General features: G+C 33.8%; 1 protein-coding gene across 1 annotated transcript; it reads right to left on the bottom strand.

Moving 5' to 3' along the window:
* Positions 1 to 27,027: 27,027 nt before the first annotated feature.
* On the bottom strand, positions 27,028 to 27,771 carry LOC149561223 (DELLA protein RGL1-like). The gene has a single exon (XM_089827769.1). The coding sequence runs from the start codon at positions 27,769 to 27,771 to the stop codon at positions 27,028 to 27,030; it is 744 nt and encodes a 247-aa protein (XP_089683895.1).
* Positions 27,772 to 72,089: the final 44,318 nt, after the last annotated feature.

Below are 72,089 nucleotides of genomic sequence, written 5' to 3' on the forward strand. Positions count from 1 at the left end.
GATTTGGATATGCATGATGACTTATTGGGTTTACAAGTAGTGCAGTGTTGTAAGCGGTCTATACTTATAGGTTGCATTTATAGCTTGGTTATGGGTTGTCTTTGCCCATTGATCTTTCATTATTGATGCATATTCAGATTGGTTGCTTGGATTTGGGTTGTCTATGCCCTAAGTCACATGATTTTATCTTCATGTAGAAGGGATGAGATGTTGTTACTAGGTACAGTCATGTCAGAGGATTGTGGTTGACTATGCTGACAGGTTGGACATATTGAGAGCTTGATGCTCGGTTCATGGATGTGATCATGATGTCATGGATTTTGGCATGACATGATTGGATATACAGGTACATCCTTGATGTTCATTAGCTTGGATTTTTTGATTTGGTTATGGTGGTATATCTTCTTGGTTGAGGATCATGGTTATTTGGTTTCTTTTGAGGAGCTCATGATGTGCACTTTGAGTTCTTTGATGGTTTGATGCCTTGGTTGATTCTCATGGTTAGATGATGGTTTTTTCATCATTATGTTATGGATAGCTTGGATACACGGTTTAGTGGGAGCTTGTGACAGTGATGGGGTGATAGTGCAGGATTAGTTCTTGGTTTGGTTTATATCTTCTTGGATTGGAGAGGATGGATTTTATGATGCCATAGGTGACTTGGTACCACGGTTGAGTGGGAGTTGTTGGCATTGATATATTTATTGAGTGTTTGCAGATGTTGGAGGTTTGTCTTAGATCCTATTGCTGCAGAAGCGTCTTTGACATTTGCATGGTGCACTTGTTATCTTCGTGATGTTTGAAGATGGTTAGATCTTGAGGACTCATGGAGTTCTTGATTATCTTCATGGTATGTGGAGATGGTTCTTCCTAGTATGTGGAGATGTTTTTCTTCATGGTGTATGGAGATGGTTGCATCTTGAGGACTCATAGGGTTCTTGGCAAAGGTGTGGTTTATGCTTTTATTTGGCATGTTATCCTTGGTGTGAGGATGATTTTATTATTATGTCATGGTATACTCTTGATATGCATTTAGAGTTGTGACATGTTATGGTGTGTTCATATGGAGCATGTTATCTCTTTGGTTGAGATGGTTAGATCATGTTGTCATGTTTATGTTCCTGAGGCCATGGTTGGAACTTTGACATTGATCTTGGTTTAGTTTCTTGGTATTGAGTACACTGATCATAAGCTAGATACTTCATGATATTGCTATGTTGCATTTGGAGTTGGCATGGATTGCTTGGCTACAGGTGCTCATGGATACTTAGAGACGGTGGCGATGCTGATTTCTCTTGGATTAGAGAAGTATTTGTTGAGATGGTTGATGGTTTCAGTAGAAATTCCGAGGGGCAGTCACCTGGTATGGACTTGAGAGGAGATTGTTCTTAGATGAGTCTTGGTTGGATACTTGGGTATCTTGATGAGCATTCTCATTCCCCACTCTTGGTCTACTCGACGGTTTGCTACTTGAGAGGTATAGCCCATTGTTTCTCTCAGTTGCATTATATTTATGCTTGTCTTTCATGGATATGGATCTTGAGCTATGGTACATGAGTTAGTTCTGGAGGGTTCATTTGAGAGATGGTTAAGCATTGGTTATCTCCATGTGCATATGTTGTTATGCTGGTTGAGTTTGGGAGATGGTTTTATATTGGGCATTTTCCTTGGATTAGGAATCGTTATTCTTTGGTTTAGAAATATTTTTATGAGTTTGATCTTCTTGTGAGAGGCTTACATCCATGACTAGTTATGTGGTATGGTTTGGGTGTTGTTGAGGCTTCTTGTTGGGATTTTATGGAGGAGATCTAACTTGCATAGTTTACATCTAGAGGTGTGTGTAGAAGGACATGATACAGGTTATGATTTGCATGGTTTCTCTGGTCTTGGTTATCTTCCTAGATGTTCAATTTTGCCTACATTGGATTTGAGATTGGTTGAAGATTGTGATCACTGGTTTGTGCTCATTTATGTCATGTGAGAGATGACATGGTTATTTCTTTCTCTTTCCTTTTTTGGTTGTGGTGAACTTGGGAGAGCATTGGAGACTTTTTATGAGAGTTGTTCTTGCAGGATATTAGTTTATGTATTGTGGATGTCCTTGATACTGCATGGATTCACTTCTTTGAGATGTGTTGAGTGGATTGATTAGATTTGACATTATCTTTTGCAGTGGGAGCTTCTTGGTATATATGTGGTAGGTATTGCTCTTGAGGCTTGTGATTGCAGGTTACAGATTGGATATGTCGGTGTTATGAGATTCACTTGTTATACCTTTGAGGTATGGATAGTTGGATGGGTTTGTCACTTTGCTGTGGGTGCTATTTCAGCTATGGATATTTTTTGACAACTACGGATACATGTGATTACCTTTGGATCAGGTTATTTGTGCTTGGAATTTTAGTTGGTATAGGATTTTATGATCTTCTAATGCGACAGGTTGGGTGGCTTTCTCTTTGGATGGCTTCTATGTATGTCTAGTGGGAGTGGCATAATAGGAGATGAGATCATTCATGTTCGAGATGCTAGATACTTTGATTTTATTGCGGGTACCAGGATGGAGCACTTGGTGTATTTTGATCCATGATGGTAGATGTGCTGGGAGGGATTGTTCCCTTTGTTCATTTATGTGGCTACAGATTGACCCTATGCAATGTATACAACAAGTGGGAGATTGTTGAGATAATGGGTGTTGCACACATTGCATAATATTGTTATATTTTATTATTTTATTTTATTATGTAATGTTGTTCCTAGATGGATGTGCAACATGTAAAGATTTCCATAGAATATTCTTGATGAGTTGTATTGTAACATTGTGATAATATTTTATGTAATTATTTAATATTGGGGAAAAGAATTAAATGCCCAATATTAAATGTGGGGTCATTGGGTTAGGTAGCACATGGTATTAGCACATGGTTTATGTAATACCACTTGGTGGTTTTGTGGGACTTGCTACTATATAAGCAGCCACAAGGGTAGTTGTGGTAGATAGATAGTGACAAGGAGAAGAAAAAAGGCAAGAGCTGAGTGAGACAAGGCTTGACAGGTTAGCCAAGGGAGCATTTGTGAAGGTTGAAAGCATGGCATGGGATGTGTGGATTCATGCTTGTTCACATAGTTTGCTCAGTTGTGGCTATGGCCATGAAGGCTTCCATGGTTGTATGGCAATGGTATTTTTGCTAAATAATACATGGTGATGGATGCTTTTGGAGGCTGGGTTTTTCCCTCAATGAGGGTTTCCTAGGGTATATCTTGTGTCACAATTTTGTGGGTATGTTGTCTATTCTCTTACATGTGGATTTTAATTCTGTGTTTATTTTAGATCTATTATGGGTTATGTGGAAACGGTTATATTATTTGTTGCCAAGTTTCCTTACAAGGCAAACCATGTAATCAGAAAATCTCCTTGAAGTAGACCTCTGCCACCTGAGTTGCTAAGTATGTAATAGAAATAGGGAAGAAGTGATCATATTTTGTCAGCCTATCCACCACCACATAGATACAATTGTGCCCTTTGACCCTGGGCAAGCCTATGATAAAATCCATAGAGATGAACTCCCACTTCCTGTCAGTAATAGGAAGTGGTTGTAGCAGCCCTGCTAGATAAATGTGCTCTTTTTTCTTTTTCTTGCAAACAAGACACTCATGCACATACTATAAAACATTAGCCTTAAGCCCCTTCTAGGTGAACTTCTCTCGTACTAACCTATAATTCTTGAAATACCCAAGATGGCCTACTGTAGGTGGATTATGGAGTGCTCTCAAAATCAATTGCATCACTTTTGAACCTAGGACTAAGTAAATCTTATTCTTGTAAATGATCAAATCATCTATGAGAGTGTACCTAGTGTCGATCGCTTTTCCCTCCACTATATCAATGGCCCATGTGTCTTTAGCATATTCTGCTACAATCAAGTGTTGTCAATCCTCTAATATCTAAATCATAGAAGTGAGTTGTGGCCTAAGTGATAAAGCATCTACAAAAATATTTTGTGTCCCCTTAACATAGGTGAATTCAAAATCATATGCATGTAACTTACTCACCCACTTCTATTGATAATCATTAAGGTCTCTCCATCCCAAAAGTGCCTCAAACTATTATGATCAATTTTAATAGAAAATTTTCCACCCACAAGATACTGTCTAAATTTGGCCAAGGCATGCATGATGGCCAACATTTCCTTATCATATATGCTTAATGATCTCTTAGGCCCTCTAAGTTTCTTGCTCTTATAAGCTATAGGATGCTTTTCGTGCATGAGTACAACACCAACTCCCTCTCTAGAATCATCACATTGAAGCTCAAATGGCTTCATGAAATCAAGCAATGCTAATACTGGGCATGTAGTCATTATTTCCTTGAACCACATAAAATAGTCTTGTGGCTCCCGAGTCCATACAAATCCCCCTTTCTTCAGCAAATCTATCATGGGTGTTGCATGTTGTGAGTAACCATTGACAAACCTATGATAGAATCCACATAGACCAAGGAACCCCCTTAACTATGTAAGGTTCTTTGGTGGTGGCCAATCAAAAATAGCATGGATCTTTTTAGGATCCATTCGTATTCCTTCTACACTAATGATGTGTCAAAGATACAATAGTTCTATCATCCCAAATCACATTGTGACTCCTTGGCATATAAGGACTCCCTCTATAAAATGTTCAATACTATCTCCAAGTGCTCTAAATGTTCTCGCCATGTCCTACTATAGATCAAAATATCATCAAAGAACACCAGTACAAATTTCCTCAACTGATGGTTGAAGACCTTGTTCATAGTGCACTGAAAAATGGCAGGAGCATTAGTCAAACCAAAAGGCATAACTACAAACTCGAAATGCCCACAATGACATCTAAAAGAAGTTTTTTCAGTATCCTGCTCTTGAACTCTGATATGGTGATAGCCTGATTTCAAATCATTTTTTGTGAAATAACAAGGTCCACACAATTCATCTATCTGATCATTGATGTATGGGATGGGATACCTATTCTTTATAGTTCTCTTATTCAACACCCTGTAATCAGTACACATCTGTAGAGTACCATCCTTCTTTTTTACCAAAACAACAAAAGATGCAAATTTTCACTTGGTTGGATGTGTCACATTGCTAGCAACTCCTTGATGGTCCTCTCAATCTCATCCTTGAGTCATTTTGGGTTTTGGTATGGTGTGATCATGATAGGCTTAGCATCTTCCTCCAACTTGATAATGTGCTCAATACCTTTGTTTGGTGGCCTACCTAGTGGAATTTTACTCAATACCTTCTCATACTTGATTCTCAATTTCTGAATATCTAGATGATATTCAGTCTTATGTTGCTCCTCTTAGGTAGGCATCAAGGCACATATTGCTGTCCACTCTATATTATTATTCCTGGCTAATCTCTCCAACCACCTAAATGAGATAGTCCTGACATCACCATTATGGATATCCTTCAACACATGAGTGCTACCATCCACCTCAAATTGTATCTCCATATCCTCCAGTCTAAGTGTAACCTCCTTTAATGAATTTAGCCACTCCATCCCATGCACTATGTCCAAGTCACCCATGTTGACAACATTATAGTCTGCCTTAAATCATAGTTGTTCAGGCGCAAAGGTAGATTTCCCACCATCCTATCACAATGAAGAGTGTATCCATTAGCTACCTTGACTCTCAATCCCTTGAACTCCTTAGTAATGAGTCCACACCTCTCCACCAATCATTCATGAATTAAATTATGCATGACACCTCTAGCCAACAAAGTAATAACCTTTTGTCCTGCCAAGACTGTCCAAAGCCTGAAAAATCCCTCTCTTTGAATACTAGATAGATGTTCCTCCTTTAAAAGTAGCTCTAGAGACTCTTTTTCCTCAACACTATCTACTTCATATTCACCCTTTTCCTCATCTAGATCCTCATCATCATGCTCTAAGCTATCTAAATCTAAACCCTCGTAATAAGCCCACATCACTCGATTAGCCTTCCCCTTAGGCCTCATAGGAAAATCATGACCAAACTCATAGGGACCTTTGCAAAAGAAGCATAGGTTCTTCCTACATAGTCCATAAAGAATTTCCTTATCCCAAGGTGTAGCTGAATTGCTTTTTGAGCCACTAACCTTCTCTTTACCCTTGCTGAACTCCACTTTATTATCTCTAAATGATGAAGAACCCTTCGAACTAAACCAGTTTCTTAGAGCTGCAAGTTCCATACTACAGGCTTTCTTCATGGCTTCCTGTAATGTAGGAGCATCAAAAGCCTTTACCCTCCCCTTGAATGGTTAAGTTAATCCCTTTGTGAATATAATGACTAGCCTCTGATCTGAAATGTCAGGTACCATCATTGCAAGCTTCTAGAAGTCATTGAGAAATTGTTCTAAGCCTCTTGACTATCTCAACTAGGCTAACTCTCAGAAATAAAATTTAGGATTTTTTTTTATCAAACCTTTCTATCAATCTATCCTGAAACTCCTAATAAGTGTTTACTTGATTGTGTTACAATGTGATCATGCCATGTGTCCACCAATCATGTGCTACCCCATCTAAGTGTAAACTGGCATACTTGAGTGCTTCAAATTTTGTCATAGTCTTCAGAGATAGGAAAGTATTCACCTTATGAATCCAAGTAAGAGTAGTCATTTTTCTAGTGTCATCAAATGTGGGTAAGACCAACTTGTTGGTCACCTATTCCAACTCACTGTGTTTATTTTCCTACTTCTACCAGGCAACTCTATAGGTCATGTACCTGTCAAATGTACATCCAGTACATATATTGGTAATGTATCCCACTCATTCCTCGCTTTTTGGATTTCATCTACAATATCTATTACCATAGCATCAGGTGTGCATGTTAGAGTTTCTTCCCTAAATGTAGGACTTGTGCGTCTGTCAGCTATTCTAGACTGTGTCCTATGTTGTGATCCTACTATGCTCCTATCATCCTAGTCATTAATATGATTTTTTCTCCTATTTTCTCCAATCAAATGTTCCATCATAACCACCATTGCCTGTGTATTTTCCTCTATTGACTGTAGAAGCCTCTCCTGATGCTGGAAAGTCTCATCATCTTGCATAATTCTATGTGGGCTTTGAGAATTTATTTCAGCCATGTTCTTATTTATGTTGGTTCCCTATGTAAATAGAGCCCTTTTAATTTTTTTCTTTTGTAAACTAAATTAAATGGTGGCTGGGTAAACCTGTCAGGCTGGTAGGAAACAACTCTAATACCACTATAATGAACCTGCTCAAATCTGACCTCAAAATGCTGATTTCAAATAGCCAAGACTCTTGGAAAAATTATAATGACATACAATTATGGTGTTTCTTTGAAATAAAAATGGAAACCTACAGTTGCAATTTTTTTTTAAAAAACTATGCAATGACCATGATCTCCTAATGCACTCTTATGTAACACTAATGACTGAAATTTCACTGTCTCACTAACTTTTTTTTTGTTTTTTTAACAATGCAAAATAGTCAGATTAAAGATTACTATACTGAGATGCAAATGTCTAGAATAAACCTAAAAGTGAAGAATGCTACAAATCAAACCCTAATATTGCCAGTAGATAAAAACTTTGATCACACAAATATCCCCAATAATCCATCCAATTGATACCACCACAATGTTTTTATTTACAATACAAGTAGAAAGTCTGAAGCAACTTCCTCAACTTTGCAATAATTCAAGTGATCTTTCACACCCTCAAAATTGCATACCAATTAAGATTTTTTGTTCTTAATGGCAAATGGTGACTACTTGCAGAAACCCTAGGCTCCACAATGCACATCAACAAATATCCATAATAAATTTTGAATGATAGAGAATCAGCCTTGAATGCCTATTTATCCTTTTCCCTCGATAGGTCGGCCTCCTTTTTAATTTTTTTTCTCTACTTCTTCCAACAGCCTCTATAACATTATTTTATTAAATGACTTTATAAAATATATCACTTTATTAAATTAATTAAATATAAAGTTACCTTTTAATGTATATTTTTAATTTGATAACTTTAGAAATAATTAACTCATCCAAAATGGGAACATTACAGATTTGTCCCTCCTAAAATTGCTTGGCCTCAAGCAATCTTAATGTTGGATGCTATAAAATCACTTCTCCCTCCCAAGTAGCATCTTCAACAGGTAAATCTTTCCACTTCACTAGATACTCTCTGATTACTCTCTTGCGAAGTTGCTTCTCTCTACTATCCAGAATGGATTTTGGCACTAAGATCAATTTCCCCTCATCATTCAAGGGAGGTAATACTGTAGAAGACATCACAGTCTAACCCAACACCTTTTTGAGGAATGATACATGAAACACATTATTCGCTCCACTATCTGTGGGAAGCTCCAACTCATAAGCCACATCACCAACTTGCTTGATGATCTTGAATGGTCCATAATATTGTGGCTTGAGTTTCTCTACACCACTCTTCTTGAGAGCGGTCTGCCTATATGGCTGCAACATGAGGTAAACAATATCATTTACCTCAAAACTACGCTTAATCCTCTTCTTGTCTACCTACTGCTTTTTTTGGTTTTGAGCTCTAGTAATGTCATACCTGAGAGTAGCAACTATATCTTTACTCTAATGTAATAGTTTACCTACATAGGGTGCCCGATTGTCTCCCAACAACAAATCTAAGAAACTAGGTGCCTCATAGCCATAAAGTGCCATGAAGGGTGCCATTTTTATAGTCATTTGTTATGTAGTATTGTAAAAATACTCATAGAGATATATCCATCTGACCCAAGCTTACTATTGATCTACTACATAATTTCTCAAATACCCTTCCACCCATTTGTTTACAATCTCTATTTAACCATCGGTCTATGGGTGATAACTGGTGCTAGGTGTAAGCTCAGTGCCACACAACCAAAATACCTCTTGCCAAAAGTGACTCATGAAGCGATTGTCCCTATCACTCACAATGCTCCAAGGAAAACCATGTAATCTAAAAACCTCCTTAAAGAAGACCTCTGCCACCTAATTTTTTGAGTATGTAGTAGCAATAGGGAAGAAGTGAGCATATTTTGTCCACCTATTCACTACCACATAGATACAATCACGCCCCTGGGCCCTGGACAAGCCCATGATAAAATCCATAGAGATTTACTCCCACTTCCTATCAGGAATAGGAAGTGGTTGTAGGAGCCTTGCTAGATAAGTGTGCTCTTGTTTATTTTGCTGGCAAATAAGGCACTCATGCACATACTGCAAAACATCAGCCTTAAGCCCCTTCCAAGTGAATTGCTCTCATATTAAGCTATAAGTCTTGAAATACCCAATATAGCCTACTATAAGTGAATTATGGAGTGCTCTCAAAATCAACTGTATCATTTTTTATCGTGGGACTAAGTAAATCTTATTCTTGTAAATGATCAAATCATCTACAAAAGTGTACCTGGTGTCGATCAATTTTCCCTCCACTATATCAGAGACCCATGTGTCTCTAGCACATTTTGCTACAATGAAGTGTCACGAATCCTCTGATATCTAAATCATAGAAGTGAGGTGTGGCCTATGGGATAAAGCATCTACAAAAAAAAATTGTGTCCCCTTAAGATAGGTGATATCAAAATCATATGCATGTAACTTACTCACCCACTTCTACTGATGATCATTCAGGTCCGATTGTCCCAAAAAGTGCCACAAACTATTATTCTTAGTTTTAATACAAAATTTTCTGCCCACAAGATACTGTCTGAATTTGGCCAAGGCATGCATGATGCCCAACATCTCCTTATCATATATGCTGAATGATCTCTCAAGCCCTCTAAATTTGCTTCTATCATAAGCTATAGGATGCTTGTCCTACATGAGTACAACACCAACTTCCTCTCCAGAAGCATCACATTAAAGCTTAAATGGCTTCATGAAATTAGGCAATGCTAATACTGGGCATGTAGTCATTATTTCCTTGAACCACATAAAATAGTCTTGTGCCTCTCAAGTCCACACAAATCCCCCTTTTTTTAGCAAATCTATCATGGGTGTTGCATGTCATGAGCAGTCACTAAAAAACCTGTGATAGAATCCACATAGACCAAGGAACCTCCTTAACTATGTAAGGTTCTTTGGTGGTGGCCAATCATCAATAGCACGGATCTTTTTAGGATCTATTCATACTCCTACACCAATGATGTGTCCAAGATATAATAGTTCTATCATCCCCAAATCACATTTGAACTCCTTGCCATACAAGGATTCCCTTTATAAAATGTTCAATACTATCTCCAAGTGCTCTAAATGTTCTTGCCATGTCCTACTATAGATCAAAATATCATCAAAGATCACCAGCACAAATTTCCTCAACTGATGGTAGAAGACGTTGTTCATAGTGGACTAAAATGTGATAGGTGCATTAGTCAAACCAAAAGGCATAACTACAAACTCGAAATGCCCACAATGACATCTGAAAGCATTCTTTTCAATATCCTACTCTCGAACTCTGATTTGGCGATAGCCCAATCTCAAATCATTTTTTGTGAAATAACAAGCCCCATGTAATTCATCTATCACCTCATCGATGCATGGGATGGGATACTTGTTCTTTATAGTTCTCTTATTCAACACCCTGTAATCAATACACATCCGTAGAGTACCATCCTTTTTTTTTTTATCAAAACAACAGAAGATGGAAAAGTTGACTTATTTGGTTGGATGTGTCACATTTCTAGCAACTCCTTTATGGTCCTCTTAATCTCATCCTTGAGTTGTTTTGGGTTCTGGTATGGTGTGATCATGATAGGCTTAGCACCTTCCTCTAGCTCAATAATGTGCTGAATGGCTCTGTTTGGTGGCATGCCTGGTGGAATCTCATCAAATACCTTCTCATACTTGATTATCAATTTCTAAATATCTAGATGATATTCAGTCTTATGTTGTTCCTCCTAGGTAGGCATCAAGGCACATATTGCTACCCACTCTATATTATTATTCCTGGCTAATCTCTCCAACCACCTAAATGAGATAGTCCTGACATCACCATTACGAATAGCCTTCAAAACATGAGTCCTACCATCCACCTTGAATTGTATGTCTATATGCTCTAGTCTCAAGGTAACCTCCTTCAAAGAATGTAGCCACTACATCCCAAGTACTATGTCCATGTCACCCATGTTTACCACATTAAAGTTTTCCTTAAACTCATAGTTGGTCAGGCACAAAGGCAGATATCGCACCATCCTATCACAATGAAGAGTATATCCATCAGCTACCTTGACTCTCAGTCCCTTGAACTCCTCAGTAATGAGTCCACACCTCTCCACAAACCATGCATCAATGAAATTATGTGTGGTACCTATATCCAATAGAGTAATAACCTTTTGTCCTGCCAAGACTCCCTAAAGTTTGAAAGATCCCTCTCTTTGAATACTAGATGGATGTGCCTCCAGTAAATGTAGCTCTAGAACCTCTTTTTTTTCAACACTATCTACTTCTTGTTCACCATCTACCTCATCAGGATCCTCATCATGGTGCTTTGTACTATCTTAAATTAAACCCTCGTAATAAGCCCACATCACCTAGTTAGCCTTCCCCTTATGCCTCATAGGACAATCATGACCAAACTCATAGAGACCTTTGCAAAAGAAGCATAGCTTCTTCCTACGTGGGTCATTAGGTGTTTCCTTATCCCAAGGTGTAGTTGACTTGCCTTTTGAGCCACTAACCTTCTCTTTACCCTTGCTAAATTCCCCTTTTTTATCTCTAAATGATGAAGAACCATTTGAACTAAACTGGTTTATCAGAGCTGCAAGTTCCATACTACAGGCTTTCTTCATGGCTTCCTATAATGTAGGAGGATCAAAGGCCTTTACCCACCCCTTGAGTGGTTTAGTTAATCCCTCTGTGAATAAAATGACTAGCCTCCAATCTGAAATGTCAAGTACCATCACTACAACCTTCTAGAAGTCATTGATAAATTTTCCTAAGCCTCTTGACTGTCTCAACTGGGCTAACTTCCGAAAATAAACTTCAGGATTTTTTTTATCAAACCTTTCTATCAATCTATGCTCAAATTCCTAATAAGTGGTTACCTGATTGTGTTGCAATGTGATCATGTCATGTGTCCACCAATCATGTGTTGCGCCATCTAAGTGTAAAGTGGCATACTTGAGTGCTTCCAATTTTGTCATAGTCTTCAGAGATAGGAAAGTATCCACCTTATGAATCCAAGCACGAACAGTCATTTTCCACTACCATCAAATGTGGGTAAGACCAACTTGTTGGTGACCTGTTGTAACTCACTATGTTTGTTTGCCTACTTCTACCTAGTAGCTCTGTAGTTCAGGTACCTATCAAATTTCCATCCATCTTGTACATATGCTGGTAATGAACCCCACTCATTCCTCACTTGTCAGAGTTCATCTAGAATATCTGTTAGCATAGCATTAGATGTGCATGCTAGAGTTTCTTCCCTAAATGTAGGATGTGTGGGTTTGTCAGCTATTCTAGACCATGTCCTATGTTGTGATCTTGCTATGGTCCTATCATCCCAGTCATTATTATGATTGTTTTTCCTATTTTCCCCAATCAAATGTTGCATCATAACCATCATTGTCTATGTACTTGCCTCTATTGACTGTAGAAGCCTCTTCTGATGATGTAAAGTCTCATCATCTTGCATAATTCTAGGTGGGCTTTGAGAAAGTCTTTCAGCGATGTTCTCAGTTATGTTGGTTCCCTGTGTGAATAGAGCCCTTTTGGTTTTTTTCTTTTGTAAACTAAATTAAATGGTGGCTGGGTAACCCTGTCAGGCTAGTAGGAAATAGCTCTGATAGCACTGTAATGAACCTAGTCAAATCTGACTTCAAAATGTTGATTTCAAATAGCCAAGAGTCTTTGGCAAAATTACAATGACATACAATTAGGGTGTTTTGCTGAAATAAAAATGCAAGCCTACAGTTGCAAATTTTAAGAAAAAAAACTATGCAATGACCATGATCTCCTAATGCACTCTTATGTAACACTAATGACTGAAATTTCACTGCCTCACTAACTTTATCTTCTTTTTTTTAACAATGCAAAATAGTTAGATTAAAGATTACTATACCGAGATGCAAATGTCTAGAGTAAACCTAGAAATGAAGAATGCTACAAATCAAACCCTAATATTGCAGTAGATGAAAACTTTGATCACACAAATATCCCCAACAATCCATCCAATTGATACCACCACAATGTTTTTCTTTATAGTACAAATAGAAAGTATGAAGCAACTTCCTCAACTTTGCAATAATTCAAGTGATCTTTCACACCCTCAAAATTGCATACCAATTGAGAGTTTTCATTCTAAATGGCCAATGGTGACTACTTGCAGAAACCCTAGGCTCCACAATGCACATCAAAAAAATATCAACAATAAATTTTGAATGATAGACAATGAGCCCTCAATGCCTATTTATCCTTTTCCCTTGATAGGTCAGCCTCCTTTTTAATTTTTTTCTCCTCTTCTTCCAGCAACCTCTAGAACATTTTTTTATTAAATGACTTTATAAAATATATCACTTTATTAAATTAATTAAATATAAAGTTACCTTGTAATATATATATCCTTTCTATTCCATTTATCATGTTCACTTGGATCTGTAGCGTCTTCATCTGTGAGTACTTTCCACAAGTCTTTCATTTCTAAAATTAACTCCATTTCACATTTCCAATTAGCATAATTTGAAACATCAAATTTTTTACTAACCACAAGGCTAGACATCTCACTCCTAGGCATAATTAAATTCCAATCATGAGCCAACACACATGCTCACAATCAGATAAATATCGAGCCTCTTGCAAATACCATGCCTTGATTTTGGCCTTCTTATGAACCAATCAAACAAGGACTTCAAAAACAAGCTTACAACTTAAAAAGATTAAAAACTTTATCAAACTTCTCACTTCAAATAAATCACCACTTTCTACTTTTCAAATGATTATTTGACAAACACTCATGATCAAAGAGCAGATTGGCAAGATTAAAGCACACAACAATTTTATCTGCCAAGAGAAATTTGCACTTCTCAATTACACATAAATCTCTTAACACTTAAAATATCAAAATCTTCAATAAATTGCTCCACAAATCAACTTAGTTATCCAATATGTAACATCTCAAAGATTTCTTTCACCAATAGACAATCTTCCAATTAAGAGCCTTTCAACAAAAAAACAAAACTTATTTTACTGTACTCTAAATTTATCATATATTAACTGACAGTCAAACGTACCTTCAGTCTTTTACCATCCTTCCACATTCTGAATCAACAGATGATAATATGTTCAGCAGCTTCTCTATATTAGTGTAATGGGGCCAACAACGTTATCACAGCAAGCTTTCCTCAGCTTCAATCTTCAAATTAAAACTCACCCTTCTTTACCAAAGGCTATGATACCAGGAAAATATATTAAAACACATAGCACAACAAATAACACGGCACAATAATCTGGAAATGAGCGCTGCTATGCATAGCCCAGACCTTCTATTTATAGCCAAAATTGCATTTAATGCACATGCTGTTGTAGTGGAGTTAATAGTTACAATATTAATGAAAGTTGTTGAGGTAGTCGGCTGTAGGCGGCAGTGAGCGACCGCCCATGTTTAGAGTCTGTTACAGGACAGTTCTTTGGTCTGTGCCGACCAAACTAGAGGGATTAAATTAATTTACATTAACATCAAATATGCCACATGTTTTATCTCTAAGCTTTTATATTATAGTTGTACACAGGTTATTCTGTCCGTCAATTCCGAGTTGTTAAATTTTACTTGTACATAGGTTTTTCTATCTTTAAATAGAGTTTAAAATATGATTTGGATTTTTTGATTAGCGTTATAAAAATAAAATATAATAATAGGTTAGAAATTGAAAATATAATTTAAAAATGGTTGTGAAATTATAAATTAACAATAAGTATATCAAAGAATAAGCTCTCTTGGATCTAAGGATCTGTTTGGCAACGGGAATACAAGTAGAATAGGCATATGTATATTTTTAAAATTTTGAATTCTTCATTTGGATGCACCAAATTGGAATTGGAATACAAAATAAAATGGAATACATATTCCAATTTTGGCCCAAAAATGAGGTTTTGCAATTCCACCTAAATAGATGGAATTGAAATTGGAATACATATTCGTTTTCTAATTTTATTTATTTTAGAAAACATAAATCTTTGTGTCTGTGAATTCCCCATCAAATTCTAGCTGAACCAAACAAAGAATAGGAATACCTACCCCCATTTTCTATTCTTGAAAAGCTATTCCTATTCCCCTATTCCTATTCCTATAGCCAGATAGGCCCTAAGAGTCTATACCTTGTGAAAAGTGCAACATGAATTTGTTCTATGGTTAAAATACACTGATTGAACAAGAGAATCATTTGGTTAGAATCAAACAAGAATATTCTCCAAATTTCAAATCCTGAATTTGGCTACACCAAATTAGAATTGGGAATAGGAATTTGTATTTCCATTTTGGCCCCAAAATGAGCATCTTCTATTCCACCTAAATAGGTGTTTTTGAAATTGCAATTCTTATTCCTATTTTGACTTTTTCATATTAGACAAAAACTTCATGTTGACTATAACTCATGCGCATTAGCACAATGAGCTAGAGCCCATGAAGAAGAGTCAGGTTAGTTGAATTTGGAGTAGTATAGCATTTTAGGCATTGTTGTTTAACATGACCACCATCCACATGATATTAATTGCCTCTAATTGACTTGTTGATCTCGCTAGTCACTATTGAACTAAACAAAATAGAAACATCCAAATTGATCCTTGCAATCTTCTAACATTAAACTCATCAAAGGCTCTAGTCTCATAGTGACAAGATGCCACATCTACGCATGATTTGAACATTAGATCACATAGAGAAAGTAGGCATTTAGCATGAAGAACACAAAAGTTTGATCTAATTCAACCAGTTTGTTTTGAACAATGACACAAACTTGGTTATTTTTGAAGTCCAAGGATTCGATCTAGCATGCGACATTTCTACCAATACATTGTTTATAGGCGATCACAAGACTATGACATCACCATAGTTCCATTAGATAACCTCACACACAAAGAGATCTATTATTAAAGCACATACAACAACCTCTCTATAGAAACTAGGATTTTTAGAGTTTGTAAAGTTTTGAGTGTGAGAAACCCACACCTTCATACTATCCTTTAATAGGCTCAATTTCAATTTAAACTCATGTTTTAATTTCAACAAACTCTAGTTTTAGTTTTGTAGAACCAAATAGGGCATGGCATAATAAATTAGGAATTAAAAATTCTTGATTAACAAATAAAGAATAATGAATTCCAATACCTAATTCCTATTCTCATGGCCAAACAAACCCTAAATGTTGACAACCTAGTGGTTTTAGTTTGCCTTTAACTATAGGAAAAAGTAATATGAGTTAAGACAATACTTATTCTATACCAACTTTATTTCTTAGAGTTGTTAATTGTTTTATTTAGGAGAAGATTGATTGAACCAAGTATGTGAGTGAAGTCTTAGAAAAAAATTAGAAGGGTATTATGGTCATGTTTTTTAAGTGTAACTCTCTCTCTCTCTCTCTCTCTCTCTCTCTCTCTCTCTCTCTCTCTCTCTATATATATATATATATATATATATATATATATAATACTAATGATTAATTGTTAATGTGAGGGTTGAGATTAAGTTACTGGTGCAAGATCTATTGAAAAGGAAAAAGATGTTTAACATAATCTCAAGATGAAAAATATTAATAAATGATATGCACCAAGATCTCATCTCGGCCATCATTTGTTTCTCTACCTTCATTAGTAGTATTTTATTAAGATCCTTTAGTAACCTCTTGAAGTAGATTGAATTTACAAAATTTCTAATCCTAAGAGCTCTATTTATTAGATAATTCAATTGTAATTGTATAGTTATATATTTTAGTTTCTCATAATATTATTAACGGCATGCATATTGACCTAATTTTTGCATGCAATAAAAATCCAATTAATCTTTGGTTACAATACTCAAGATCAAATAAAAACAATACAAAATATCAATCATTGAATAAAGTAGGTTCAAACTATTAGATCAAAGCACAATGTTAGTTGCATATGCTTTTAGAAAATAATTTTAAATTTTATCAATACACATCTAAAAAATGTACCTAATGTGTATCCATTCATAAATACTTTTTATCGTCGAAATACTTGATAACTACTTATCAAAAACTAAAATCGACTAAGCCAAATTTCAATCTTAACTTTCAAACAAATTTAAATAAGAACATATACCTTTAATCACTTTAATTATATTACATATTAATTATACTCATTGAATTTCAAATTTTAAAAGTTATATATATATATATATATATATATATATATATATATATATATATATATATATATATATATATATATATATATATATATATATATATATATATATATATATATATATATATATATATATATATATAATGAATAATTAAACACTTCAAATTCATTATATTAAAAATATTATTATAAATATATTTAACTTAATTTTTTTTAAAAGAAATTAAGTTACAAATCCTTTTATTAATTTTTTCCTCCAATAAATAAAAGAAAATTCATTTAAAAGTTGTATCATAAATAATAATGAATTTTATGTCCATCAAATAAGTAAGATTGACAATTGAGTGTCAACACACTTAACCATTTTCACTACACATGCCAACTTACAGATAGTGCCTAGCACACTAGAAGATAGTATGTGTCAAGCAAGTCATAGTAGTTGCCGAGTAGATGAGACCAATATGTGTTGAGTAAATCAGGATCCAATAGGCACTGAACAATGAAGAAAACTAACAAGTGCCGAGTGACACAGTAATTCTATAGGAGCCGAGTAATGTAGAAACACAGTGGATGTTGAGCAATCTAGAATAGATGATGCCCAACATAAGTATTACTTCATGTGCCAAGCAATGCCAGATTATCATAAGAGTTTGTGCCAATACAAACCATGATGTGAAATGCTTATGCATGACTCATGACAGGACAAAAGGATAAGATCAAATCCTCACAACCACCTATGCAACCCTCATGCAGCCAAACAGAAAATTGGAGATTGCATGCAGCCAATGGGTGAATTTTTAGGATTTGAGTGGAAATTTTTTATCCAAGGATGCATAACGAACCACTAATCTTTATAAGGGAGTCTTGATGCCATTGAATAGTGAAGTGAGAAGTGCGAAAAGAAGGAAAAGTAAAGCCTATTATTAAGGTCATTGCAAAACATTTGGTGTCAAAGATTAAGTGGAAAGGATAGCATTTACACATGTAGTTGATCAGAATAGAACAAGGAACACAATCAACATATTAGATCTAGTAGAGATTAGTTATAGAAGAGCAGATCAAGAGCCTGAGATCTGCATTAGAGAGTGCATTAGATCAAGTGTATTATCTTAATACTCTCTCACAATTGTATTAGGAATTTGGAAATCCTATTGAGTTAGGTGGGTCTAATAGCTCTATGTAAATCCTTTAACAAGGTGGCATTCTACAGTGAATGTTCTTAAGTCCTCTAACAAGGAACACTCCTAATAGGGTGTTGAAATCCTTTAACAGTGTCACATTTAATAGTGTGTTGTAACCTTTAACAGAGCAAACCATCAGAATTGGTTGAAATCAATTGCTACAGTAATTTTGTGGGTATCATCCCCACCCTAGTTTTACCTTCTTATTCTTGGAGGGTTTCTAGGTCACCAAAATTTCAAGTGTTAATGTGGTGATGCATGTTTTTTTCTCATATTGTTTAATGTTTTTATGCATGCATGTTAATTTTAGTTATGTGTTATTATGTGTTTAAAAGTTGTTAAAAAGGCTAGTACTTTTGATTCACCCCCACCCCCTCTCAGAAGCACTCTTCCCATTAAGAAATTCCAACAATTGGTATCAGAGACAAGTTCTCTCAAGAAGAAGCCTAACAGCTTGGGGGAAAAGATCTGAAGATGGAAGTCTTCAAGCTTGGGAAGATCATTGAGAACCAGGTGATAGATGTGCATCTCACTCTACACAAGGTAGAGGAAGCTAGAGAGGAATTAAGAAAATCTTTAAAAAGAAGGAAGGAAATAGCTATAGCCGAAAATGATATTCACTACAAGGAGAACTTGATGCAACAATAGCAATAGAAGAACTGATGAAGAAAAATAGAGTTCAAGCATAAGAGATAAGAACTCTTAAGATAGAGCATGAATCACAGGCCATGATGCTATGTGAAATCACTAAGCAAAAGAAAAGAGAAATTGAGGATAGAGTCATGACGGAAGATGACAAAAGAAATCTTGCAAACAGACTTGAAGAAAAATGTACCGAATTAACAAGGATCTCAAACATGTAGATGGATACACTTGCCCAACTGATGAACCTTCATCATGAATTCAATATGAAAGATATTGAGATCTCTACTTTGAAGATGCAGAATGAATTAAAGAGAGAAAAAGAAATAGCTGAGAATCTCAAAAAGTCAAGTGAAGCCATCAAGTACTTCGAATAGTTGCTAAAATCCCAAAGAACAGCCAATAATACATCAGGACTTGGGTACATCAGCACTGAAGTTGGGGAATCATCAAAGAGTGCTAAATAAAGAAGTGACAAAGGTAAGGATTCTAAACCCACCTGTAATTACTATAATAATAAGGGGCATACTACTAATGTTTGCAAGAGTAGAAGGATCAATCAGCCAAACACACCCAAAAGCAAGGGTTACTATCACAAGTGTAACATGCAAGAACATATGACACAAGACTGTAGGTCTAAAGTCACAAGGACACAACAATTTGATGGACACTACCACAATTGCAAGAAGTATGGACATAGAGCCTTTGAATGTAGATCAAAGCCTATGTGGACACCAAATCAACATGTAAGAAGGGACAACTATATACATCATTACAATTGGGACTAGAATACAAGGCAATGCTGTCACTATTGTCAAGAGTATGGACATATACCCTAGAACTGCATACGAACACATTTCAAGGAGAACTATAAAAGATGGTTGAACCAAACTACTTGCTTCAGTTGCTTGAAAACTAGAAATGTCAGCAAGAATTGTCCAACAAAGGCCAAAGCATCTAGGACTGGAGTAAATAAGGGCATAGAAAAAGTTGAGGAGGCACACATCAGAGTAGACGTAAAGAAGACATGGCAGAAAAAGGATGGATCAAGTACATCCAATGGAGTGGTCACTTCACCCAAGAGGTCAAGTGATCATATCTCATCCAACTAATCACAAGATGAGCCTATGGGTCTAATATATATAAGGAAGTATCATACATCAGCCCTAAACCATGATGAAGCACTACAAAGTACAAATTTGCATGAGATAAGATGCTAAGACAAAACTTGAATGATGATGCCAAGCTCTCTTTGGTTGCTGAGTGAAACTACTTTGGATGTCGAGTTAAGAAGTTTAGTGGAAGCCGAGTAAAACTGCAGTGGTTGCTGAGTTATTGACAAAGTTAGTAGATGTCGAGTGAAGAATAGCTACTGAGTGGATGTCGAGTTGAAAACCTTTTGAAGCCAACTGACTAGTGAAGGTACAAAATGCATTAAATCCAAGGTTTTTAAGTTGCTTAAAGGAAAAAATCAATTCATTTTAAGCCATTCAAATGAAGAGTGATTACAAGGAGTACAACTAAGCAATTTTCAAGCATTCAACCAGTGATTTGTAGTGATTTAGCATCTACCCCAATGATCCAAGCAAGCGATCTAAGCATTTAACTAGGTATTTTCCTTTAGGTGCCGAGTTGTACAATTTGAGAAATTTATTTTAAATTGTAAAACCCTAGTTCAATTAAAAATGGCATCTAGTTCAAAATTGACGCAAAGGAAAGAGAGCCATGAAATTCAACTTGTCAGCAATGAGGTTAAGCAACTCGAATTCAAGCCAATCCTAGAAGTTGCACGTAAAAATGATCATGTTGGTGTGCCCTGTCCGCCATCCCTAAAAAAGTTGTTATGGTTCAGGATGTGCAAAAGTGTTATAACTACAAGATTGGAGCCATATGAGACATGGAAATCTTTAATGCCTTTGACAAACTCTATGACAACGGTATATTGAAGGATGAGTTTTCAATCATAGAAAAGTAGGGTTTAACCAAAGCCCTAGTTTTTCCAATCATATTCAAAACTGAGTGGATGCCCATAATACTTAGAAGAATTCATGATGGATCATTCTGGTTAGAGCAAGGACTAGTTAAAATTACCCAGAAATGGTTCATAGGGTCACAAGTTTTCCAACCCTAGATCGGCCGAAGACTCTGAGAAGTGAAAATAAGGAAACAATAGAGAAGAACACAGGTGCAAAATGGAATAATAGGGGAATGACAATTGAGATAGTAAAAGACCCCCTATTAGATTTTGTTGTGAGGATCATATCACACAAATTTTGTTAGTCTAGTAGATTGAATAGCGTGTCTTGTATAGCCGTTGATGTTGCATACAAACTGATGAAGAAGGATCACACATATGACCTTGTAGAGCTCATGTTACAACAGATTATTGAAAATCTTGGAGCTATAAGAAAGTTCAAGGGAGCACAATGTAAATTTGGGTTAGTACTAGTTTGTTTATTCTTCTATGTGATGAAGGAATTCCCTTCATTTGGAAAAGTCAATTGGAGTCGAAACAAAACAATTGTTGATCAAATAAATGATTTCAGTGCACAAATGGGAGATAGCTTTGATGATCAAATGTCTATCTATATTGATGATTTCAAGAATGCAATGAAGAAAAGAATGAGGATACCAGTTTCATTGGTAGAAAAGCATGTAAATGACATATGCTTTCTTTTTGATATTGACTATACTTATATCCAAGCAGTCCTTCCAAGAGTAAGATGGCTTAGACCATTAGGATATGAGCTTGATGTTGACTAAGCTTTAGCAACCATCACAACACTACTTACAAAGGCAATGGACAAAACTGGAAAGGCATTTGGAACCTATGATGTTGTCAAACCAAGGGTGGTAACAGACCTCAAGACTGCCACAATAGTGAAGAAGAAGGATAAGCTGGTGAAAAAGATAAGGAAGAAATTTGGTGTTGAAGAAACAAGTGTTGTAGGAAAAGCATAGGAGACTAGTGATGACGAAGAGGAAGGGAATGATGAGAAAGATGAAGATGAGCTAGAACAAGGGCCACTTGAATTTTCACAAGGCCAAGGTGACGACAAAGATGAGAGTGCCGAGGAAGAAGGAGCCAAGGAAGCACCAATCAAAACAAAAGTGATCAAAAGGAAGGCAAAAACACCTCCTACTTCTCAGCCTACACCAAAGAAGCCAACAACCGGAGCTACAACAAGGCCCACCACAAAAAAAGCCAAAGAGGAAGCTACAAAGAATAAGAAGATAGTCAAGAAGGCACAAGAAGAGCCAAGGAAAAGGAAAAGATATGTGGCTCAAGCTGATATGGATGAGGAAGATCAATCTGAAAAGGTAGGTCATCCTCTTAAGTCTATAGTTGATATATTATGTGAAAAGATTAGGAATGGAGACTTAAGTGAAATGAAAAAGATTGATTTCAATAAGTTCACCAAAGAGGAACAAAACAGAATAGAAGAATCAATCTATGCATTAATGGGATAGTTCAAGTATACACCTCTTGAACTTGATGGACAATTGCTAAAGGAATTGTCTAATATTGTAGAAGATAGATGGCATTTCTGTTTGAAAATGGAGAAGGGGATGAGAGAATCAACCCTACCAAGCATATTGCCTAATTTGACAAGGGAAGAGATAACTAAAGCAGTCAAAAGGCATTACACTAGGTTTACACCTAAGTATAGGTCATTCTCCATTCTCTAAAATAAAATTGAAGTTGTACATAAAACCACAAGATCATGGAAGAATTTGTATAAGAAAACTGAAGATTTCCTTGAAGAGGAATACAAAGAATAAATCACTACTAAGCCAAAAGAGAGAAGAAAGAGGAAAGAAGAGAAGATAGAAGTAGAGAAAAAGGTTGAAGAGGAGGAAAGCAAAGAAACTAATGAGCAACAAAGTGTGCAAGACACATAACTTTGACCTCCTAGTCCTCTTCACTCTACTATCACACCTACAAAAATCATGAAGATTAAGGATGTTGTTGACACCTCAAGTCAAAACATTGATCCACTAACTGCAAAGGATCTCACTAAGATCCTTGACCAAACAAGTCTTCAAGCATAGTTGTGTACAAGTCCCATATTGGTTAGTGTAGATGAACTCCAAAAGTTAGTAGATAAACTCAAAGAAGCCAAGGTGTCACCACAAGAACCACCTTAGATCATTCAAATTACTAGACTTCCATTTCTACTATATCCATCACCACCAAGAATAGCCATGCAAGCTCATTAGGAGCCGAGTGCAACAACAGGGGTAGATACAAGTATAACAATACAGATAGCAAGTGCAACCCCAGCCGTAGTGATACAAGAAGAGGATAAGGAAGAAACACAGGATAAGGAGGAGTCTACAATACAAACTTTGGTTGACTTTCCAAATAAAGGAACTCCTACCGAACCTATTCAGCAGTCGAGTACTAAAAATATGACCTTACATGTTAGTACACCAAGCTCAAGTTATACTAGGGTAGCCAGGACCATTCATTATGGTATTCCTGAGCTTGATGAAGAAATTAAAATACCATTTTATGATTCAAGCACTTTAATTGAAGTAAAGATGAATGAAATACAGAGTGCATTAGATAAGAGAAGGAGGCAAGAGGCATTGAGGAAAGACTACAAATACAAGTAGACAATGAATGAGATCAAAGATATATTCATGGATGCATTCAGCCTACAACCTCCAAATTCAAGTAGGTCAATCCTTGAGCAACTATTTGATATAGTTGACCAAGTGAATAATGAAGACCATGATACAAATGTAAAACTCATGGAATGGTCAGAAAAGAAGTTTGTAGGCAAGGTCAACCAAAAGATAGCCAATAGCATAATTTTAGGATAGGTTGACCTAGCTAAGAAATTGGATAGTGTAAAGATTGTGTGATTTTTCCAAGTTCACACAAGAAATAAATCCAAAAAATTTGAACGTTGAGAGCAAACTAAAGCTCTCCAGGATGCAACTACCCTCAAATCCTACACACAATGAAAAGCATTTTTCTCAAATGCTTCACACTCAAAAGGAATTAGTTGTATTATCAGTAGAAGAGGCCACTATTATAGAAAAGCTGATGCAAATACAAGCCTCTATCACTCCCCATTTGGAGATATTACATAAGGAGAAAATGTATGCAGAAAAGTCCTGATGAAGGATCCAAATATTTCTACACATGAAGGACTTTTTGATCTAGCAACAGAGCTTGCAATCCAACACAAGTCATTGGATATTGTATTGAATAACTAGAATGCAACTCTCAAAATACTCCTTGAGGTAAATAAAACATTTTTTGGCCAAGCATGGCATTACAGTTAGGACCCTTTGACATAAGTGTCAAAAAGGGGGAGAAAATATTCAAAGGAGGAGATAATGTAGGAGATAATATACAAAGGGTCAGATATATTATAGGAGGAGAAATGCTTATAGTAAAATAAGGAGATAATAGGATCAGAAGGCAAGAACAGGTTAGAAACAGGTCAAAGAATAAAGTACATCAGGCACAATGGCACAAGACATCAGAATTCATGAGATAATCAACTCAGGGGGAGTCATAAGGTATATTGTTGTTCACAATATCTTTTTTGAAAAAATTGCAAGAAAAGAATGTACATATAATGGTCGGATCATGAATGATCAACTAAGTGTTTTTGAAACTCATGTCAAAGGGGGAGATTGTTGATCAAATAAGTAAGATTGACAATTGAGTGTCAACACACTTAACCATTTTCACTGCACATGCCAAGTTATAGATAGTGCCAAGCAGACTAGAAGATAGTATGTGCCGAGCAACTCACAGTAGGTGCCGAGCAGATGAGACCAATATGTGCCAAGTAACTCAGGATTCAACAAGCACCGAGCAATGAAGAAAACTAATAGGTGCTGAGTGACATAGTAATTCTACAGGAGTTGAGTAATGCAGAAACATAGTGGATGCTGAGCAATCCAAAATAGATGATGCCGAGCATCAATATTACTTCATGTGCTGAGCAATGCTGGATTAGCATAAGAGTTTGTGCCAATAAAAACCATGATGTGGAATGGTTATGCATGACTCATGATAGGACAAAAGGATAAGATCAAATCCTCACAACCACCTATGCAATCCTCATGTAGCCAATCGGAAAATTGGAGATTGGATGTAGCCAATGGATGAATTTTTTATGATTTGAGCAGGAACATTTTATCCAAGGATGCATAACGAACCACTAATCTTTATAAGGGATTCTTGATGCCATTGAACAGTGAAGTGAGAAGTGCGAAAAGAAGAAGGGAAAGCAGAGCTTGTTATTAAGGTCATTGCAGAACATTTGGTGTCAAAGATTAAGTGGAAAGGAGAGCATTTGCACATCTAGTTGATCAGAACAAAATAAGGAACACAATCAATAGATCGGATCTAGTAGAGATCAATTATAGAAGAGTAGATCCAAAGCCTAAGATCAGCATTAGAGAGTGCATTAGATCAAATGTATTATCTTAATACTCTCTCACAATTGTATTAGGAATTTAGAAATCCTATTGAGTTAGGTGGGTTTAACAGCTCTATGAAAATCCTTTAATAGGATGGCATTCTAAGTTGAATGTTCTTAAGTCCTCTAACAAGGCACACTCCTAACAGGGTGTTGAAATCCTTTAATAGAGTCACATTTAATAGTTTGTTGTAGCCTTTTATAGGGCAGGCCTTTAACAGAGAAAACCATCAAAACTGGTTGAAATCAATTGCTACAGTAATTTTGTGGGTATCATCCCCACCCCAGTTTTACCTTCTTATTCTTGGAGGGTTTCTAGGTCACCAAAATCTCAATTGTTAATGTGGTGATGCATGTTTGTTTCTCATGATTGTTTAATGTTTTTATGCCTGCATGTTAATTTTAGTTATATGTTTTTATCGGTTTAAAAGTAGTTAAAAAGGCTAGTACTTCTGATTCACCACCCCACCCCCCCTCCCAGAAGCACTCTTCCCATTAAGACATTCCAACATTTTCAATTTAATAATGCATTGTCCTTCCAAAGAAAATTAATATTTTAAAAAAACTAAGCTTAAAATTACATATTTTATTTTCACCCAAAATACAAAAATCTATGTATTGGATTATAATTTGGTGACTTTTTTGTTACTAGTTCTGATACAATTTTTGTTCTTGCTCTATCAACATGGTTGTCTTGTTGTTCAATGTATATGAAAATATAGACTATCTTGTAAATAATATATTATGATGATCATTATTTGTTTTTAATTGTACATGGGAATAACATGTGCTTTATGGTTTGGTAAATTGTGTCACATTTGTAAGTAGCCTCTTTTATAAAGGCATTTGTATGTCTCTCTTTATATTATGATTGGTAATAGCTTGTGTCAAGCACATATATAGTCCAATTTTGATTAACATTTACCTTGAGATAATTTGAAGTTTTTTTTCTAATTCTTTCTTCCATGAACCTTCAAACTAATTACTAATATATTAATTAAATATTAAAATACCTTGCCACTTTCATTAAAACTATAATAATAATTAATAAACTTTGTAATTTCAAATTATAGTTTTCCATACTTCTATTAAGATTTATTACTTAGTAATATGATTAAAACCTATTTTCGTTTAAATTATTATGATTTCTACCTATCACTTTTACTTTTCTAAAACTGAATATAATTCTGAACTAAATTGATGCAGCATCAATAATAACATGATTCGAAGAAACGAAAATTTTAACCATAACAACTTGTGCTGTTTTTCTTCACGTGTTTACAAATTATCGACTGTACATAAAATGAGTGAAGAAAACTAAAACAGCCGAAACAGTCACCCTATTCCACTACTGTTCATGCAAATGGGATGACAAACTCCGTGCAATTTACTATTATATTTTAACAATACGAAGATATTTGTTTCAGCAATCGCCATGAACAAGAGTTTAGACACCACTCCATGCCGATACTCCAAATAGCGGTGTTCCTTTCCACTTCACAATTATGGCATGTCCGTTAGCCTCCAGACTGTAATATTCCTTGAAAGCGCATTCTTCTAACAATAATGTAGCCTGATACGTAGCTTGAAAGCCGAAGCTCATTTCCCGGAACCCTTTTAGTACGAACAAAGACCTCCACACATCAGTTTTGACATGCCTAGAGGTTCTCGCCTTCCCCTCATACACAATCATATTCCTCATCGGCCGTCCAGCAATTAATTCTTCATGCTTCACTCTCTTCACATCATTTCTGTCTGCAAAAGTAACATCCAAAACATCAAAATACGCCACGCCAAAGGAAAACACCTTGCTGAATCTATTCAGAAAAGAGGAAGAATTATGCTGCGCTTCTACTTCGACATTCACCGTTATCCTTTGCCTAAGTTTCTTTAAAACAATTAAGAGATTTTCCAGGAGAAATGGATCGTATAACAGATTTCCCAGAACAAATGGAGCATAAATTGCCAACGCCTCGCCAGATTCAACGGTGAAAAACCCTTCCTTAATGACCTCTATGCCTGCAATCTCCACCTTGTTGTACGACAATGGAATTGCCAAAGATGAAGCAAGCTCATGTGGTCTTTTTCCGCCTTTGCAGAGCTCCTTGCCGGGGATCCCAACTGCTGTAATCTTGAGAAGCTCAAGCGCAGGCAAAGAAGAGGAGAGGGATCTGTGTGCCAAGTACACCATTAATACGGTTCAGTGCGACCCAGTTCGCATGCCCAGATCAATAACAAGAATCTTCTGGGCGTTCCCTACGACGTCTATGATTGCCTGCACAGACGTGAACTGTATCACTTTGACATAGGGCAGAGCTTTGTTAGAGTAAGCAAGAAGATCACAAAACTCATTTTTGTCAGTCTCCAGGTCAATATCGGTGATAAAATCTCGAATTGGCTTAGCTGAATAATTTGGCATCCCGAGAGTCTGGAGCTCGATTCTCTCCTGCAGGGCGCCGGAGATATAATAGCTGAGCCTCTGTGTGGCATTCCCTATCTGACAAGACAAACTTTTGCATTTTGTCACTAGTTCAGCAGCCTCGTCATTTTTCCCCTCCCGTATGACCTTTCCACACTCTTGAAGAAGTTGAACCAATTCCAACCCGTTCTCTTTATCTTCATCAGCGCATACAGTTAAGCGCTCAGCTGCTTCCAAATTCAGGGTTTGCTCACCGGACATGATATCCTTGGTTGGCGGCACGCATATATCATCGATAGCCTGAGGATTCCCTCCATGAGAGGATTCTTTCAATTGCTCTGACGCGTCATAAAACGTTATGAGCTCATCCTCGAAGGGAAAGATATGATAAAAATCAGGGCTCATTATTTTGTCCTCGAAAGGAAACATTTGGGGTGCTGGCGGCTGAAAGATATCATCAATCGTAACAGCATCTGATTCCAATGGTAATGACATGTACGGAGGGGAAATTGCATTGTCAAATAATCTCGCATTCTGTTTATTAGCTACCATTTGTCATGCAATATTCATCTCCGCTCCAAAATGTAAATTATCATGGTCTGAAAGATTTGGGTAAACCTCCATACCAGGTGCTCCATTGAATGAATAATCAAATATGGAAATAGGATTTCCGTTATCAGATACAGTCATCCTTTTATTTTCTGGAAATTGGCTTTCAAGAATCGTGGTATGAATTGAATGAGTATTGTACAAAGTGGGGTAATTGGCTTGATCAAATATAACCCTAAAAAATACAAACCACAACTGGAATGTCGACATCATATCAAATACAAGAAGATTTGATAAAATCGGCGTAATGTTAATATCGTAGTCACATCAAATATAACGAGATACGTACGAATTGGGCTTAATGGAATTGTAGTCATCAGACAAAAGACAACCAGAAACGTACAAATCGAACATAATTTAAATTGGAGGACATAACGATAATTTGGAAATAACGATAAGTTGGCAATTACTAAGTTAGAAATTTGGATTACACAAATGTATAAATTATCGTTAATATTTTCCTTGTGGCGATGTTCGATTTCATAGGAGAAAAAGGGAACGGAAAGGTTCTTCATGAGATTCTACTTAGTGACAAATTCTTTATCATTAGAATAAACTGAGTGTATCTTACGCTAACTTGAGTTATTGTTAAAATTATACATTTATAACTATTTCAATTAAACTATAATGGATAATAAGTTATTGCAACAAAACATGACATTTCTTCGATGGAATCATGATATGGAATGTTACATAAAGCTAATATTATTATGGATTATTATGGATGACAAGCAGGTATGTGCTGGAATCAATATTGGAATGGAAAGGGTCTGTTCATAATTCAAAACTATAATTTTTATTTATTTAAATTGAATAGATTAATCCATTTTTCATTGCATAAAAGATTTTCTATTAAATTACTTTCAATTTCAATATTATAAATAGTTATAGTTTATGAGCTTAATGTATTGATTCACCAATGTCTACTATGAAAAATGTGTAACTCCATTCTTTATTTATTTTATACACAATAAATTTAGACCATTATAAATTGTTTAATTGAGATGCATACCATCAACCTCATTCATTGTACTTAATTAATTACATTTTAACCTTTTAAATTCTATATTTCTTTTAATGTCTTCTTTAAAGAACATAAAATCTAATACATAAATGCATACATATGTGAACTATTTCAAGCATTCAAGTAAGAATTTTTAATCACCCCTAGTTGTACCATAGAATTTGCGAAGTCTATATTATATGTTGAATGAGCTCAAAGTACAATGTATTAATGAAAAAAGAGAAGATTGTGGAGATTTTCCTATGTTTCTAGTGCAAATTGTGAATATTGATGATTCAAGACAAGTTTCGTAGAAGAGATTTAAATATGAGACATACTCAACAAAAGAAACTTTAATCTTTTGAAGTGAAAGGTACAATTTAAATTGTTCAAATTCATGTTTAATTTATTTTGAGTTGTGATGCACCTTTCACCTAAATATCACATGTAAATTTTCATTGTTGTAAAAGTTTTCATTTAATTTATTTTTTTTAGACTGCAGGAATCGGTGCAACACGACCCCCCTATAAACTGCAGTGCACCTGGTAAACTTTTTAACGTGACCGGTAGCGCTTGCGCGGCATGCCCACCGGTACCATGAGGACGGCATAGGAGTTTATGTCAAATGATGACTATAGTACACCACAAACCTCCACTAATATAGCTAAGATAAAAATTATGGTTTTGTGCCAACTTGTGATGTCTCATTTCACAACATTTACTTATTTTCCTTTTTATTTATATAAGTTTGATAATATTATATATGATATCCTTCTCAATGTTTAATATTCTATATACATACATATATATGTGTGTGTGTATTTCATAGAGTCGTGTACTTTCATTAATATTAATTATATTAATAAGTAACTTATATTATATATTATTATATTAATTATATATGATTATATATTTGATCAATTATATGAATCATTTTAATTGTTTATAACAATACTATTTTAATATATAACAAAGATATAATTGTCATATACTATAGTACTTAAAATAGTTGATATATATGTATATATTAATTATTTATAGAATGGTATTTAAATATCTAATTATATATATGATATATAAAAATTTATATTTGCATCTTAGTATAACTATAATATTTTATATACATTATCGATTGCTTTAATATTATAAACTTTATGTATAATACTTATTTATTATTAAATTATATACATGTCAAAATGTGGATATCATAGACGTTTGCTCTTGAATTCGTTTGTCCTCAAGCAAAATCATTCATAAACAAGCTCCTCATAGATACAAAACATACTTGCATACAAAAGGCTAAAAGATTTACGAGATATACACCATAATGAATGAAAACATGAAACAGACACAAAGTAGAAACATGAATGCATGAAAACATATAGCATACACATTGTAGATAGATGAGGACACAAAGCATACATGATATAGACACACAATACAGACGTTATGTAATTCCTCAGTCGTGAACCTGCAACCACAAAAATTCATTAGTATACATTTATATATAAATTTTCCCTTTTAAGATTTCCTTATATCATTTCCCTCACAAGATATTTATAGTCTCTATTTAGAGAAAATTGATCTTACAGTGACTTGTCAATCAAAAGTATAGTTCATTATAATATTGAATCATCATTTCTAGAGTATAGGAGCAGAAGCTATAATAGGATGCCTTGTTACCAATCATGGGCCTCACAATTCCCCCTTATTATTATTATCTCTCTCTTATCATCATCTGTAAGATAGTGCCTTTGTATGTTGTACCCTCGGGTATTTGCTCCACTGTAGGCCTTACCTAGTACCCTTGGATGATGTCGCCCAATGCCTATCTCACCATAGGCCTTACCTTATACCTCTAAATGGTGTCACACAACCTATTCCATTGCTAGCCTTATCTTATCTTAGAAGATAATGATCTTAGATAATTTAATTAGTTTTACTTAACAATATTATTTGTGATAATAATTGAAAACTAATGTCACTTATATGCATTATTCAATTTGAATGTAGACTTTTTCTTTTTTCTTTTTTCAATCTTGCAAATCCTAATCATGTAGAAAACATATACTATTATGCACTAGGATGCACAAAATAAAAATTCCATTTGCAAGAAGTAATTGCAAGTGGTGATAGAAAAGCATATCAACAAATGGAAAAAAAATGTCTTCCATTTATTGACTACAAGTGTAGATAAAGTTTTCTACATTAGAGTAAGCATGTTATAGAGACAAAGTTACAATTTTAGACAATGCCAAAAAAAGGACATGGAAACCAAAATTGGAAAATCACTACTATAGAACATGAAAAACTTTTAGAGATATAAATATGTAGTGGATCCTCACAATATATTTTAGGAACTCTAATCTAGATTTGTTCATATCACTCTCATACTTTCAAATATTTTAGTTCTACATTTGAACTCTTATTTCATGTATTGGATCGAAGATATGTTTTATTGATATGCTATTACATGTATGCTTTTATATATTGTTATGCATGCTCGGTAGATTATTTATACTTTTATGGTTCAATGATTTTTATATATAGCCATGTTTTCTTTGATGTATGTTTTTATGTATTATTTGATGATTCAATGGTTTTTATATATAGCTATACCATCATAACTTCCAAACACACTAGGAAACTAATGGGTCTCCATAAGACATCGTCTTTAAAATTGAAATCTCCCCTTAAGACATTATTTAGATTACTTATTCTAGTTAGATTAGTTACATTAGCTTTCTTGAAGATAAAAGCTAGAATAATTACTTGACATCATATTAAGATTTTTTTTTTACTTACATTAGCTCCCTTTAACACTTCCCCTTCAAACCTCTACTTAAGACATCCTCTTAGGACTCCCCTTTAAGACCTCTCTTTAATACATCCTTCTATGATATTATTTAGATTAAAATATATCCCTACTAGAGCCCTTTGAGAAATAACCTTAAAATGCCCTCTTATGATATCCTCTTAAGATCTCTCCTTAAGACATTCCATTAAGACCTCCTCTTTAGACTTCCTCTTAAGAAATCCTGTCAACCTCTTATTGTGATAGCCTCTAGGGAAATCCCCCTAAGACACACTCTTTTGATATTAGTCAAATTACATGTGTGAACCTCCCCTCAAGACATAATTTTAATATAGCATTAGTTGGACATTATTATTCAAAAGACCTAAAGTGGCAAGCCACTATTATATTAAATAGAAATATAAAACTAGTTGAAGAACTCATTAGAGAAAGAACCATTAAGAAAAGTCCAAATCATAGTCCAGTTACATAGTGAAGAAAAAATAAAATTTAAGCCCAATATGTATTGAGATAAGTGAAAAGTTAGGAGACTTGAGCTGGAAGATTACACACTAAAAAAATTAATGTATGGTGCATTCTAATCAAGCAACAAGTGATTTTTATACATTCCCATAACCACAAAAATTGCTTCCAAATTGTCAAGATTCCAAACTTTAGTGTTAGGCACACGATTAAATAAAAAACCTACTTAATGATACACTTTGCATTATATAAACTTCAGATAATTGAGGCCATGGGAGGGTTGTTGAAGTCACATTCTCAAAGCATTTCATCTTTGATCCTAGTTACCTTCTCTCTATTAGGCAGGGTGGTTGAAGTAAGAATGGTAGAATCAAGAACCTCAATGGAACAAGATAACATTTCAATCATATCATAACATAATTATTTTCTATCCTAACAAGATGATATTGATCTACATGTTGTACCCAACTTATCACTAGCACGCCCTCATTGAGTACTACTCTTCCTTTAATATGTAGGTTCTTTCCTAGTACTGAATGGCATGATGCATGATCAAATATATAGATAAGATAATATTTGTAAAAGTATATCATTCAAAGTTTGTAGATCTACTTGTACAATTATGATTTGCACATATGCATACAATGTAAATTTTAAAAAAATAAAAATTTTAAAGTATGTATATAACATTAAATTATTTAATTAGATATTCTTCAAGTGAATGTGTGTGCATGCATGCGGGCGCGCGTGTGTGTGTGTCTGCGCCACACACACACACACACACACACACACACACACACACACACACAACTTATTTTTTCTCCAAATATGTGAAAAATAAACTATGTTAATGGAACTTAGTTCTAGGTTTTGAACTAGATTGGAAAAACTAAGTTAACTAGAATTCAAGTTTTATAGGTTCAAATTAGATGAAACTTAAATAAGTTAAAAAAAAATTAAATATAAAACTAAGTCAACTCTATATTTTAAGTTGTATATTTTGATTAGGTTAGTTTTGAGTTGTAATTTACACAACTAGGTTAATTACATTTTGAGTTAACTAGGTTTTTAGTTAAATATTTCTTAAGTTTCTAGGTTTAATTAACTAGGATTTAATTAAATTAAGTTTAGGATTTTCTAGGTTTTCAATTTTCTATGTTTGGACAACTAGGTTAAGTACACGTTAACTAGGTTTTAAGTTATTTTGACTAGAATCTTTTATTAAGTTAAATAACATTTAATCATGATGATAATTTTTTAATATTTTAACCATGATCAAGTTCTTCAAGTATCATTTTACATATTATATAAACATATCGATTTATATCATTTTCATGCATATTCAATCTAAATATGGAAAAACATGTGTAGTTAAATTTGTAATTTAGTCCTATGAGTTCAAGTATGCAAAACTCATGAGTAAAACATAAATATACATGGTTAGTTTCATTTCATACACATGCTAGTTCTTAAGATCAAGCTCTAGGATTTCTTACCAATCCCTAGGATTAACATTGGTGTTTAAACATTAAAGATCAAGATATATATTTAAGGATGCATAAGGGCTAATCCATATATGTTAATAGAGGTTGAGAAGACCATAACAAGATTTGAGTAGTTGCTAATTATGTTTATTGATGAATTTGAGAAAAAGGCTAAATATTGAAGAGTTGAAGTGAAGAGTGATTGCTAGAAGGGTTTTTGAGTGAACCAATGACAAAGATGACAATAAATTCTAGCTAATAAGTCAATTGTTAAATGAAATTTTTGATTTGTATTTGCAAAGTGAGTTGTATTGATTTAGGTCAACCTACTATTACTTTTTAACCATTGTATTAGTTTAAAATCCTTTAACCAAGGTTAACCTAGCAATCATTTGTAAATCCTTTAATCAAGGTGACATTCAAATGGAATATTCTTAAGTCCTCTAAGAAGACCATTCCTAACAAGGTGATTGAATCCTTTAATAGACTTATCACACCTAACAGTTTGTATTGTAACCATTAATAGTGTTGGTTCCTTATAGAGCTCACTTCAAAAGAGGCAAAAAATTGGTGACATGGTGCTAGTAGTTTTTCCCAAATTAGATTTCCATGTTAAATCCTGGTGTCTTACTTGTGTGAATACTATTTGAGATGATTTACTATTAATGTTTTTCATTCTTTAAGTTTTTTATTATTGGGATAGTGGAATTCAATTTTTATGTTACTAATAAGTTTCTATAAAGACTGAGATACTTAATGATTAGACATAAGTTGGTTGAAGCATCTAAAAGCTTAATTGGTACATAGGCTAGTTCAATTGTTTATCTATTTAAAGTCTAAAATGAAAGATTTCTCAAGTTACAACTAAAAGAAGATCAAGTAAGAAAAGTGTCTACTAAGACTTGCCAAATAGTTTGTGCAAGCTAAGAAAAAATGAGTGGAAGCTAAAAAAAAAAAAAAGGTGTCATGTAAAGATGAAAAATAGTGCAAGCTGAGTGATTCTTAGTATATGCCAAGTAAATTTTATTTGGTTTCAAGCATCAATAAGCTTTACTGTTTTCCAAGTGAACTAGTGTTTGTGGAGTAACAAAATAGTATAAATGTTGAATGATAATATATTGTTGCCAAATGACAACAAACAATGTGAAATCCAAGATGTGATGAATCTAAGCAAACTATTTTTGTTATTGAATTATGTAAAGAATGTAGAAGATAACTATGATGAGCTAGTGTCCCAAAATTCAAGGTAAAGAATTTTGAGGCAAAGTCAAAGAAGATTGTAGAAGAAGTTTCTAGAGGAACTAATTGGAAAAGTGGGTACTTTCTAAGAGCTCTGTTAGAGTAAGCAAGAAGATCATAAAACTCATTTTTGTCAATCTGCACATCAATATTAGAGGAAAAAGCTCAAATTGGCTTAGCTGAATTAGTTGGCATCTTGAGAGTCTGGAATTTGAATCTCTCCTACATGATGATGGAGATATAATAGGCAAGGCTCTGCATTCTATATCTGACAAGATAAACTTTCACATTTTGTCACTAGTTTAGCAGATTCATCATATTTCCCCACCCCTATCACTTTTCTATGTGGTTCTTGAGTATGACAAGAATTGGTTTACATTGTCCATTTGGTTCCTGGAAGATGACAGGAATTAGCTTTTTCAAAATTCAGATTTGAAATTTTTTGGTTTTGTTACAAAATTGGAAAAAGCGAATTAGCATAACAAACTTCCACTTTTACCTCAAAACCAAGTTTTCCAACTTTCTACTAGCAAGTAGGAATTGAAAATCAAAACTTGGTTATGTTTTTTAAGGAGTGTAAAAACAATAGATTGGACTATTTTTTAAAATTTTCCTTCAACTCCAAGCTTACACATAAAAATGTGTCTTCACATGCATCTTCTGAGTGAAACAAATGATTCAAGTAAAATCTCAAAAATTAGAATGAAGATTTACAAAACCTTGATTTGGCTAAATGAATGTTTGTAGAAATATTGATTTTTTAATTCCACAAACCAAATGGACCCTTGATGCAGTTGAACCAATTCCAACCCATTCTCTTTCCCTTCACTAGTGGATATAGTTAAGTGCTCATGTCCCTCCAAATTTAGGGTTTACTCATAGGAAAGGATATCCTTGGTTGGTGGCACCCATATATCATTGATATCCTGAGGATTCCCTCCATGAGAAGATTCTTTCAATTTCTTTGACATGTCATCAAATGTTAGAACCACATACTCAAAGGGAAATATATGATAAAAATTGGGGCTCATTATTTTTTCCTCACAAGGAAACATTTAGGGTTCTAGCGGCTGAAAGATATCATCAATCGTAAGAGCATTTGATTCCAATGGTAATGAAATGTATAGATGGGAAATTGCATTTTCTAATAAACTCACATTCTATTTATTAGCTACCATTTGGCATCCAATATTCATTTCCGCTATAAAAGGTAAGTTATCATGGTCTGAAAGAGATGGATAAAATTCCAAACCATCTGCTTCATTGAATCAATAATTAAATATGGAAATAGGATTTTTGTTATCAGATACAATCATCCTTTTATTTTTTGAAAATTGGCTTTCAATAATTGTTGTATGTATTAAATGACTATAGTGTAAAGTGGAGTAATTGGCTTTATTACATTTAACCTTAGAAAATGTAAACCACAATTTTAATGTTGACATCATATCCAATACAACAAGATCTGGATAAAACTAGCGTAATGTTAATATCATAGTCACATTTGTTGAAATATTTAATATTGTAGGTCGGTTGTCCCTAGAGCCAAATGCCTACCTACCACCTAATGGCCTGCATAATAGTCAAAAAAAATTAATGCATGTAGGTGAGTTTTTCAAATTTAGAAAAGAGGGGGGAATATTTTTGGCAAGAGACAAAAGGAATGAATCAATCTCATTCAGTCAGTTGAAGTTTAGCAAATCAGAGTGTTGCAGAGCATAGTAGAGAAGGAAGAAGAAAGAAATCAATTAGCAGATCTAGTTGTTCAGAAGATAGAAGGAAGTTTGTTCTCATGTCTACAGTTGCACATGTTTCCTCTTGTCATTTTGTAAGTTTTTTGTTTATTGGATTTGTATTGTGAAGCAATGATTGCTCCAGGCATTGTTGTATGCAACCATTAGAGCTGTAAGTTTAAAGTTTAAAGTTTTAGGTTTTACCAATTTGAAGATTTTAGGGTTTTCTCATTAAAGCTAAATGCTCCTTGATTTTGTAATAGTTTATTAGCAAGCAAGCAAGTAGGCATACATATCTTTGTTGTTCTTCTCTTATTTATTATTACATATTTTTCATATGAGAAGTTCTTTGTTGAAAGCTTCATACTTTGGCTTTTTGGTTTTGATGGTGGAAAAATCCAAGTTGTAAGTCTGGTCACTCAGTCTAGTCTTTGACTATGCTCCATCTCTACAGTTATTTCCAAGCTCACTTGGCATCGACTTCTATCGAGCACCACTTCATAGTGACTACCAAGCTCACTTAGGATCCCTTGTTGCCCAACTCAGTTAGCATACAATATGCCAAGTTGCCCTTGTGCCAAGGTCACTTGGCTTCCTCTTGTGCCGAGCTAACTGGACACCCTCCTATCACTTGGTATCCACTAGTGCCGAGAAAAACTACCACTTGACACCTTCACATGTCGAGAAAAATTGCCGCTCGGCAATAATTATTGTCAAGCAAAATTTTGCGTTTGTGATTTTATTTCTCACATTGTATCAAATCTTTGAGGCCCCACATCCATAGTGAGTTAGGGCATTTGTTTTTTTGGGATATTTGACATGGCAAGAGATGTAGGAAAGATATGGCAGTAGCCACCATCCTTTAATGGACAAAATTATGAGACATGGGCAAAGAAAATGAAAACCATAATGGTTGCAAATGATTCATGGGAGTTTGTGATTAATGGGTTCAGTGATGTGATAGACCCAACTTAGTATGCTTCCCTTACCAACAATCAAAATACCTAGCTAAAGGAGTCAAGGAGAAAGGATGCAAAGGCATTAAGTTTGATTGAGGCAACAATGACAAAGATAATCTTTCCCAAGATTGCAGCAACAAATTATGCAAAGGAAGCATGGGACATCCTGGAGAAAAACTTCAAGGGAACTAATAAGGTTAGAGTAGTAAAGCTATAGATGATTAGAAGAGAGTTTGAGAACCTTCAAATGAGGGATAATGAACCTATTGTAGAGTTCAACTCATGAATCTCCACTTTGATAAAGCAACTCAAGTCAAATGGAGAAGACTATGATGAGTAGATAATAGTAGAGAAAATATTGAGGAGTTTACCTCAGAAATATGACAACCTTGTGATGACCATAGAGGAAGAAAAGAACCTCACCACATTGACCATGGATGAGTTGATGGGAACTCTTCAAACCCACGAGCACAAGAAAAATAGGTCAGGAACTACTTTCGAAGAGCAATCTTTCAAGGCTCAAGAGAATTCATGAGGTAGGGGGAGAAGAAGAAATGGCTCTGGTAGAGGCTCAAGAAGAAGAGGTTGTTGAAGGAATGTTGGTATAGAAAGCTCAGGAAGAGCAAGCAACCAAGAGGGAGTGAGCACCTCTCAAAACAACTCTAGAGGAGGTAAGAAGAATTACAACTCCAATAAGAGTAATGTTGAATACTACTACTATCATAAGTATGGGCATTATGCAAGTGAATGTTGGAAGAAGTAGGGTGATCAGTCAAAGAAAAATGCTAATGTGGCTGATGTGAACATGGGAAATGCAAATAATCCCAAAGCCCTCATCATGTGTAATATAGTGAAGGAAGCCCTAAGGTATGGTACTTGGACAATGATTGTACCAACCACATGAGTGGTAATGAAATTTTATTTTCTTTCATTGATAAGACTTTTAAGTCTAAAATTAAGATGGGAAATAATGGAACCATTCCCATAGTGGGAAAAGGATCTATTATGGTTTGTACCAAGCAAGGTGAGAAGAAAGAAATACAGAATGTGTATTTTGCCCCCGGTATGAAGCACAACTTGATGAGTGTTGGACAACTCATCAAAATGGATACAAGGTGTTGATGGAAAATGACAAGTGTGTCATTCATGAGAAGGATGAGAGTAATAGATTACCTGTAGTAGTCCAAATGACAAAGAACTAGATGTTCCCATTAAGGATAGAGACATGTTTCTCTTCTCAAGTTAGTGATGCACCTCCCAAGCATGCATTTACAATAGTACACAAGCAATCAACTCTTAGGAGTACAATTGAAGAACCCTCCAAGCTTTGGCATCTTAGGTATGGACATCTTGGCTTTGTTGGTTTAAATTCGTTGTCCAAGAAAAGAATGGTAGATGGTTTGCCAAGCATTGTAGATTCATATGACAAGCGTGAGGCTTGCATATTGGGTAAGCAACATATAGGCTTCGCTTTGATTCTAGAAACTCTAGAAGGGCTAGAGCACCATTAGAATAGGTGCATTCTAAATTGGTAGGCCCTATGAAAACCACTTCTATTGGGGGGAGTACTTATTTTATGACATTCATAGATGATTTCAGTTGTAGGACATGGGTGTATTTTTTGAAGAATAAATCTAAAGCATTTGATAAATTTGTTGAATTTAAAGCCTTGGCTAAAAAATAATGTGGACACTATATTGAGGTCCTTAGATTAGATAGAGGAGGGGAGTATAGCTCCAATATGTTTGTAAATTTTTTCAGGAAAAATGGCATAATAAAAGAGCTTACAACCAGTTATACTCCATAGAAAAATGGAGTGGTTGAGAGGAAGAACATGACCATTGTTGAAATGGCAAGAAGCATGATGAAAGAAAAATGGCTCCCAACTAAATATTGGCGAGAAACTATAGCAATAGCAATATGCTTGATCAATAGGTGTCCTACAAAATCATCTTGTGACAAGATTCCTCTTGAGGTTTGGTCAAGGGGCCGATGGATAGTTGAGCACTTGAGAGTGTTCGAATGTGTAGCATATGCACATGTGCCTAAGGAAAAAAGGAAAAAGCTGAATGACAAAGGTGTGAAGTGCATCTTCATAGGGTACATCTCAGAATCAAAGGTCTATAGCCTATATGATCCAATTGCCAAGAAGATTATCATTTCAAGAGATATGGAGTTTCTTGAAAATTAGTCATGGGATGACTCCGTAGATGAATCCTCAAGCACTTCAAGTAAAGTGCCTACCATTGAAGAGGAAGAAGATGATATTGATGATTAGAAAGAATATGGAGTAGCATATATAGATTTTGGACAAAGACAAAAAGACAAGCAACCCTTAACATGTTGAGTAACAGCTCCTAGCACTTGAAGACAACCTTGAGCCAGTATGCAAAATAATAGCAACAACAATACTGATAATTCATATCTCGCTCTCACCTCCCTATTTCCAAGAAAGACCAAGAGTTTAAGGATGATATACCAAGATTGAAAGTATGAGGAATATTATGATGAGAGTGTAAATTTCGCACTATTTTCTCATAGTGGCATAATTTATTTTGAGAAAGTTGTGAATGAAGAGAAATGGTGTAATACAATGGATGAGAAAATAAATTCCATTGAAAGAAATGAGAGATGGGAGTTAACTACTTTGCCTCCCAAGAAACAAGTAATTGGAGTGAAATGGGTTTATAAGACCAAGTGCAATGCTGAAGAAAAAATAGATAGGCATAAGGCATGTTTGGTGGTCAAGGGTTACAAGTAGCAGTATGGCAGAGATTATGATGAGACATATGCCCTAGTTGCAAGAATGGAAACCATGCATGCCATCATAGAAATTGCAACCTAGCAAAAATGGAAGGTATATCAAATGGATGTGAAGTCAACCTTCTTGAATGGTCTATTGAAGGAAGAAGTGTATGTGGAGTAGCCAGCTGGTTATGAAGTTGCAGGTGTAGAACACAAGGTGTATAGATTGAAGAGAGCCTTATATTAGCTCAAGCAAGCTCCAAGGGCATGGTACAATAGGATTGATTCATATTTGATGAGAAATGGCTTTAGCAAAAGTGATGATGAGCCCACACTTTACATCAAGGTAGCAAATGCTAATGTGTTGATTGTTGTCTTGTATGTAGATATTTTAATCTTCATTGGAAATGATAATTTTCTAATTGATGAGTTCAAGGAGGCTATGAGAAATAAATTTGAAAAGACAAATTTAGGTCTCTTGAAGTATTTTCTATGAATAGAAGTAAAACAATGCATGATGGCATCTTCATCTCTCAAGAAAAGTATGCAAGGCAGATCCTGGAGAGATTCAAAATGCATAATAGTAAGGTAGCCCCAACACCAAGAACAGTAGGTCTAAAGTTGAGCAAGGAAGATTACAAAAAAAGAGTCCAACACTATAAATTAGCATGGTTGGAAGTTTGATGTATTTGAGTACAACTCGGCTAGACATAATGCATGCAGTAAGTCTGATTTCGAGATTTATGGAAACACCAAAGGATTCCTATTGGCAAGTGAGAAAGCGGATCCTAAGGTATGTGAATGGTACCAAGGGATTTGGAATTTTGTATACTACAGAAAATGAATTCAAGTTGGTTGGTTACAGAGATAGTGAGTGGGCTAGAAGTCTAGATGATAGGAAGAGCACTTCCAAATGCATGTTTCATATGGGATCGGATGCAATTTCTTGGGCATCCAAGAAGTAACCTATTGTTGCTCAATCTACAATAGAGGATAAATACATAGCAGCAAATGTAGAAACATGTCAAGCTATTTAGTTAAGGAAGATCTTGACAAATTTGAATGAAAGGCAAGAGGATGGAACCACAATTTATTATGGCAACATCGCATCAATTGCATTGTCCAATAATTCACTCTTTCATAAGAGAAGAAAGACCATAGAGATCAGATATCACTTCATTAGAGAGTTGGTGGAGAATGGAGATATCAAAATGGAATTTTGTAAATTTGAGCAGTAGCTAGCAAAACTGTTTTGCTAAGCCATTAGACATTGGAACTTTTGCACACCTAAGAGAGTCTCTTGGTGTAGTTGATTTGGATCAAGAGTGATCCTTATTTTTTTCGGCTCGGGACAAAGGGGGAGTGTTGAAATATTTAATGTTTTAGGTTGGTTGCCCCTAGAGCCAAACACCTACCTACCACCTAATGGCTTGCAGAATAGTTAGAAAAAATGAATGCAGGTAGGTGAGTGTTTCAAATTTGGAAAAGAGGGGGAAATATTTTTGGCAAGAGACAAAAGGAATGAATCAATCTCATTCAGTTAGTTTTAGTTCAATAGATTAGAGTGTTGCAGAGTAGAGTAGAGAAGGAAGAAGAAAGAAATCAATCAGCACATACAGTCATTCAAAAGATAGAAGGAAGTTTGTTCTCATGTTTGTAGTTGCATGTGTTTCCTCTTGTCATTTTGTAAGTTTTTTGTTTATTGGATTTGTCCTATGAAGTAGTGATTACTCCAAGCATTGTCATATGTAGCCATTAGAGCTATAAGTTTAAAGTTTAAAGTTTTAGATTTTACTAGTTTGAAGATTTTAGGGTTTTCTAGTTGAAGCCGAATGCTCCTAGATTTTGTAATAGTTTATCATATATGAATAGCAAGCAAGAAAACATGCATACATATCTTTGTTGTTCTTCTCTTATTCATTATTGCATATTTTGCATTTGAGAAGTTCTTTGTTGAAAGCTTCACACTTTGGCTCTCTAGTTTTAATGGTGGAAAAATCTAGGTTGTAAGTCTGGTCACTTAGTCTAGTCTTTGACTGGGCCACATCTCTATAGTTATTGCTGAGCTCACTTGGCATCCACTTTTTTTGAGCACCACTTTGTGGTGGCTACCGAGCTCACTTGACATCCCTTGTTGTCAAGCTCACTCAGCATCCACTATACCAAGTTGTCCTTATGCTAAGCTCACTTGGCTTCCTCTTGTGCCAAGCTTACTCCACACTCTCCTATCACTTGGCATCCATTGGTGTCGAGAAAAACTGCCACTTGGCACTTTCATGTGCCAAGAAAAATTGGCACTCAATAATAATTGTTCCTAAGAAATTTTTTAGGTTTGTGATATTATTTCTCACAATATTAAATACATCGAGATACGTAAAATATGGGCTTAATAAGAATTGTAGTCATTAGACAAAAGACAACTAGAAATGTACAAAATGAACATAATTTAAATCGGTAGATATCATGATAAGGTGGTGATGCTTAAGTTAAAAAATTGAATTACACAAATGTAAAAATTATCATAAATATTTTCCATGTGGAGATGTTAGATATTACAGAAGAAAAAGGAACCGAAAAGGTTCCTCATTAGATTCTAATTTATGAATTTTTTAAGAGTACAAATTCTTTATCACTAGCACTTACATCTTTGAAGGGTGCAAAGGTTACTCCAATAATATTATGCATTTATATGATTTGATTGTATTGAGTATGTAGATAGTTTTGTGAGATGTTAGATAGTAATATGTTTATTACATATAGAGTGAACTACAATCCGTGCAATGGAATCATCAACCATGAGATCCAAAATATTGAACTAAGTTTCTACTTGTAATTATTAGAACATGCAACATCTTAGAATCCAACAACTTGTGCTAGGATGCCGTGTCATGTAAAATTTACAAATTGATTCTGTCTACATTGTTATTTTCTCTCCAACAAGTTTCCTTGTCCAGTCATGTAAAGATATAATCAAATAAATTCCTTCTGGTCCCCATCTTTGTACAACTTGATTAACCATGTGGTATAGGAAAGTTGCAAATAGAGAAATTGACCATGATAATGCTAATTTTGTGAAGTTATGATAATGATTTACATACCTCAAAGCATAGTCCTAACCACAACTAGCCATAACTATATGGTAGTATAACTCAAGGTGAGGGTAAGACTTCAAGTTTATCATAATTTGGTATTATTGTATTTTTGAATAACATCTTATCATTATTATATAAATAGTTCTTCATTGTATTTACTGTTATGATATTTTATAGATTTAAGTGTAATTTAATACATTTAAAAAGTTAATTTTGGGGGTTTAAACTCATCCTAATAATATGGATGCTATCAAAGTTTTGAAAGTTTGATTTTGTAATCTTTAATTAAATTAAATTACTAAGATTAATAATCACTAATAAAAATTAGGTCTATTATATTGAATATAAATTAATCTAGATTATAGCAATTTTATTTAAATAAGCTATTATAATAGCATACTATATTAATAGACATGCCTCTTAGAATGATTATATAAGATAAATTAGTAATACCTCAAGTTGTTTATTTGAAAATGAGGTCAATATAGTGAAACTTGTGATAGTTCAAAAGAAGAAAGTTTGAATATTAATTGTCATTTGAATTTACATCTTTGAAATTTAAGTTTATTAAACAAATCTAATACATAGTACAAATCTCAAAAATTCTCAAGTAATCTTTGATATACTAATATAAATATATAACGACTTCAGTTCTTGGCCCTAAGCTAAACTGGTGCATGTGTGTGCCGGTATGAATTTCTAACCGATCAAACAATATATAGTAAATGCAAACTTTTACACCATTTATATTTGTGAATTTAATTAAGAAATAAATTTTTCATTCATGAAAAAACTATTGCAAATTAAGAAATTCTAAATAATTAAGAATTCAAATTATTATTATTATTTTTATATGTAACTTTCTTTTCTTATCTATAAGCAAAACTTGAATTAGAAATAAGTTAATCTAAAATTCTTCTTGTCATTTTAGATATGTATTGTGATAATACGTTCTTATTTATCATATAAAATAGAGTATAATATTATCTTAAATATTGTGAAATTACTCATTAAGTAATAATCTTAATAGTATCATTATTTTGTGATCACACACATCCTGAATTTTCATCACAACGCTAAGTTAGGGGAAAATATGCTCTTAGCAATTGAACTCAAAGAGTACAAAGGCTAGTTTAAACTAGTCCCGCGTGAAATCTCTATTACTCTAATTTTCTTCCTTTATAACTACAACCCGATTCAAACAAAAATAATGATCCCTGTGAAAATTGAGGTAACCAATACATAACACCGCTTCAGGTGCATATTGCAAGAAAAAGTTGTATTTTATTAATGCCCTCCAAAGGTTAATCAGCCAGCCTAAACGAGCATCCACCCTACGGTTGACACTCCAAGTAACATACTGCTTAAGCTTAAGCTTATCCTGCCAATATTTCCATTCTGCTTGTTCTTGCTGCTTCTCTTTCGCCATCATTGAGGATCATAAATTTACTCGCACAATCTTGTTTTCTTCGACATAAGATCTTCGTGTTCAAGGACCTCATCTCTCATGTCTTCTATATAGTGACCAAGTCATATGTAATGGAAATGAATCTACAGAAGCAAGACGCTTTTATTTGTGCACCAAAAGTCATGATTGTTAGTGAACATGGAACACCACATAATTAAACACCTGTGGGCAGGGGAGCACGTCGCATCACCCAATGATTATTTCCATTCTGCTTGTTCTTGCTGCTTCTCTTTCGCCATCATTGAGGATCATAAATTTACTCGCACAATCTTGTTTTCTTCGACATAAGATCTTCGTGTTCAAGGACCTCATCTCTCATGTCTTCTATATAGTGACCAAGTCATATGTAATGGAAATGAATCTACAGAAGCAAGACGCTTCTATTTGTGCACAATGAACTAGGGTTGTGAAACAGGTTTGGATGAACATATATTGCATCTAGAATTTCCTGTACCCATACCCATTCACATTTCTTTGCATGTGGAACAATGACAATGGGACGCCACATCAAAGCCCACATAACCCTTCATAACTTACTGATTTTTGAATTTCACGAGAACATTTTCTGAGTTAAACGACATACGACTACCAGGAAATCCGAACATTATGGCCGAAGTTTCTCCTTGAATTGGAGATATTTTGTCAAGCCTTCAGTCCACATAGTAAACACTGTTATTTTCACTAAACCATCTTCCTTCATAGATTTTTCATCAATGGATGGAGTAGCTTGATAACCCAAATTTCTCAAGTTAGAATTTTTCAATGTTGTATGGGAAATAGGGATTATATTCAGCTAGTGGAAATATTTAATAGAGTATTAACAGGTATGTAAATAAAGGCCAATGAACAACATCTCTTTAAAGTCTAGCGCCTTTTCTGCATGGAATTTTATATTTTTTACCCCTATGAAATCTTAGGAATGGCATAAAAATGTATTTATTTTCATGTACAGTCTGAGTTGCCCTAGTGGTGGAGAATTTGTACTCTTGAAAGAGAGGTCATAAGTTCAAATCCCACTGGAGGGTAGGAATCCCACTGGAGGGATTATGTACGCCTCATTTGTAGCACCAAACACCTCTCCAAATTTTTTTAGGAGCCAGTACTGTTATTCCAGTTAATGGGCACTACTTTCAGAGAAAATAATTGATGCAGCCATATAGATGTTAAGATAAATAATGGTTCAATGAAAACAACACCAAATGGAAAAAATAATGGTAGTCCCCAAGAACATATCAATGGTGAAATAAGGACTGGCATAGAACGAAATCACCATGGCCATGGGAAGGGGAAAATCGTAAGCTATATTTCTTTGAGGAATCAGATCTTGAATGGAATTCACAAGAAGAGAAAAGGAAAAAGCCTCATAAATATACAGTTTTTGGGAAGAGCTGAAAATCTTTTAACGCCAAGAACAACCGTGTTTGTTTTGTATTATGTTGCCGGGTTTCTCACATCAAAATGCCCTGAAGAAGAGCCAGATGTAAGGAGTGTTATTATGTAGGCCATTGCATTTCCAATCAATTAACTCACAAACGTGGATCTTGGCGAAGAGAGAGTTAAATATCAGTCTTGAAATCGTGCATTAAATCTGCTATTGTCTGGACCAGAGACTTCAGTACTCTGCAAAATGCGAGTCTTATAGACTCTATCGTGGTCTTCCTAGGCTATGAAGATGAAGAGAGCCAGTTTTCATTTTGATCGGTAAGACCTACTCTATAGGCGTTGCAGAAAGCAAGGACAATTTTAATGACAATTTCAATGACACCTGGCTTCCAAGTCACATGCATACGCAATGTTGCCCTACCTTTTCTGTTTTTCCTTACCATTTCTAATAGTGTATTGGCTTAGCTTCAGGCTGATTGCATTCGAAAAATTTAGGGCGATGATTTCGATATAATCCATTTCTTTATTTAGCGGCATCGGTTTTGCCGCATATGACTGCCCGGAAATTTGAACATTCCAGCCAATGCTTCTCAAGGAGTCAAGCCTATCAGCGTAATTAGATCAAAGTAAGCTAACTTCACTTATGGTTAAAATAATACTTTTGTAAAGATTTCAATTAAACTATAATGGATAATAAGTTATTCCAACAAAATATAATATTTCTTTGATGGAATCATGATATGGAATGTTACATAAAGGTAAGATTATTACATATTAAAAATGAGCATGTGCTGGAACCAAATATTGTAAAGGGAAATTTTTTAATTCAAAATTAGATTTTTTTAAATTTAGATTGAATAGATTAGTATATTTTTCATTGCATAAAAGATTTTCTATTAAATCACGTACTACTTAAGATCCAATATATTAGAGTTAGATGAGAGAGGGGAGCCCTCATAACTCTCCTTTCTATGGGGATTTCATGGCCTTGGCCTCGCCTGAGGTGGAAAAATCCCTCTGCCTTAAGAACTTAATAACAATATCTTTTAAATCACATAACAATGCCTCAGTTTTTCCTTTGTGTATGAACCCCCAGTCTTCTATGAAAGACCGCACTGTTTCTATTCATCATAGAAAGCAAGGGAAAGATTAAAGTGTCCAACCCAATGGAGCATAATCAACATCATTTAAAAAAACATTGCAGGGCATCCACCTCATTCTAGACGACTCCAAGTTCATTAGAGACACCACCGCAATGTCCACTAAGTCTATCCAAACTAGTCATGGAGGTAAGGATTTTACTTTACCCTCATTTTTTATTAAGTCGAATGATGAGATGAGAGTACAGATAGATAAAGAGAAAACTAGACTAAAGAGAATTGCTATATTTCTTTGCTACTATGGACCCAACTAAATTTTCATCTATGAACTTCCTTGGTGATTGGATTCAACAAATTTGGGGCCTAAAATTAGGGTTTCACTTTTCCTTTTACCATATGCTACAAAAGGCTTGTTCATCCTTATATTCTATAACACAAACTCCTTGAAAGAAATTGTGGAAAAATAATTTTGGAAGGTCAGAAATGCCAAACTTATGGTTTTCCATGGTTGCTTAATTCAATCATTGCTGAAATTTTGGCCTTAACTAGCCTGAAATGGATAACAATAAGTAACCTCGCCTTTTTTCTCTAGAATTTTATATCATAGCTACTAGAAGCAATTGTGAGAGTACTTATAATTGATCATTCAAATACTTTAATACCTATTCTAGAGGTTATGGTTGTAACCTCCATTTACCCTCATAACGAAGACCAAGATAACATCTATCTTGATGTCAAACAATCTCTTATTTGATGTGGGACAATCTCTCATTTGTTTTCATGTTATATATAGGTGTCTTAATGTCTACTCTTTGTGCAAGAGAGAGGGACACAATTTAAAGGAATGCCCTTTCCTTGCTAGAAAATCCAACTCAAGTGAAGGATCGGACCCTCCTAAACCTCCACCAAAAATTAAGCCTCTAGTTATTCCTCCTTGCTCAGGAGTTTAACAAATCTCTCTTGACCCAAAGGCATCTCAATGGTTGAACGAAGCTGACACCATTCGAGCCTCTCTTGAAAAATTCACCATTCAATTTGCTAATCCATCTTCAGCTCCTAAAGAGTCTAGTTCTATGCCTTCTTTGTCACTTCTTAGAGATATCAAATCAATTAATTTTGGGCTTGCTTGCAAATCCCCTTCCTATAATTCTCAACCTCTTAATGCCTAATAGTTGCCATTGCACACTTTGAAAGAAAGGGCTGAGAAAGTTGGTAATAGTACTCATCTTCCTATTTTGAAATACTTTTATATTCCAATATGGAGTGGGGAAGAGGTTGTCACTCCCATTCCAGTTGCTGCTCTCAATGATAACTTGGCAGAGGTTGAGGCTAAATCCTTGTGAGGTTCCAATATTCTAATTATTGGATTTCCTTAGTAAAGAAGAAAGACTTCAAGACTATTCTTTCATTGTTATCCATGTGACCTTAGATACTTCTAGCCAAGGAAAAGAAGGAGAAATTACTAATAACACCCATCCTTATTAGTTAGCTCCCTCCTAGCCCCTCTAGGAGGTAATTGTAACTCCGAGGACTCATAGCATGTTGCCACTCTACATACTGAAATAGGGAAGGGTTTTAAAGATGATGGATTGGGGGAATAAGATTCTTTTATCTTCAAAGATGAAAATAGAAAAGGAGAAAAGTAAACCAAAAAGGAGTGAGCCTCTTACACTAGATAATGGTGATATCATTAGGAGAAAGAGGTAGACCCCCTCTACCTAGTGGCAATTCTAAGCCTTGCAAGGTGACTAGAACTAAAATAATAGACTATTTCAAGGGTTTCAAATCCTCATGGACATTGACAAATAGTGTTGATTGAGGATAAGTTAAAACTTTCATTTTGGTATGTCATAGACCTTGAATCCCTAGATAGAAAATATATTTTGAAGAGGTTCCTAAACTGGGCACAAGATATTGATATCATTTTTCTTCAAGAAGTTAAAGAAGTTTTCTTTGTATTAGATATTTCCTTGGAATGTATTTGGAAGGATGTTGCTTCTTTTTTCTTTCAAGCACCCTAATAGGAAAGAAAGAACCTCTTTCTTAGTTTCTCCCAAGTGGAGAAAGAGTATTAGTCAATAGGGGAAGTCCCCCTCTAATAGATCCTCATGTGTCTCCTTCAAAACTGATGACTTTGAATTTGGAATCTTCTCTATCTGTGCACATAATGAACACCATCACAAAAATAAATTCTAGCCATGGATATTTTCACTACCCAATATTCCTTCGATTCTAGCTAAAGAATTTAATATGGTTGAGAGATCCCAAGATAATGAAGGGTTATTAAATTTGAATAGAAGGGTAACGAAAAATACTTTTGGAATAGAATGGTGAATATGATCAATCTTGTTGATCCCCTTGTAGATTCTAGAGATGAATCCAAAGGTATTTGGTTCAGTTAGTCTAATTTTCAAAAAAGTGATAAGAGAATCTATTCTAGACTATACAGAGTCTACTTCAATAAGTATCTCTTCAGTTGTATCAAGTTCGTTGATGATAACTCTATTAGAGTCTTTCCCTACTCTCTCTCAGACTATCATCCCACAATAGTTGAAATCTTCAAATGTGGGAGACTCGACTCAGACATTAAGCACCCCAAATCATTTGCCCTCAATTCCTCACTCTTTGAATATCAAGACATATTGGATTTAGTTAACAACTTTCACAAGAAAAATACCTATGTCCATGTCTTTAATGATTTTATTGCTCAGTGGAATCAATCTATCAACTCTAGGCATAATTTGTTTAAAACTGTAAGGAAAAAATCTTAAAGATAGGAGGGCTCTAGAACTCTCTGTTCTAAATTCCTTACAATGTAGTGAGGCCTTAGCCCATAGCCAACCATCCGATGCACACATAGTGGAATGTATCACCAAAGTGAAACATGACCTAAGAAAAATACAAACACAGAGGATCTAGGGTAGCTAGATGAGATCAAGAATCAGATGGCTAAAGTAGAGGGATGCAAGATCAAAGTTCTTTTATAATATTTTGAAACATAAGAAAAGGAAGGATAAGATTGATTGTTTATATGAAGATGAGTCTAGATTCACTAAGCCTAAAGGCATTATTAACACTTTTACTTATCTCTATAAATAACTTTTCACTTCTAAAGATGAGGGGTGTGGAATGGAATAGGATAGAGGTAAAAGTCAATCTATTATTCCTAATAAGATCTTAGAGAAATTCTCAATATAATTGGCACCTCTTATATCAGTGATTGAAATAAAAAATATTATTTCTATAATGAGAAAAGAGAAAGCTCCTCATTTAGATGGGCTATCAAGTGAATTCTTCAAAGCTAATATTGATTGGATATATCCTATTTTGCAAGATTTATATCTCTTACATTGGAGAAGGGGTATATGGGGTAGGGAATAATTGTTGGGCTTATTAAAAATATACCTAAGGAGGAAGATTAAAACCTTATAAAAAATAGGAAACCCACTACCCTCCTCAATGTTTTAGATAATTTCCTTGTCATATTTCTAGCAAATATAATAGAGCATATTCTTCCAATAATCATTAATCCTACCCACACCAGCTTTGTTACAAGGAGATTTATCTTAGAAAATCTGTTAACTTGCTAGGAAACCCTTGAATAGGCAAATAAATTAGGGTAAAATATGGAGATGTTACTAATTGGTTATGAAGAAGCTTATGATAGGGTAGAGTGAAAGACCTAGGCTATGATAGTGTAGCTATACAAGTCAATTAAGATAGGTCATAATTCTTTGAGTTCTCTAGTTCTATAAGGTGTTGGACTAACTACCAATGTTTCCCTTGCGGATTCATGACATAGCTTTACTACATCCTATGTTCTATAAGTCTAGTGGTTGTATCGAGCATTGACAGGGCAATCTATTGGTACAACGATAACTATAGTTTGTAACAAGTCATATCAGAGCTTGGTCATAGGCTTGAATCTCTTCAGGTAACTCTGAGGGGGGGGGGGATTTTTGGACTAACCACCAATGTTCCCCTTTAGGATTCATGACATAGCTTAAATGCCTCCTATGTTTTATAAGTCTAGTAGATGTATCAAGCATTGGTAGGTTGATCTTTTGGTGCAATGACAACTCTAGTTTGTAAAAAGAGGTAGATATGCCTCCTTGCCTTGCTCTCTTTATTATTGTAGCTAATTCCCTACACTATACTCTTAGAGATAGTTTCTTATCTCCCAAGGTACAATGCCCACTTCTCCCTAATCGAGAAGAATTTTCTAATGTGAAGTTTGTTGATGATACTGCCATTCTTTTCTCACTTGACAAAAAGAATATGGAACACATGGTGATAAAATTGGAATTATTTTGTGCGGCCTCCATTAGTAAAATTTCTATCTCTAAAACTGTCATTCTTTGTTGGGATTCACATCCTCCACCCTGGTGCTACATATTTGGTTTCAACTATATAGACCCTAGCCATGTTGTGAGGTATTTGGGAATTCCATTTGCTATTAAATCAAATTTAAATGATACATGAAAATCGATTAGGGAGAAAATAAGTGAAAATAATAACATATGGAATTCATTTTGTCCATCCCTAGCTAGATGGATTTAGTTGTGCCAAAAAGATCCTTTCCTCTTTTTTAGTGTACTTTTCCTCAACATAGCGATTCAATGTTAATCAACTTGAATTTCTCTAAAATATTATTAGGAACTTTATTTGGTCTGATGGTAAAGATGCAACCAAGTCTCATGTAGTCGGTGGGGATTGCTGCACCAAAAGTAAGGATTTCAGAGAATTTGGGTTGAAGGATCTAAGATTATAAAAAATTGCACTTGAAGTAAAAGTAATTGCTAAAGTAGTAGAAGGCCATGAACCTTGGAAATTTCTCATGACACATAATATATAAGAAGAAGACACGCTTGTGGTGCTAAATTCTAGAGTACTCTAGATGTATTATACTTTCTAGTACTAGAGTAAAAGGTAGTGGTAGAGGGCTCTAATGTATTCAAAACACTATGCAAAATTTGGGCAAGGGTGAGACCACTACTTGGCAACATTTAGAGAATAAAAATTTGAAACATTTGGTATTGTAAATGTTCTATTTGGTGGAATTTGAAAAATAATTCTAAATTCCTTGTCCTAGGAAAGGATGTTCTACTAAGAAATGGGTAAATTTTGGTATCAAGTCATTTAATTATATGCTTTGCAATGTGAATCTAATTGAGTGGAAAAAGTTGAAGAGTAGATTCTATCTGCTCAAATTCCATAAGAGAACATATTTATTATTAAAATTTCCTTGAAATGATCGGGTGTTAGATTTGAGTGTGTCTCCTTTGACTCTTTTTTATTCTAGATCTATTGGTCAGACTCTACCCCCCTCCATCTAATTAAAATGAAATATATATATGCTCTCCTATCCCCAAAGGCTGACATTTTTAACCACTTGAACTCTTGTTGCTACCTTGACCTCAATTATAGTGAGTGAAAAAATATCCACATTCATCTTTGGGCTAGACCTATTGAGCCTAAAGTCAAATTTTTCTTCTAGAGGAGGCTACTCCATAAGTTTCCCTTTAAAATACTAAGAGGGTGTGTCAATATTTTCTCACTGTGCAATCTACAAAAATCTTGCCTTCATTTTTTTTTTTCAATGTCCCTTTTATCAAGATCTCTGGAACATCTTTGGCTTTCAATTACACAAGAATTTTTCCTTAGATAACTTTATATTTGATAAGAATAGTAATAGGCATAAAAGACTAAATGTGTTTTTCTCTATTTTCTATTTGGACATTTAGAAATAATAATATGTTTTAGGAAAAAATTAGATTCCTTATCAAGTCTTATAGGAGGCTTATATATACTAATGTTACTTTGTTGGGCACAACCATTTTAAAGCTCAAGGAAGATTAGTTTGAGTAGTTCTTTTGGGAAGCAAAAGGTTAATCTAAAAAGAAAGATTAGTTCTATCAATTCAAAATTATAAAGGCTAATGACAATAGTAGTCCATTGGAGGAACTTGACAATTTTAGTATTCCTCTATCCTTTCTGATCAAGAACCTTAAACAGGAGTCAAAATAGAAGAGATCAATTGTGGATATAGATCCTTCTGTTTTTCAACCCATTCCATCTCCTATGTCATTTACAACCTCAAAATCTAATGAGGAGGAAGAAGACTAGTTCCTTCATCCTTGTTATGAAATTTGTATACCTTTTCTATACTTGGATATATTGTTGTACTTAACATCAAACTCTCTATTTCAGCCAAGCTGCTGAATTTTATATTTTGAATTGGTAGTGTAGCTTGATTAGGTTTAATGGGTTTTCATTATGAGACATTACAACTTCAAACCCTCTCATTTTTCTGATATGCAATTGTGATATTGTAACTAGTTATAGTTAATGAGATTAAGCCAAAATCTCTTTACTAAGTTAGATATTCAATAGTATTAATTTACCATTATCTAGTAAGAAAAATGTGTAGATCCATCCCTTATTTATTCTACACTTAACAAATTTGGACTATTATAAATTGTTTAATTGGGAAGTATACCATCACCCTCATTCATTGTACTCAATTAAATAATATTTTCACCTTTCAAAATCTATAAAAAAAATTATGTCTTCTTTTAACAGATGCAAAATCTAATACACATATCTATGTATTTATAAATACATACATACATGCATACACACATATATACATATACAACTATACATGTGTGTGTGAATATATATAGACATATTTACCTACTTATATATGCGCACAGACATATACTTGTGTGTGTATATCTATATATATACACGTACTTCTTACATTAATATTTTCTAAATATTAATCTAGGTACACTATAGAATATTTTCTAGAATGTTTATTAAAATATTTTAATACATTTATAACTCTCATTTTACATTAGTAATTGGAATATAGATTATTTATAAAGATGGACGATTTATTTTGATTGACTATCAGAGAGTTCAAAGATGGATCATCATTAGCCTACTCAAATTTTACACTCAAAGATGTATTGTTCTTTTGTTCAACCTTATGTTTTAGCTTGGGGTGTTGCCTCATCCAAAAAATGTACTATTTCTATAGGGTGCCTATAGCTTAGGAGAAAGTTGATTGGAGTGGCCTAGTTCCTTCTAGAAGCAGGTTTGGAATAAAGTTTTCTCCTCCAAGTATAATTTTTACATCAGGATCATGGTTCTTAATTAATATATTACCTATGATAATATTTTTTCAAGGAAAAAATTTGGAGCCCCTCAATATATATTTTATATAGTAATGGTATGAAGAAGTCTATTACGTAGAATTAATTCAATTCTCTTCTCTTAAAAAAATTTAGTACCTCTAGTGGAATGCTCGGGGCCACCCTTGTGAGCATGTTTCTTATTTTCTTGAACTCTAAGTACAAGTAGTCTTATTCTAAATATTCATTTCTTCAATGTTATTAGGCTCTTAGTCTATCCTTTATTATATTTCATATTTGTATGAAGAGGAATAGAAGGATTTTTTAGGAGGCTAGGATAAGTTTAATGCACATATGGTGGAACATTATTCATTAGACCATCATGAGATACTTTTGGAAAAGTGTCAGTTTAATTGAAGTATGTATCCTAGAGATTTTTATATAAAAAAATTCATCAATTTTACTCTTCAAATATATACTCCCATGCTTTAATGTCAATGGTATACTAGTAATACTATACAACCGTTATTGTGCATTGATTTCAATGGACATTTGATACATCCTTTATGATGTTATCAAAGTAATAATTAATCATTAGTTTTGAAGAAATAAAAGACCTACATACCCTTTTAGTGTTTTCCAAAGTATTCCTTATGAAGTCCAATTTATTTTCTCAATGTATGGGCATTATTAATTTTAAAGCTAAGCATAAAATTTAGGATGTTAGTTGGAACACATATTTTGTTATTGATTAGATTCACCAATTATTTATGTCACTTAACTATGTCATTACTACATAGTCCTTTTGAGTGTATTGGTTTTTTCTACCTTTCTAAACACATTTCAGTTCACATGCATGACTTAAATATTTTTTATAACAAAAAATTTCCCCTTGACTTATATAAATATTTTTAAATGAGTAAATCATGCACATAAACATCAATAATAAATATGTAATTTTCCATTTTCTTCACATAAATGATTGAATCTAATTTACACTTTTTAAACCCATGAAGCTAGAACTACCTATCAATCTTCTCATTCCATGCTTTACAAGGTTTCTTAATTGCATTAAGTGACTTCTTTAATCCAAAAATAGATTAAGATGTTGCTGATCTATGAAACCTATGGGTTAATCTATATATATTTCTTCATATAAATCTCCATGTAAGAAAAGGTTTTTGACATCTATTGGATGAACATGCCATCCAAGGATCACAACCAAAGACAGAATAACTCTAACTATATTCATTTTAGTGATAGGAGAAAATGTATCTTCAAAATCAAGACCCTATTTTTTAGTTCATCCTTTAGCAAGAAGTCTAGCATTTAATTTTTCTATATAATCATTTGATCTAATTTTTTATATATAAACCCACTTGGAACCAATAATATACTTACACTGGGGTTGGGGCACAATCTCCCAAATTTAATTTTCCATCAATGCATTATATTCTTCTTTCATGGCTTGCATCCATTCTTTCTTCTCGCTAGCTTCCTCATATGATTTTAGTTTATTTACCTGTAGTCACTTGGCCATGAGATAAAAACCATTCCTTTGGACCTTTGAGCCTTGTCTATAGAATTTTCTCAACACTTCATGTATTTTTTCTAACTTAAAATATATCTTCTTCATCATTAATAACTTCAAATAATCTCAATAATCAGTGGTTACATTATTAATGCATACATCATCTTTATCAAGATAGTCTTCATTTCATTCTAGAGTATTATTTGTTGTAGAGTGAGAGAAAGAGGTTTTAAATTATGAATTCTCATTTAATTTTACATATTTAGTAACAAATACCTTATTTTCTCTCAAATTGTATAACGTGTAAGCCTTTGATTCTTCACTAGAATGGTCCATAAAAAAACACTTTTTTTTTTTTTTCATTTCATAAGGGATATCTTCCCAAGAAATAGACTCAAATACTTTAAAGTAACCAATTATAAATAGCCAAGCCCCAAACTTTATTATGTAAACTTTCAAAGTTCAACATAAAATGAGCCATTTCTAAAAGTGTTCTATTTGTTCATTAACATGTCCCATTTTTTTGGAGACTATAAGGGGATATTATTTTTACTTTAATACCACAATTTTCACAAAATGAATCAAATACATAGTTAAAATATTTACCCCCACTATCTATTCTTAAGTATTTAATTCTATTCCTATATTGATTCTCAAAATAATTCCATCAATGTTTTAAAAACTTCAAGTACTTCACTCTTCCGTTCAATGAAATAAACCCATACTCTTCAACTATAGTCATCATTAAAATAGAGAAGATGCCATACACTTGAAAGTGAAGAATAGTGTAGTTCACATAAATTACTATGAATATTTTTAATGGATCATTATCTTATTTTTTTCTTTACCTAAATCGAAAGGATCTCTATGATGTTTCCTAGAAAACATCCTTCACAAACTTGTTTAGATGGTGAGGCTTTTGTGAATCCTCTAACTATATGCATTCTAATCATACCTTGTAATTTACTATGATTTATATGTCCAAGTCTAGTGTACCAAATTTTTCACATAAAATTAAAGCATGAGAAATATAAGTATAAGTGTGTGTAAATTGATTTTCAACAAATCACATACATTTAAATAGACTGTCTTCATGATTAGCTCTACCAATATAAATTATATTCCTTGGGTCTTTTCTATCTCTAACAATAATTTAATGAGTAATTACAATAAAATCATATCCCAGTTGAACTATTTTTTTATACTAAAACTATATTAACATCTTATCCTACAACTAATATAACATATTTCAAGGACCCATTCGTTACATTTATAGCTCCTTTCCCTAAAATTAGAAGTTTCATTTTATTCGTAGTAGTAATTTCTTGATCTAAACCCTTTCCTTCCTAAAATTTGATAAACAAAGATATATTTATGATCATTTGAAATGATACTCATGAATCTAAAATCCATTATTTAATAGAATAAAAAACAAAGTCCATCCCCCCTAATACTAGATTTAATATTAGGTGTAGTAGTTACCTCCTTGTTTTATCTTGTCTTTTTTGGGAGATGACCAAAAAGATGTATATATCCTTCTTCCCATCCTTTTACTTGTCATGCTTGGGTTTGTATTTCTTTCTTACATTTTCCTTTTTTTTAAAATAATATTTCTCTATATAGTTTTCACCACCACAATAACTACAAATAATGTGTTTTTCTATCTTATTTTTGTGCACCATCATTTCTTAAATAATGGATAAAATCCTCATTACTTTCAATTTTTTTATATCCTCTACAATATTATTTCCATCATTTCTAATTTTTCCAATCTTAGATCTACAATATTATTTCCATCATTTCTAATTTTTCCAATCTTAGATCTACATATGTATCATTCTTCTTAATATATCCCTCTTTAATAAGCTGAAATTATTCATCTAGAATAGACTAGCAAAATTGATCAAAAGTTTTTAGTCAAATAGAATGATTTAGTTGATAAATTTTTTCCTAGTTTCCTTAAATACATTATATTTATAGGAAATGTTATTTTCAGCCATTGAAATCAACTAAAATCTTTCTTTTCATATTCAACACCCATTTTTTAAGGTGGACATTTAATAAAGTAACTTTATTGAAATTATTAGTCATTTTTTCAAAGTAAGATGGATCTAAGTTGACAAAATTTCCCTTTGTATTAAATGTGCTCGATCTACATCTTTATAATATTTTTCTAAACTATGCCATAGCTCAATTGGACTATAAATAATTGTGGCTCAAAACTTTACCAATAATACCTCTAGCTTGCTCAATTGCATTTTCAAATCTTTTTTTCTCTAACAGTTTGGAGTTCTCAAATCTCCTTATTCATTATCCTCCTTAGATCCTTCTCTCTCAAAGAATTATTGGCTACAATCTTCCAAACCATTTCAATCAAATGTTGGCAACAACTCATTTTAAGATCCCATGTTAGCCACAAATATAGACTTCAAACAAATAATACTCTAACTATATAATAGCCCTATAAACAAATAACTTGAGAACTCTATTTCTAACTGAACCTAATATTAATCTATTTTTGTTTGGATCTTAACTAATATACCATGTTAAACTAGGTCATTAAATTTTTGAAAATCATAGTGATGTTGATCTAATATGGAAACATGGGAATAAAACAGCGAAAAAATAAATATACGTGAATCATAAATAATAATATAAAAAAGAACTTTCTTACAACTATTACATCTTTCAAATATCTTCCAACAATACATTATATTATTTGTCTATGCATAGTATAGATTTATAGAGAAATTACGAAAAATTTGAACTTCTCTTCTACGCTATTGTGCATCCTAGAATGTTCTACCTACAATTTGAAATTCTCAATGGAAAACTATAGCAAGTCTATTCCCTAGACTCTTCTAGAAAATATTACTCTTCCTTAAAAAAATCAAGAGTTTTTCTTTTTTCATACATTCCTATAAAAAATTTTAAGTTAGAGGAGATTAAGGAAGGTTTATTTGATGTTATAATGCACAAGTTTGTGGCCTTTAAATGTTTGAACTATTTTGATTTTTTTTATATGACCCCTAGTCTTCTAGGAAATACTATTAATGTGATCAAGAAATTAAATCTCCAGATTATGGTGATTTTATAGAAGGGCAACATAATTTGCTAATTTTTTAGACTGATTCAGTTCTTGTCATAGAACTATAGGCATCTTTCTAAACTTAACTAGTGATTACTAATTGTGTTTTCAACAAATTATATTAAAGTTATTTCTCTTTTTAAAATAATTTTTTATTTTTATTATGTCTAGATGTACAATTTTTAACAAAATATAATTATAATATTATTTTTTTCAAATACGATTGGCTCACACAAATCACCCTAAAATAAATAAAATACAAATGAACATCATTTGCACTATTTTTCTTTCTAATAAACTTCCAATATATGCATTATTTTATTCTCTAATAAAAATAATATTTTTCCATAAGTAGTAGTTAATTTCTTTTAATAGATGCCAATGTTGGCTACACCATTTTATTATTAATTAGTCATTTAAGTTATGCCTTAAATTCCTACTTTTTTCCTTTATTATCTTTTAGCTTGCAAGAGATAGATCATTGACCAACAATCTCTTCTTGAATCAACCAAATTGTAGAAACATGACTTCTCCAAGTCAACATAACAAAAATAGAAGCAATAACCCTCCCTTCCTTCACAACTAAAGTGAAATATAGAGGAATGCTTTCCAATAATCTTCTATTAGTGACATCATTTCCTTTGTTTTGTTCTTCTCATTCTCTGTGGCCTCCATTTTGTTCTTCTCATTCTCCTTGCCCTCTCTATTGCATCCACCTCCCTCCACTGTTATTTCCAATCTCTAACCCTTCATTTCCACTTGTAGATGCTTCTCTCCATGCATGTCATATTTTCCTTGTACTTTTTGATTTTCTCTATACACTAGTAAGTTTACTATCCATATGGAATATTGTTAAGCGAGAGCTTTTAGCGATGCCATTGAAGCATAATGCAGAGCTAGAATAAGAAGAATGTAGTTATTTGGATGACCTAGCTTTAGCAAAGTGAGTCAATAGATATAGAGCCATTTGGCCACCTATTTTCTCATCCTCATTTGTTTAGCATTTAGGGTTTAAAATTTATTGTTAGTTTCATTTATATGGTTGGCCTAGGTTGCCATAGAAATTTGTTAGTATACATCACAATTCTGATTTTTATCTTTTGAATTAATAAATATAGCTAAATGATTTCCATTTGTTAAATAATGACAACATTTTCAAACTTATCAAAATAGGCTTGTATGGTGGAATTAAGATAAACTGGTTTAATGTATTCATGGAGAAAGGGTTTAAGGTAAGTCTCTAGCATGTTATTTGTGATTGGGTTCATATTATGAACAATTTTAATTTGATTATGTACTTTATGTTTTTATTGACTCAATTCCTATATACTTTCTATTCTCTATAATTCCCTCATATTTTAATTGGTTTGCACAACCAAATAAATGACAATTGGAATGGCTTTTATGGAAATGATCACCTCTATTAATGTTTTTTCTTTGCGAAATATTAATATTATATATTTATAAGTGTGAAATGTTTATTTGAAGAATTAGAACAACTTAAATTTAGTGTATATGGTCTAAATCTTTATAGATTAGAGAAGATTTGTTTAAATGTCAGATATATAAAATAATGTAAAATTTGCAAAACAAATATTATATGTGCTATAAAAAAATCTAAAATTGGATTTATTTTTTACAATTTATATTTATACTATAGAATTATGTTGAAATATAATTAAATAGTATGAAACCTTAAAAAATAAATCCTAGACATAGTAAAATGTTTGTAAATATTTTACAACTAAAAATTTAAAAAATAAATAAATTCTAAGAACTATACATTTTATTTTATGAATATGTTTAGTTATAACCACTAATTTACATGTCAAAAAATTAATTCTATAAACCAAATGCCTCTTTACAAATTCAAAATAGTTATAAAAAAATTTCAAAATTTTGATAGCAACTCAGCTACTTTACAACCTTGTAGAGCTTACTTTGATTGTTTAGATGTTGTGTTGCTCGAGAAAATGATCTAAGAGGGATCAAGTATGAAACAATATGTCATGTGAGTCGATTGAGTAATATTATAGCCTCCAAGGTGGATGATAGAAGAGTGAGACATGTTAATGTGGATATGTGGAGGTCTTGCTTCACATTGGCTAGATTTAAAGAACAGAAATTCAGCTATCAGGCTTGTGAGTGGGAAAGAGTATTGCTCGAATGATATTTGAAGTAAGAAATTTTTACTATTTATGGGACTAGAATTCATATGACTCTAAGGTTGAATGGAAGGTTTTTGCACACCCTATTAGTTTTTGAATATTTTAAGAGAACATACTAAGGGTTGAAAGCCGAGAAAACATTTTTCTTGTTTATCACAATGGTTGTATCTATCTTGTCCATTGGTACCATAAATAAGACATGCAATACATAATGTTCATTTGTATAGATTACTATTAAAATTGGAATTTTCTATTAAATTGTGATGATGTTTAAGAACTCTTAACTATGCTTAATAATTATTTATTAAGTCAAAAAACATTATGCTTCATGCTTCTATTATCATTGCCTCAATTTAGCAATATCTAATTTTATAGGTAGGGACTAATTATTTGCAATGATTATTCCCATTAATCTTGTCCCAAATATTGTGAAAACATCTAAACATCTATACAAAATTTGTCAACATTCAATAATTTCCATTTGTCAAAAATTCTAGGTTGAATATTTTTATATTTTTTTATTGGTGGATGACTCTATTTTGGATAGTGTTTTCCTTTCCTTTGACCAAAAATTCTACTACAAATATGAAATCAGGGTCATGCTAACTAGTGATAAGCCAATGATGCATGGTAGAAATGTTTCGTATGTAAATTACTAAGCATGACTTCCAAATGTTTCCTTCACCTTGAACATATTGACTTCTATATACTTAATACCACAATATAATTTATCTTTACAATGGAGGGAATGTGGTATTCTCTTTTAACGTTGTTCTTTGCAACTAAATCTTGGTAAAATGTATCTCTATTTATTTATTGATATATTTTTTCAATTTTAACTTGTTTTTGCATTATATTCAATAATGCAATATTTAGGGAAGAAACAATCCAACATTTATTAGGTGGCCATCTTATGATTTAGGTGAAGATTTTTCTTCTTGCATGCACAATTCCACATTTTTCAAACTCATTTATTGTAAGTTTCCTCTTCCTTGATTATTTATTTCTTTGCTTCTTTTTTTCTCTAGCGTGCTTATACTTTTCCATAGGTATTATTCCTAGAAGTATTTTGTATGATATTGAAGCTTGTAGAAGTGTATCTCTGGAAATCATCTCCAACTGTGTATAAGCTACATGCATTATTGAATATTTTTGTTATGAATGCTGAAGTGGTGGAGGAGTCCACCATATGGACCATATGGTGGATGAGATGCATAGTGGAGGGTTGTTGTATGATTGGTATCATGGTGTCAAATAGTATGGTGGTGATAGATAGTACGTTGGCCGAACAATATAGTGGTGTCAGACAATATGATGGTGCTAGACAGTATGGTGGTAACGAAAAGTATGGTGAATGATGGAGTGACTGAAGCATCTTTATGATCGAAGCTATTCATGTCCACTCAAGGCATCCATGTGTGATAGATAGTTTACAGTCCATTATGCCTGTAACTATTTGTGGTATTCTATAACGAATGAGTTCATTTAAAAGTATGTTGATGAAATCAGCTTGATTGTAAAGGTAGTTTGAGCCTATTGAAATCCAGAGTGTTGCATGTAAATTTCATTTACTATAATACAAAATTTTGCTCGGGGTTTTGGGTAGTGGGTTTTTTCCCAGAAGGGTTTCTTGTTGGAATTAAAAGTAGGAAAGGAGTAAGGGGGGGGGTGTGATGGGGTGAATTAGGATTTTAAACTTGGACCCATAAAACTTTCACCATTCATACATCACATGCATTAACATATTGAAATAACATGTAAAGTAAATGCATCTAAAACATATAAGTAATTAAGCACACATGACACTAGATATGGTTACCTAGAAACCCTCCAAGTGAGAAGGTAAAATTGTGGTGGGGATGACACCCACAAATCTTCACTACTATAGTTGTAAAGTGTAGCCAATTAAGGTTACAATGATTTGACCATGAATCATGATTTGTCTTATGAAAGGCCTAGCCTGTTAAAGGCTTACAAAGACTATTAAGTCCCACCTTGTTAGAGGATTTCAACACCCTGTTACAAGTGTGCCTTGTTAAAGGACTTTAGGTCATTCACTTGGAAAGCCACCCTATTAAAGGATTTGGTAAATCTTGTTAGGACTAATCTATCTAGGAGACTTAACTAAAATCACCTATCAAAATGTCTCAGCATAGATCTTGTGGTTGATACTTTCTTACCTTATAACAGATCACCTCTATCCAATCTCTGGTTAATCCTTCACAATTTTATGTATCAATGTTGTATCCTCTATCCTCTATTCTTCACTTAACTAATTCTGAAATTCACACTTACTGCTAGGTAACATTGAATGCTTTTCAAACTTTCTTGTTTGCTCCTCCAATTTGATCACTTACCACTTTGCAATGCTCTCAACTCTATTGAAAATTTAGGGCTTCATCCTCCTTAAGAAGACTGAGGTGTCTTAGGGTTAGGTATGAATCTATAGTTGAGATTCATCCATTTTTCTATTTAACCCTTCTTATTTTTTATTGGTTACATGTAATTGTATAGGGATTTCACATATAGATTTGTTCTTATCTCCAAAAGATTGTAATCTATTCTTAGGTCAGCTTGAAAATGGTTTACATAGTTGTTTGTGCCTTGAAAAATAAATATGTCCAATCTGTGTTACTCAACATATGAGGTTATTGATGCTCAACATATACTATAATTTTTCTTTTGACTTGGCACCTAAACTGCTCCGCATCTACTATTCACTCGACACTTGAATTAGTCGGCATGGTCTATCTGCTCGGCACTTGAGTGACTTAGCACATGAGTGACTCAACACTCATTACAACTTGAAATGGTCTAATATTTACATGTTGTACTTGGCATGTATTACTAGTTCAAGATGAACTAAGTAAATGACTTAAGTGTATTAACACTTGGTTGTCAAAACCAAATTGAGATCAACAATCTCCTCCTTTGACTTGAGTGTGAGAAACTGTTGAGTATTCATAATCAATCTAATCTTCTTGAGTATAACATATCCATGATTTGACTTATATACAAAACTTCAAAATTTCAAAATTTTGCAATAACCTATATACCTCAAAATGTATAAATCCTCCTCAGTTAATATGTTTATTCTATATACAAAATCTATTCTCCATTTCGAGTAGATTTGTATCTGCTGAGACTCTTTGACTCTAATGCACCTATACTCTTTATGATACTCTATTGTTATCTTTTCATTTTATTGCTCTCCCTTTCTGTTGTCTCCCCCTCTCTCCATAATTTTCCATATGTATCGCTTCCCCTTTCTTACTTACTCCCCCTTTTTGACACTTACGTCAAATGGGCTATACACTTATAGAGTATTTCTCCAAAAAGGATTTATGGACTTCCATGACAATTCTAAGAGTTGCATCCTAGTTGTCACATGCAACATCCAATGAATTTATTTGGATAGCTAGCTCTATTGAAAGATGTACTAGGCCATCTAGAGTAGAAAAATTGGGATATTTCTTCAGTAGAGGATTTCAAATTGGCTCTTATATCAGCCTCTTCTATTGTTAACACAGCTGATTGACTCTGTGATTGAAGCAATATATGAAAATGCTTTTCACTTTGAGTTGGGTTCTTAGGTATCTATGTTCCTAATATGTTTAAATTCCTCTCCAATCTCATAATTCTATGTCTGGCATCTTGGGCAAAGAGTGTGGGATCGCACAATTTGGTGTACAATGAGAAGATATTCTCAAGTACCTTCTTCATGTCCTCAACCTTTTTTGCCAATGCAACTTGAGTCATTGCTATATCATGAGATATCTTTTCATTTACTTTTCCTTCAAACTTTCTCTTAGACCATTCTAAAAGTTTAGCAGTAGTATTTGGGTCTTCATTATTAACCCTTTTCACAATATTTGATAGTTGTTCCAATAGTGGCTTGGTTTCTTTAGGAGGTGGCAAGTTGAATGCATCTAAAAGGATGTTTTTAATTTCTTAGAGAGCTTTTTTCTGCCTATATTCCCTCCTAAGAATTTCTTGATGCTTCTTTTTCTCTAAGGTTTGTTGCAAAATGCCTATATTCTCTAATGTCATTGTTGCATAGTCAAATTTAGGAATCACTATGTATTCATCCAGAGTTACATCTCCATACTGAATTATATTTTCAACCTTAGAAGAGCTTGAGCTTGGAACTGAGATTTGCAGGGGTATAGCTTCTGTGCTTAGCTTTTGAATACATTTTGTAGGTGAAGAGCCAGATGTTGGTAAAGTTACCAATTCTTGGATGGCCTCTTGTTTCTTTACCTTTGATGATTGCTCCTACTCATCTGGCTTATCTTGATCTATGAAAATGACTTGTCTTGCACCTTGTGTTTGTGCTTCAGGTATAGATGAACCAATTTGTACTATTTTATTTGATGTTGTCTATTTTTCTTCTTTGGCAGTCTGCCTCTACTCAACTCTATCTACATTAATACTTGTGTCAACCTTAATAGATGTGCCTATAGTTGTTTGAATCAAAGGTTGATCACTACTAATTGAAAGGATGGCAAAAGGTGGTTCTTGTGGATTCACCTTATCCATTGTAGCTTTAGTTACTACCTTTTGAAGTTCTTCTACACTGATCAAAATAGGATTTGCACATAATTGTGCTTGCAGTGTAGATTGATCTAGAATCTTCTTCAAATCATCTACAGTTAATGGATTGATGTTCTGAGTTGATGCATCAAGAACATCCTTGACAATTATGGTTTTTGTAGTTACACTTGTGTCATGAGGGAGATTGGCACTTGACATTTGTGTGTCTTGCACACTTTGTTCCTCATGCCATTGTTCAATTTGATAGCATGTGAGTATCCATCTTTTTAGTCTCCTCCTCAACTGTATTTATTTATTCCTTGCTATCTTCTTTAAAATCTTCTTCTTTGTCATCATTTTTACCCTCAAAGGGGTCCTCTCCTTACTTCATAGTAGTTAAGCCATAGATCAATGTTCCACATTTGTGTGGATTTCTTTACAACATCTTCAATGTTGTTTTGGAGAATGTTGAAGGCTCTATACTCTCATGTGAACCTTCCTCCATATTTCTTGTTTGCCTTAGAAATATTCCCTTTTTTTAGTTCTGACATTACTTGGGCCAAAGTAGTTTCCCTTATTTTCTTTTCCAAATTTAAACAATAATACCATTTTTGCTCAACTAAATCATATAATTTCTTGGGTACTGAGTTAGCAAATTCTAATGGTGTAGTCTTAAATTTAGACATCATTGCATATAGGTTTTCTTTTACTAACTATTTCTCCTCTTTTCCCAAATCATCAAAATTTACATTTTTAAGGCCAGATAGATCTGCATTATTTAAGACATTTTCACACAAATTTTCAAGATCAGAAAGTGGTGTATGACTTATCACTTTGAATTGGCTTAGATCATCTAATTCATTTCTCTCTTCATTTGAGTCAGGTTGTGCAATATACTTTTCTTCTCTGCTTCTTTTGCACTTGGCCTCCTTGTTCTATCTGCTTAGTTTTCTTCATGTTCTTTTTTGTGGTTGCTAATATGCTTGTTCTTGTGATATGTGTTTTTGGCTTTGCTGAGCTTGCTTTAGCAGCTTTCTTTGCTTTAGCCACAAGTTGTGCCTTGTCCTTTCTCTTCTTTGGCTTGGCATGTGTTGGTGCTTTCTCAACTTCTTCTTCCTTGGCACCCTCTATTTCCTCTTCTTCTTTATCCTTACCCATGCCTTGGTTTAATGTAAGAGGTTCATGCATTTGTTCATATTCTTCCTCTTCATCCTCTTTATCTCCTTCCTCTTCTTCCTCTTCAACACCTTCACCAAATTTAGCTTTAAGTTTCTTCACTAGTTTGTCCTTCTTCTTTAGTATAGAGAGTGTCTTTAATTCCATATCTACCTTTAACTTCATTATATCATAGTTTCCAAAGATTTTTTTCCTTTTTTATCAACTTCCTCTACTAGAAGTGTAGTGATGGCTACTGATGCTTCACCAACATTGATCTCATAAGCTAAGGGTATTAGCCATCTTACCCTCAGTGCGGCAGCCTATACATATGTGTAATCAATGTCTACAAGAAAACATATATCATTGTAATATTTTTCACCCAATGAAACAAGTATCCTCATCCGTTGCTTCATAGACTTCTTAAAGTCTTCAAAGTAACTAGTCATCAATGTCTCAAATTTTTCTCCCATTTTTTCAATGTATTCATTTATCTGAATAGCAACTAACCCATTTTTCTTCCATCCTAAAGTTCAAAAAGATGGGAATGTATTCTATACATAGAAAAATATGCAAACTAGAATTGATCCAAATTTGCACTGTCCACTCTTAGTCTTCCTTACTACTCCAAGGTTTTCCATTAATTGTTGTAGTTGAAGCTCAGCTAGATCATAAGTATGATCTTTCTTTACAATTTTGTATCCAATATCTATTCCAATACAAGGTACACTATTCAATCTTCTAGATTGATAACAATTGTGAGAGATAACCCTTACTACAAATTTTATCAGTGGATCTGTTTTAGTGTCTATTTTCATTCCTCGTTTGTTCCACTTTGCTCCTATATTCTTTTATATTACTTCTTTGGAATCACTTCGCAGAGTGTTTGGCTGATCTATGATTTGTTAAACTAGTAACCCTATGGATTATTCATTTAGTGATCTTTATTGGTCCACCTTCCAACCATAAGGATCCATCATGTATTCTGCTCAATACTATTCTTATCCATTCTATCTTGAATACGCTAGGAAATTCTAGGGCACGTGTCAAACCCTTCCTTTCAAAAATTTTGCATTCTTCTTTCAAGATGTCATTTTCCACATATTCTATCATAGATTTCTCTAATTTCCATGTCACCTATTCCTCCTATCTTATAATTGTAACATCTTATGACATCTTGAACCATAATGACATTTGGGGGAATCATGGACAATGCGCTTAAAGGATCTTGTTTGTAAGCGATATTTGGAATTACTTTGAAATTTTGTCATTTTAGCTTGTTACTAACTAATTAGTTATCCAATACCTCTTTCCCTTCTATATTTATTGAGCTAGACACCATTGTGACAAACTAGGGTTTTTTAAATGCAAACTGTGTAGCTTGGCTTATGATAAATACCTTTAAAAATCCAAAGAACTAGAGTGAAATCATTGCTGAAATCTTTGCAGTCACTTGAAACAAATTTTTGTCACTTCAAACAAATTTTTGAATCACCTTCTACTCTAGTTGCTCTTGTTTGAATTTGAAATGACAAAAGAATAAGTGAAAAATGACCATATACCCTTCAAGAACAATTGCATTTAATTCTTGGTGCTTGTACAACTATAAACTTGATATTAAATTGATTTCAAAATCATTCAACATCTATTGATATTACTATCACTCAGGAGCTACTAGAGACTTGACATCAACTAGCTAATCTAGTAGCTTGGCATCAACTAGCATTCCACTTGGCATCCATTGATAAGTTTTTATGCTTGGCACCAACATGAAAAATTAAAAATTTAATCTTGAATTTTCAACAAAATCTTGCATCTTCATTCATGCTAATGTAGTCCTTTCAGTACTAAGCTCTTTTGGAATTGATGTATGATATAATACTTTAAATATCAATCCCACATACCTCTTGATTGTTGAGTTTAATAAGGTGTGATCACTACAACCATCTTTCTTCTTCCATGTCTTATTCATCTCATTAATGATGTGTTTAATATCTGCCTTGCCTTTGCCTTTATCAAATTTACAATTGGGTGCCTTTGACCTATTTGGGTAATGCTTACTAATATGACCATTCTTTAAATAGCTAAAGAATGTGGTTTGACTCAATCACCTTTTGTAGTTACCATTGAAGTGAGTCCTAGTACAATTCTCAAGAATATGTCAATATTCTTGACAATAGTTACAGCTATATCTTGTATTTTAATCCCCATTATAAGAGTTTCCATAGCTTCTTACCTTTCCTAGCTTTTTTGGTGACCACATGGACTTGGATCTACATTCAAATGCTCTATGTCCATACTTCTGACAATTGCAGCAATATCCTTCAAATTTTTAATTATGGATGGTCCTAGTTCTACATTCATGTGCCTAATGACCTTCTTTATTACACTTGTGACAATGAGCCATATTCTGAGGCTTAACATTCTTATTTGTATTGTTGCTCCTGCACCCACTAACAATATGTCCTTTCTTTCCCCAAAAAATGACAAGTAGGTTTTGAGTTCTTACCTTTGATGTTCCTTTCTTCAACAACTTTTCATGATTCTCCTTCTTTAATGCTTGTGTAGCTTAATCCTGATGTATCTTTGTTAGCTCTAGGGGATCTTAGTAATTACTCAAAGTATTTGATGGTTTCATTTGGCTTGTTGAAACTTTTAGCAAATTCCTTTTCTATTTTCTGGTCATTCTATAGTTGTTCATTTTGCAACTTCAATTTAGTTATCTCAATGTCCTTGACATTCAACTCATGATGAAAATTCATCATTTGGCTCAAGGTATCCAATTGCATGTTTGAGATCCTGGTTAGCTCTGTTGACTTCTATTCCATTCTTTTTTCCAGAGTTCTTTTGTCTTCTTCAATCATGGCTTTGTCTTCCATGGATTTTCTCTTTTGTTTAGTCACCTCACATAGTAGTATAGCTTGTGATTCTTGCTCCAATTTGAGATTTCTAATTTCTTCAGCTTGGATTATGTTCTTCTCAATTAGATCTTTCCTTCTCTTGAAGGAACTCTATAAAGCATCTCTGGCCTCATTTAGTTGATGTAGTATAAGGTGTATTTCAATCTCCTAGTTCTCAATAGTCTTTCTCAACTTGTAGACTTCCATTTCAAGATCTTTCTTACTAAGAACTAGGCTCTAATACCAATTATTGGAATTACAAGTAAGAAATGAGTAAACTTCTTAGGGGGGGGGGGAGGGGTGAATCACGAGTTTAAACTTGGACTCATAAAACTTTCACCATTCATACATCACATGCATTAACATACTGAAATAACATATAAAGTAAATGCATCTAAAAGATATAAGTAATCAAGCACACATAACACTAGATATGGTTACCCAAAAACCCTCTAAGTGAGAAGGTAAAATTTGGGTCGGATGACACCCACAAATCTTCACTACTTTAGTTGTAAAATGTAGCCAATTAAGGTTACAATGGTTTGACCATGAGTCATGATTTTCCCTATGAAAGGCCTGCCCTATTAAAGACTTACAAAGACTATTAAATCCCACCTTGTTAGAGGATCCCAATACCATGTTAGAAGTGTGCCTTGTTAAAGGACTTTAGTTCATTCACTTGGAATGCCACCCTATTAAAGGATTTGGTAAAGCCTGTTATGACTACTCTGCCTAGGTGATTTAACTAAAATCCCCTATCAAAATGTCTTAGCATAGATGTTGTAGTTGGCACTTTCTTGCTTGATAACAGATCACCTCTATCCAATCTCTGATTAATCTTTCACTAGTTGATGTATCAATGTTGTATCCTCTATCCTTTGTTCTTCACTTAACTAATTCTACAATTCACTCTTACTACTAAGTCACCTTCAATGCTCTGCAAACTCTCTTGTTTGCTTCTCCAATTCAATCATTCACCACTTTGCAATGCTCTCAACTCTATTAAAAGTTTTGGGCTTCATCCTCATTAAGAAGAACGAGGTGGCTTAGGGTTAGGTATGAATCTATAGCTAAGATTCATCCATTTTTCCATTTAACCCATGACATTTTTTGAATGGTTGCATGTAATTGCATAGGGATTCCGCATATTGATTCATCCTTATCTCCAAAGGATCATAATAAATTCTTAGCTTGTCTTGAAAATAGTTTACATAGTTGTTTGTGACTTTACAAAAAAATATGCCCAATTTGTGTTACTCGACATATGAAGCTAATTATGCTTGGCATATACTATAATTTTTCTTCTAACTCAACACCTAAACTACTTAGCGTCTACTATTCACTTGGCACTTGAATCACATAGCATGGTCTATATACTCGGCACTTGAGTGACTCAACACATGAGTGGCTCCACACTCATTGAAACTCAGTATGGTCTAATATTTACAAGTCATACTTGGCATATATTACTAGTTTGGCATGAA

The sequence above is a fragment of the Cupressus sempervirens genome, chromosome 4, assembly GCF_028749045.1.
Source record: "Cupressus sempervirens isolate cs-2001-9-10 chromosome 4, ASM2874904v1, whole genome shotgun sequence".
Classification (NCBI taxonomy): Eukaryota; Viridiplantae; Streptophyta; class Pinopsida; order Cupressales; family Cupressaceae; genus Cupressus; species Cupressus sempervirens.

Excerpts from the sequence above, each read along its gene's own strand:
- LOC149561223 (XM_089827769.1), bottom strand. The coding sequence starts at position 27,771 with ATGGTGTACTTGGCACACAGATCCCTCTCCTCTTCTTTGCCTGCGCTT.